The sequence below is a fragment of the Miscanthus floridulus genome, chromosome 7, assembly GCF_019320115.1.
Source record: "Miscanthus floridulus cultivar M001 chromosome 7, ASM1932011v1, whole genome shotgun sequence".
NCBI classification, from domain to species: Eukaryota; Viridiplantae; Streptophyta; class Magnoliopsida; order Poales; family Poaceae; genus Miscanthus; species Miscanthus floridulus.
This window is the reverse complement of record NC_089586.1, coordinates 108,169,813-108,241,438: the sequence shown is the minus strand read 5'-3', so window position 1 is coordinate 108,241,438 and position 71,626 is coordinate 108,169,813. Positions and strand designations below refer to the sequence as shown.

Below are 71,626 nucleotides of genomic sequence, written 5' to 3'. Positions count from 1 at the left end.
GCTTGAAGTTTGACGCTCGTGCTCTTGGTCTGATGTGGTGCGGTGAACCGATGTGAGTTCGATGCCCCTTAGTAGGATACCCTGCTTTTCCTTTTATAGGCCAAGTAAAAGCAGGGGTTACAGCCGAAGGAAAGAGAAACAAGAAAAAGAAATAAGGCTCCCGGGGTGTGCCGTCCTCCTCTTCGCATGGGTCCCGCTGACCCTGTAGATCGTGGTGGCAGCAGCGTCGCACCGGGGTCCTGTTGGCCGCTGTAGCATACGTGCGGGCGTCGTGCGCTGTTCTTGTCTTTCATCCCATCCGAGCGGACGGAATGGTCAAAGGGTCCCCTGACATAGGCCATACGGGGGGCTGGCGGTACAGTGCTAGTCAACTGACGCCGGTTGACTGACGTTGGACGGTGGTCAGGCGGGAAGTGGCCAGCACAGTGCTGGCCTGTTGACGCGATGGGCGACGTGAGTCTCCTAGCGTGGTCTCATGCGACCGCCAGTCGCATCAGGACGCGCCCGAGACGTACTCCCGGGCGTGTGCCTCCACGCCATAGTGGTTGAAACGGTTCGGGTCCCACCCTGGGGCCACTACTTTTGTCCGGTAGCAAATCCAACCACCAGGGAACGGGTGAGGCGGAAATCTTGTCTTGGGGCCGGGCGAGACGGAATCCAACCCTCGGGGGTGGGATGAGTCGGAGCCCTCCTCGTGGGACCAGACGAGTCGGAGCCCATGCCTTGGGGTCGGACGAGGCGGGACCCGGCCTCTGGGGGTCGGACAAGGCGTTGCCCGGCCCCTGGAGGTCAGATGAGGTCGTAGTTGCGCCTTTAATCATCGGATGAGCCGACGTGACTCTCTTTAATCCTTTGGCTTGGATACCTAGATATAGATATCCGATAGTAGCCCCCGAGCCTTTGGAGGAGTGAAACACTCCTACAAAGGCTTTTCGTGATCTGTCATTTGAGGGCGCACGGGAGTACTGTTCGTTACTGTCGCTTTGCCATACCTCCGCGGTTTCTGTAATCGGAGGTGACTCGTCGTTTGCCTACGGCCGCGTGTTTGATCTCTTTGCAATGCCGAGCCCCCACGCGTAGCAGGGGTCTGGTCAGGGGGTCAGTTCATCTTGTGATCGTTATCCCTCACGCGTCCATTCGCTAGATCGGAGGAGCTGAGTCATGTCATGCTTTCCTCGCTAGATGAAGCACGGTGCACGGTGAGTTGTTAACGGGCTCGTTCGAGTGGAGCCCCGGCATACCCTTTGCGGGGACCCGGTTCCAGGTCAGCTGGTGACTGACTCTAGATTCTTGGTGGCTAGTCTATATAGTTCTCGGATCCGTTCGGCCAGTCCGAGGGCTCGATGCTTTTCTTTGGGGAAAACCATGGACCTTGCATCATCCAAGACTCAAAACGAGGGTCGGGACGCCCGTGGCGCTTAGCGCCCCTAGGGTATTGGCTGCTAGCGGGCCTATCCTTAACCTCCCCTCACTCTAGGGTGCCCTAGAGCAGCCATGAACCCACTGGTGGGCCAGCCTTCAAACTCCTAGGCGTTAATGGGTCATGGGAGCGTTTTTAGCTCCGTATCCCACTTACCTACGGTGGCCCGTAGCCTTTGAAGGCGAACCATCGCCCTGCAGATCCTTCACGGGGAAGATTTGGATAGGCATGCGCTCATCTCTCAAGGCAGCGATGCGACTGATGCAGCATAGAGTAATGAGGGCATGACTCCTGAAGAAAACAGATATGGCGAGGCATGGGGCACGTTAATTTAGGCGGACGGTTCGTCCCTCACCCATTCCGCCCTTACCTTATAAACGGAACCGTTTCTCCCTAGCCTACGTACGCGTAGCTGCATCCTTACCCCTCAGTCTTTTTGCCTTTCACTCTTGAGTTTCAGCCTTCATTCCCATGTTTCCTCTTTGTTGCTGGCGAAGTTCTCGCTCTCCAGCCCTACGCCACCGCCGAATCTTCTGCATCGCCATCCCCATTTCTCGATGGAACCATGGCCTCGCTCCAACGTTCTCCACGCATGCATGGAGGGTCTAATTAAGAAGGGCCTTCTCCTTGCAAGGATCATGGTGATGGAGTGGATCGTACCTGGTGGTGAGGATGAGCCATCACCGCCCGACGACTACGTCGTCTCCTTCGTCCCCTTCCATGAGCGTGGGCTCATGACTCCGCCCCACCGATTCCTCCGAGGGCTGCTGCACTGCTATAGGATTGAGTTGCAGCATCTGGATTCGACACATCTCGGCCTTCGTTGCACTGTGCGAGGGGTATCTAGGGATCGAGCCCCACTTCGAGCTTTGGAAGTATTTCTTCGCCGTCGAGCTATAGAAGAAGGAGAGGAAGAAGCCAGACCTGGTGGTGCCGATGGGATGTGCGAACATCCATCTTCAAGGCAGTCGGTTGTCAGAGTACATGTCCATCCCATTGTCAAAGTCCAACAAGGGGTGGCATAAGCTCTGGTTCTACCTAAGAAACAATGATGCCACCCCTCTGTCGACCTTCACTGGCCACCTGATTGAGGAGGCACCAGACACATGGAGGTATGGGCCCATTGAGAGGGAGCAGAAGAGGCTCGGCGACCTTCTCAAAGCCATCATGATCCTGAAGGGCCGTAGTCTTCATGGGATCGGTGTCGTCAGAGCATACCACGTCAGGAGGTTGGCGTCGCTGATGGCGCGCACTCTTTCGATGTGGAAGATGATGCTGGATTATGTGCCTGAAGGGACGGTGATGGTCGCCGGTGAGGCCCTCAGCATCGGTGAAATGACACAACGCATCAAGGAGGCGATGGAGTGCCGGGCGGATCCATCAGAGGATCTCGCTAGGGTGTACCCGGTCCTAGGGCATCCTGTGATGCGGCCAGACGCGGGTTTTGTTGAACTAGTAAGTCTTCTTCGAGTTTCTTTTCTAGACTGACCCTCCTCTGTTCTCATATTCTAAGCGTCGAGGTTTGTAGCCCGACCTCTTCGCCCATGAGTCCGACCCGCCATTACCAGAGGACGTGGCTAGGAGGGCAGCGAACCATACCATGGCTGAGACAATGAAGGTGAAGAAGGAGCAGAGGAAGGCGAAGAAGGAGCGAGTGAGGCTACAGCGTGGAAAGCATCGACAAGACTCGGAGGAGAGCGACGAGGATGAGGAGGAGGACGAGTCCGACCCCAACATCCCATGGGGCGTGCTTGAGCATGAGGATGAGAAGGCCGATGTGGTGCTGGCCAACCTGACCCCAATTCCATAGCACGGCCTGGCGCAACCCGAAGAGGATGCCCCTCTGAGATCGATGGGGGAGGTCGTGCCCCTAAGGTCGTAGGAGCAAGTCTGCCCCGCTCTGACCGACCCCACTAGGGGATCAAAGTGACCAATTGCCGACGTGGTGGAGTTGGAGTCGAGCGTCCACCCCCCGAAACGTTCTCGAATAATGGCATTGAGGTGAGTTAATGACTTCTTCGCACTTTCGTTGCGTTCTCGGATTTCGTCGTGTGACGTTGGTGCTTTCTGTAGGACCATCCCTGACAACCGCCTAGCGCTGGCACTGCAGAAGATCGTGGTGCGTCGGCCAACCCCCCAGGAGCCGACTAGCATGGTGCCTTGGGCATGCCGTGGATGGCGCCGAGGTGGACATGGCACTGCCTAAGAAAGCAGGGGAGGCGAAGGCGTTGATTGTGCAAGAGGTGGCGCTCGTGCAATCGGCGCCCACGTTGGTCCACTCGCCCGAGGTGGGGCAAACAAGAGAAGGCACGACTAGGCATCCCCTGCGAACGCGATGACAGCTCAGACTTTGGAGCCCAAGCTGCTAGCCTTCTCTACCATTGGAGGTTTCGCTCCTAAGGGAGTGCCGATGATAGAGGAGGTATCGTCGGCTTCTGTCGGGCCAACACCAACGGTTGTGACAGGTGACCCCTTGGTTGGGGCTAGGCCCTCCTGGTCCCTTTTCTAGCCAGGCGACGATCCACCTACATGGGGAAGAAACCAGCTCCATTGGGCCAGGCGGCTGGACCCGAGCCACTCGGTGTTCACCCACGACGACCTAGTGGAGGTGAAGGACTAGACGAGCGTGCGCTCAGGACTTGAGTCCATAGTCCGCTCTCTGACTGACGCGTTGAGGGTGTTGAAGGATGACGTCGCCCTGGCCGGCTAGGTTTGTCATGTCTTTGTGTCTTCTACTTTTGAGCCCTATTTATATAATTCTAACCTAATTTTTCTACAGTCCCTTGAGATGGGCAGCTGGGAGAAGTCCCTATTCCTCCATCGTGAGAGGGAGGTCTAGGGACTTGCCACCGAAGTGCCATGGCTGCGGGAGGAGGTGGTGAGCCTCTAGGCCAAGGAACGGGAAGCCCATCAACATGCCAACAAGGCCGAGGACAAGCTCAAGGTTGTGGTTACCAAGGCCAGGGAAGATGCCGTGGAGCTTGGATGACTCTGCCCAGAGCTCGACCTTGCCCGTCAAGAGAGCGCTGATGCTCGACGTGCGCTCGAAAACGAGCAAAGGTTGAAGGTAGAAGCCGAGGGCCTAGCCACCGCCTTGGCGGGGGATGCTGGCGTGCTCCAGAGGGAGAAGACAGCCCTCGAGGAGCAAGTGAAAGGCGAGGGAGGCTCTGGTTACCTTTTTGCTTGACGTTTGCAGTCGGCTTTCTGACGCTCTTTGATGTTCGGCATGGGTAGTCCTACAGGGGCAACTCTCTGAGGTGCGAGGTCAACTCTAGTTAGAGAGTGATGACCACGACGCCTTGCGCGCTGCCATCGGGTTGGTCTTCGATGACCTCGGGGTCGCCCCGGCCGTGGAGACAAGCTCGCTCGTAGTCTGGGTTACCCAGATCTCGGATCGGGTGCGTGCACTCGCAAGGGAGGCCCTATACACCAGCGTCCATCGTGCGTTTGCCATCGCTCGCTCCCACTACATCAACATCAACCTACCGGTGATCAGCGAGGGCTTCACTCCTAGCTACACTGACACCGAGCTAGACAAAATTGAGAAGGAAGTAGCTCTCCTAGCGTAGGACCTAGCGGAGAAGGTCGGAAAAGAAATCCTGCCCAAAGATGTTTAGTTAGATAGCTGAGTCCGACGTCGATCTTTTTGTAAAGACTTTTATTATGGCCGAAAATGTTGTTTGGCCCTTCTTTATATATATATAAAGTTCATTGCGATCCAATCCTTGTTTTATGTTAAGGCACTAGAAACTTAAGTTGTGAGCGACTAAGTAATGATCACGCTGGTGAGCAAGCGATGCCGTAGCCGTCGGGGCATAAGCTTTTTGCATTCTGACCAGTTTTACTCATCGTTAGTTTTCAGCAACTCTTATTTCTAGGTCTTGTCATAAAAAGGAAGGGTCGGATGGGAAAATGTTCCTGAGTATATGTACTCTATAAAGTTTCATTACAATCAGATCCTTATTTTATGTTAAGGAAGTAGAAACTTAAGTTGCGAGCGACTAAGTAATGATCACACTAGTGAGCAAGCAATGTCGTAGCCGTCGGGGCATAGGCTTTTTGCATTCCTACCAATTTTTCTCATCGTTAGTTTTCGGCAACTCTTATTTCTAGGCCTTGTCATAAAAGAGAAGGGTCGAATGGGAGAATGTTCCTGAGCATATATACTCCTATCAGCCCCTGAGTAAAACCCAACCCCAGGTAGTTGCTGAGGTCAGGTGTTACTGAAGACCGATCAGATCAGAAGCGAATCCAATAGGAGGTAAAAATTTTCGGTTTTTGCAGAAACATTACTTAGTTTGACAAGCATATTAGAAGCTTTAGAACGGAAAAACTAAGGGTAAAAGCGAAGTAGCTGCTCGATGTTCCAGGCATTGGTGAGGGCTTTGCCATCATCAATCTTGAGCTTGTAGGTGTCGGGTCAGAGTACTTCTACGATGATGTACGGTCCTTCCCACGGCGCCGAAAACTTGTGGCGATTTTTGTTTCTCTAGACGCGGCAAAGAACTAAATTGCCTACGCCAAAGGCGCGACCCTACACGTGTTGGCTATGGTACTATCGTAGCGCCTGCTGGTATTTGGCCAAACAGAACAGGGCAATGTCACGTGCTTTGTCAAGTAGGTCCATGGCATCTTCCAAAGAGGCTTTGTTTCCCTGCTCGTTGTAGGCCTTGACCCTTGGCGCTCCGTAGTCGAGGTTGGTGGGAGGATGGCTTCAGAGTCATAGACCATGAAAAATGGTGTGTAACTGGTTGCCCGGCTGTTGGATGTCCTTAGGCTCCAGAGTACCGAGGGGAGCTCCACGACCCACCGTCCGCCAGCTTTGTTGAGCCGGTTGAAGATCCTAAACTTGAGGCCTTGGAGGACCATACCGTTCGCGTGCTCGACCTGCCCGTTCATGCGGGGGTGCGCCACGGCAGCCCAATCAACATGGATGTGGTGGTCATCGCAGAACTAGAGGAATTTCTTCCCCGTGAACTATGTGTCGTTGTCGGTTATGATGGAGTTTAGGACCCCGAATCGGTGGATAATGTCCATGAAGAACGACACGGCCTGCTCAGATTTGATCACGGTGATCGGCCGAGCCTCTATCCACTTCATGAATTTGTCCAGGCGACAAGTAAGTGCGTAAGGCCCCCGTGCACCCTCTTGAGGGCCCTACCAGGTTGAGCCCCTAGACCACGAATGACCACGTGATGGGGATCATCTGGAGCGCTTGGGACGATAGGTGAGTTTGCCGAGCATAGTACTGGCATCCTTTGTAGGTGCAGGTGCATACGACCTGCTCGACATCGGCCACCGCGGTTGGCCAGTAGAAACCTTGCTGGAATGTGTTTTCGACCAAGATTCTAGGTGCAGCGTGATGTCCATAGACCCCTCCATGGATGTCTTCCAGCAAGTCCTTCCCCTGCTCGGTGGGGATGCAACGCTGTAGGATTCCGGTGTGGCTGCGCTTGTATAGCTCCCCTTTGATGAGGATGAAGGACTTGGCGCGATGTGCGAGCCATCGGGGCTCCGTCTTGTCGACAGGGAGCATCTTGTGGAGGAGGAAATCAAGATAAGGTGTTCTCTAGTCGGTTGGAGGGTCGAAGTATCGGGCTCCGCCACCTCAGGGTTGGATGGAACTAAGGGTCGGTCAGCCCTCAAGCCTAGAATTGGCGGCTCATTGCTGGCCTGTTCTGGTTCCTTGTATCAGACTAAGGGCTTATGTAGGTCACTAGTGAAGATGCCAGTGGGGACCAGCTCTCGGCTCAATGCCATCTTTGCTAGCATGTCGACTGCTTCATTGAGCCACCACGGGATATGGTTGAGCTCGAGGCCATTGAACTTATCATCTAATTGTCGGACCTCATGACAATACGCAGCCATCTTGGCGTTATGGTAGCTTGACTCCTTCATGACCTAGTCGATGACCAGTTGTGTGTCGCCATGGACATCAAGCCATCAGATGCCCAACTCAATGGCGATGCACAAGCCATTGATGAGTGCCTCGTACTTAGCCACATTATTTAAAACCGGGAAGTGGATGCGAATTGTGTACCTCATGCGTACCCCAAGGGGGAAAACAAAAACAAACCCGACCCTGACACCCTTCTTCATCAGTGATCCATCGAAGTACATCATCCATTACTCCTGATCGACTATCGTCGGTGGCATCTGGATCTCAGTCCATTCGGCCACAAAGTCAGCCAGTACCTGAGACTTGATGGCCATTCATGGGGCATACATGATGCCCTAATCCATCATCTCGAGCACCCATTTTGTGTTTCTCCCTGTGGCCTCTCGGTTCTAGATAACCTCACCGAGGGGGAAAGATGACACGACGGTCACTTGCCGTGAGTTGAAGTAGTGGCACAACTTCCTCTTGGTGATCAGGATGGCATATAGGAGCTTCTAGATCTAGGGGTAGCGTGCCTTAGAGTTAGACAAGACTTCACTAATGAAGTACATGGGGCGTTGTACCTTGAGGGCGTGTCCCTCTTCTCCCCGTTCTACAACAAAGGCGACGCTGACCACCTGAGTCATAGCTGCAACATAGAGTAGGAGCGGCTCTCTCTCAGTCGATGGGACCAGAATTGGAGCCTTCGTTAGGAGCACTTTGAGCTTGTCCAGTGCCTCTTGAGCCTCAAGCGTCCATGTGAATCGGTCATTTTTCTTCAGGAGCCGATAAAGGGGGAGCCTCCGTTCGCTGAGGTGCGAAATGAAGAGACTAAGCGCTATGAGGCACTCAATAACCTTCTGAACTCCTTTTTGGTTCAGAATCAGGCCCATCTTTGTGATGGCTAAGATTTTTACCGGGTTGGCTTCAATGCCATGCTCGGAGATGATAAATCTGAGTAGCATGCCCCTTGGGACCCAAAGATGCATTTCTCAGGGTTGAGCTTGATGCCGTTCTCCTAGAGCTTCTTGAAGGTCAACTCTAGGTCGGCCATGAGTTGGTCGATCTGCTTGGACTTGACTATGATGTCGTCCACGTAAGCCTCAATGGTTCACCCGATGAGGTCTCCAAAGCATTTGGTTATGCAATGCTGGTACGTAGCCCCGACGTTCTTGAGTTTGAACGGCATCATAACGTAGCAGGACGATCTAAATAGGGTGATGAAAGAGGTCACGAGCTGGTCGAACTCTATCATCGTGATCTGATGGTACCCGGAGTACGCATCAAGGATGCATAGGATTTCACACCTTGAGGTTGAGTCAACTACTCGATCTATGCGTGGCAAAGGAAATGAATCCTTCGGACACGCCTTATTGAGGCTTGTGTAGTCAACACACATTCTCCATTTCTCACTTTTCTTTTTTACTAGAACAGGATTGGACAACCACTCTGGGTGGTATACTTCCTTGATGAAACCGGCGGCCAAGAGCTTAGCGATTTCCTCGCCGATGAGCCTTCGCTTCTCCTTGTTGAAGCGGTGCAGGCGTTGTTTGACCGGCCTAGAACCTGACTTGATCTTTAAGGCATGCTTGGCGACCTCCCTAGGAATTCCTGGCATATCCAAGGGGTTCTACGCAAAGATGTCTCGATTGGCACAGAGGAAGTCGATGAGCGCTCCTTCCTACTTGGGGGAGAGGGTGGTGCCGATGCGCACCGTCTTATCGATGGAGTTGTTGGGGTCAATGAGGACCTCCTTGACATTCTCCATAGGCTCAATGGATCTGGCCACCCGCTTTGTGTTGGGCGCTCCTTCAGCGATGTCCTTCTCGATGGCTACGAGCTCCTCAGAAGCGAGGGTTGCCAAAGCCAGCTCGTAGCTCTCGACCTCACACTCGTAGGCCCTGTAGAAGGAAGTGCCAACGGTGATGACCCCGCGTGGGCCTGGCATCTTGAGCTTGAGGTAGGTGTAGTTGGGGACGGCCATGAACTTCGCGTAACATAGTCGCCCCAAAATGGTGTGGTAGACCGGGGGAACCCGACTCCCTCGAAGGTGAGGGTCTCTGTCCTATAGTTGGACGGATTCCCCAAGGTGACGGGCAGGTCAATCTGCTCGATTGATATGGCCTGCTTTCCTTTCACTTGAAGGACATTGTTGACCTCATCCTCATCGTCGAGGTCGTTCATCGGGGTTGGGCTCCTATATCTCCCTCGACCTCGTCGTCGAGGTCATTCATCGGGGTAGCCTCCTCCTTGTGGATGCTTTCGACATGTCCCTCAAGGGTACCTGTCATGAAGCATTCACGAGATGGGTGATCGCTCCACCTGCTTGAGTCAAAGCCAGAGGGCGACTCAGGCTCCTCTGTGAGGAGGTTATGGAAAGACTCCACGATGTGTTCAATAACCCCTATGAACACTACTATAAAAACGATTTTGCGCAGCGTTCCACTTTTACACTCCGTGGCGGGCTCCTATTTTTGCCCGCTGCGGTAAATCCCACGATTTACCGCGGCGGGCATTTTTTATTTACCGTGGCGAGCATTTTTGCCCGCCGCGGTAAATCGATTTACCGTGGCGGACGTCCTAAGACGTCCGCCTTGAAAAATACCCTATTTTCCGAGGCGGACGTCTTAGGACGTCCGCCACGGTAAATGGATTTACCATGGCGGGCGTCCTATGAGACCCGCCTCGGTTAAGGCCGTGGCCCAAAAGGCCCAACGAAGCCCGATAGCCGTCTTCACATATAAATACGTAGTCTTTAGGTTTCTGCCTCAGACCGAACAAGTCCGAACAAGTCCACACCTCTGTCCCTCTCCTTCGGTCGCACCCTCTCTGTCGTCCTCGCGTGCACCTCCCTCCCTCTCCTTCCATCGCACCCCCTCCCTCCCTGTCGTCCTTCCTCTCCTTCCGTCGGCAGGGCGCGGTGGCCACGGCGGGTCGCGCGGGGCCACAATGGGTCGAGCAGGGCCATGGCGTCGTGCGGGGCCACAGCGGCGCGCGGGACGGCGACGCGGGTGGCATGGGCGACGTTGGCGCCCGGGGCGGCGGCGCAGGTCGCGTGGAGCCACGGCGGCGAGCGGGCGGAGGTGGCGCGGTGCGCGCGGGCTGGCTGCCTCCTTCCCCTTCTTCTCCGGTGTCGAAGTGGATCCACGGCCCAGATCCGACGACAGCGGGCCGCCTCCACCTCCGGCGACGGCGGATCTGGAGGCGCGGGCAAGATCGAGGTAATGGCACCACCGTATCCTCTACCTCACTCTCTTTCTCCATCTCTCCTAGCTCCTCTCCCTCACTCCCTCTTTCCTTCCTCTCTCTTTCCATACAGGGAGGTGGATCTGGGAGGTAGAGGCCGGTCTTGCCCATCTCCGGCGGCAGCGGGGCCGTGGCTCTCCGATGCGGGGCCGACTGGATCCGGCGTGAAGAGGTGGAGGCAATCGGATCCAGGGACAACGACGGCGACGATGCGAAGATCCCGGCGGCACTAGGGTTGCGGGCTGGGATTGGACTCGCTAGCGGGCTCGGGATCTAGGCTCGCCGATGGGCTTTGGGTTTTTTTGTTTTTTTCCTCAGCTTTACCGTGGCAGACGTTCTAAAGTGCCCGCCGTTGCTAATAGGTTTACTGCAGCGGGCACTGGCGCCCGCCGTGGTGGATTCACGATTTACCGTGACCTTCTCACCCCGGCGGACGCGTTTGCCCGCCGCGGGAAACCAAAATTGCCCGCTGCAGTTAAGCATTCTGTAGTAGTGGAACTCGTCATTCACGGGGGATGGAATCATTCATTGCGCCACAAGGTGGCAACGGTCTCTGCGGCGTTGCGGAGACCGAACGAGAGCACTATCAGGGCGCTCTGGATGAGGTATTCCAGGGAGAGCGGCTCTCCACCGGTAAGCTGCGTCATGACATTGGCGAACGAGAAGGTGAGGTGGCGTAGGTCCTCCTAGGACAGTTGGGGTTCCAGGAAGACACCGAGCAAATGCTCCAACCTCCCATAGTCAAAGTCGAGGAGCTGGCCGCTCCTGGGGGCATGGGCCTCCGGTGCGTGCAGCCATAGCTCCTCAAGCGCCTCGGCGATCGCATCGAGGCTGATGGAGTGGACAGGTTGAATGACGATGCGTGCCCGCGCCAGCTCTCCCTCTGTCGTGATGATGAAGTCCAGGTCCTCAAAGCCCACGTGCGCGCTCGGGACCCAGGTGATGTCGTGACTAGCTATCCGAGGCCTGGTGTTGATGTCGAAACACGCAAAAGGCCGCTACCTGGCACGTCAACTGTCGGTGTTTCGAGGAAACACCAACGAGGAAATTTTTAATATTACGCGTCTGGCTCGGATGGTGTGCTAAGAGGACATGAGATTTATACTGGTTCAGGAGGAATGTCTCTACGTCCAGTTCATTGCTGCTGCTCGTGTTACTAGCACTGAAAGTTCGTAGTAGGGGTTACAAACGGTCGAGAGAGGAATATGTCCCAGGTGTCTGGTGGGAAGAACGAAATGGGTACCGAGAGCTTGGTCGCTGCTCAGCTATATGCTTGAGGTTTGATGCTCGTGCTCTTGGTCTGATGCGGTGCGATGAACCGATGTGAGTTCTATGTCCCTTAGTGGGACGCCCTGCTTTCCCTTTTATAAGTCAAGAAAAAGCATGGGTTATAGCCGAAGAGAGAAAAAGAAAGAGAAATAAGGCCCCCGGGGGGTGTCGTCCTCCTCTTCGCGTGGGTCCCGCTAACCCTGTAGATCGTGGTGGCAGCGGCGTCGCACTGGGGTCCTGTTGGCCGCTGCAGCATACGTGCGAGCGTCGTGCGCCGTTCTTGTCTTCCATCCCATCCGAGCGGATGGAATGGTCAAAGGGTCCCCTAACAGAGGCCATACGGGGAGCTAGTGGTATAGTGCCAGTCAACTGACGCCGGTTGACTGACATTGGACGGTGATCAGACAGGGAGTGGCCAGCACAGTGCTGGCATGTTGATGCGATGGCGATGTGAGTCTCCCAGCGTGGTCTGATGCGACCGTCAGTCGCATCAGGACACGCCCAAGACGTACGCGGTTCGGGTCCCACCCTGGGGCCACTACTTTTGTCCGGTAGCAAATCCGACCCCCAGGGAACGAGCGAGGTGGAAATCTTGCCCTGAGGGCCAAGCGAGACGGAATCCGACCCTCGAGGGTCGGACGAGGCGGAGCCCTTCTCGTGGGACCAGACGAGTCGGAGCCCACGTCTTGGGGTCGGACGAGGCGAAAACCTTGTCATCGGAGTCGGACGAGGCGGGACCCGGCCCCTGAGGGTCGGACGAGGCGGAAACCTCGTCCTCGGAGTCGGACGAGGCATTGCCCGGCCTCTGAGGGTCGGACGAGATCGTAGTTGCGCCTTTAATCATCGGATGAGCCGACGTGACGCTCTTTAATGCTTTGACTCGATATCGGACCGTACGTGATGGCCCTGTTGCCAGCCCGCAGGCCGCAGGACGCTGCAGGAGGCGGGGGCGTCAGCCGCGCGCGCGGCCGAGCCGAGCGGGGTCACCGCCGGCCGGCCGGACTGCGGTGCGCGAGCGCAACGGGGCGCGCGCGGAATCAATGCGCTTTGGTGCGACGCGGATGGCCGCTTGCGCGCGCGTGGGGAGGCCGACCGGCTGAGGCTGGTAAGCGCGCGAGACGCCGGCCGCGGCCATGACGGCCTGCGGCGGCGGTTAATGCCGTCTGGTGCCATGCGCGCGCCTGCATGGCTCAGGTTCGCATGCGCTGCGCTGCCCTCCATGCAGATGCAGCCCGCGCTTTGACCGGAACGTGCCAACCGTTATCAGTGGGAATGCATGGAAATGGATGGGCGCGTGCGCCTCCTTCCCTTTTTTGGCCGTTTTCCCCTGCTGCCACGACGTGAGTCGTGACGTGCCGTTTCCGGCGATGTTGAAAGGGAAGCCGTTCCGAACGAAGACAAGGATGCTGTGCTATGTGTCACGTCTCGTTTAATTCCATGTCGGAAACTGCGCCTTCAGTTCCTGCTGCCGTCCATGTTCCATCACATGGTGGTCCAGTATGTAGGATGACGGCAACGACCTTTATAGTACGTAGAAGACGTTTTGTACGTACACCATATTCAACTTGTTCGGCTTCTTTTTTCAGCTAAAACAGTATTTTTTTCCCACAACAATTCAGCCGGAGTAGTATTTTTTAGATAAATTTCAAACCAGCGAACGGGGCCACGGAGTCGGTGTATGAGTGAGTGACCGTAGTGGTATAGGTATGGCCGTACCGTGTGGATCAGTGGCGGCAAAAGTTAGGAGGTGATTCACCATATGGCACTGAAAGATGATAATGCTGTAGAATCCTTTTTTTTAACGAAGGCAGTACAATCCTTGATGGTGCACCTATCGCGTCAAAGTTAATAATGGTGAGTTAAGTTTACCCTCCAACGTGATCTCAGACGAGGGATCCCCTTTCTGAACCTTTCCCTGTAGTGTGTTGAGGCTTTCTCGTGCAGTCATGCCTGCCTCATGAAGCTAAAGATAGAGAGGGATTAAGGTGTACACATCATCTGATGAATAATAGAGTACACATCATCTGCAAAATATTCTTTCATCGTATCAATATTGCTCTTTGGGAAAACAATAAACAAGCTACGGAGAAATCTTCAGTTATGTTTAGTATGAATAAAAGCACATAGCATAATTACTTGATGATAGTCTTGGGACAATTAATAGAAGCATGAAATGAGAAGTATTTGGGACTGTTGGTATATATTGTACAAGCCATCCTAGGTATGTAATATCATGTTTTGGTTTGACAAAACCACTTTGCGATGAGATTAGTAACACAATAATAAGTAGATTCTGATACCAGGACAAGGAAATAAAATGCATTGGTTATTGTGATGTAGAGAGGATAAGGGTGGTTTGGGATTTAGAGACCTGCATTTTTTCAATCTAGCTATATATGCTCGCACGATAAGGGTGGCATCTTTTCGAGGCTCCTGACGACGATCTCTTGTCAGTAGTGAAGCTTGGTATACGTAATCTTATTTATGCTTATTCATGGGGAAGTATTGTTGGGGGCACTAAAAGATGGCCTAATGTGAAGTTCAAAATGGCGCTCAAATTAACATATCGATGGACCCCTGACTCCACTGGGTGTTACTAGGAGACCCATTACTAGCTCCTATGGGCAAACAATCTTGAATAACCATATGGATGGATTCCATAGATGTTTTTTTGGCGGTTCCAGCCTCGAGACCTGGTAGACAGTGATCATGTATCATAGCTAATCATTCGTGGGAGACAAATGGGCTCATCTCTCACATCTCCAAAATGTGGTGGATTCCTAAATAATCATGCAAAGTTTCATTAGCCCACAACGGCTAGAAACTAGAAGGAATAAAACTCACCATTGCCTTAAGAAATAAATTAAAACTTACTGCTATCAACAATGAAGTTGGGTGGGATATGATAACAAAGGTTCTTGCGACAGACACGCTTCACCATAAGAGTGAAAAATGTGTGACTTGTGACTCACAACAACATGGGTAGCTCAATGCCAAAGGGATGGCCTCTAGGTCTGGAATTTTCCAGAGAATCGTTCCGAAATGTTTCTCATTTTTTTTGCACTGCTCGGTCGAATCAGCAAAAGGATGGTTTCGCATGTGAATCACTCCCGTTTCTTTTCCTCCTGTTCTAGCAATTATATCTTTTTTCAATTATAATTCTTTTTAGTGCAGTAAGTTAAAATGAGTTGTACTTGAGTTGTTCTTTGCCCACAAAAAGTCCAAAATTTTTTGGAAGCATATTTTTATTTGTATAAATTTTGAAGAAAATATATGTTTTCTTGTGGGTTGGAATCTGGTCTACCAACCAAACGGTCCCATAAAGTGATTCTGATTCATCACCTGAAATGTTTCTTGCAAGAATCTAGATCCGAAACAATTCTACGAGAATCTTGATACCTACCAAATGGATCCTTAATTAGTTTTGCTATTCAATATCCGCATATTGATTTTTCGATAATTATGGGTATGGCCTTTTGGGTCTAGGATATTTTTTCTTTTATTTATTTCAGTCGTTTGCAATCGTTTGGCAGAAAGGGACAAGCAGGTGAAAGGCTGGGTTTCTCTTGAAAGTAAACCAAGTGACTATTGCACAGGGCCGGGAGGGGTACTAGCAAGAACTATTCATGCAGTCATACTAGCAAACAGAGGTGGTCACAGGTCGACGTCGTATAGCTTCCATCAATAACGTATGAGCCACAGCAGCAACGACAGTATTATTAAGGTCATGTCTAAATTCAAGGGGTAAAGTTTTAGGGTGTTACATCAAATGTCACATGGAGGTGTCGTATGTGGTGTTCGGATATTAATAAAAAACAAATTATAGAATACGTTAGTAATCAGCGAGATGAATTTATTAAGCATAATTAATCCACCATTAGCACATGTATTACTGTAGCGCCGCGTTGTCAAATCATGGTCTACCTAGGCTTAAAAGATTCATCTCATAAATTGTGCAATTAATTAGTTATTTTTTTAGTCTATATTTAATACTCCATGTATGTATTCAAACATTTGATAAGACAGAAAATAAACTTTAGGAGAGAAACTAAACAAGGCCTAAGTCATTATTATTACAGTATCTGTATGCATCCACTGTGATGGAACAAAGAGCTTTAAATTGTCAATAGTGTGCATCTGAAACGATAACCAGACAATCAAGATGATGTCGCTACCCACTTGCGCAACGTCCAACGTGCGCACAGAATTAACCACAAAATGCATATGGTCTGCCGGCACTGGCTCATGCATTTTTCGTACGTTGGAAGGACACACACACGCAGGTGTGGTGTGGCGCCCCGGCGCGCACTGGTCGACACGCTCTATGACTCTATGCTGCCCTCGCGCGGGCGCCATCATATCCCCGGTTGAAACCGTACGTGTACTCGTACTCGCCGCCGTCTACTCGTCGTGTATTTGCCAGTCCAGCCATACCCATACTGTATAGTGTATATACCCCTAGTACTACTTACCGTTCCTAAAAAAAAATACAACTATGGGTTATGTGCCACTTTAAGGACGCGTTTGGCGCTGCTCCTGGCGGCTCCGGCTCCTCACCTCGTGGTACTGTAGCGTCACTGTAGCAGGAGCCGTTTCGGAAATCGAGGCGCAAAATGAACTGAAAAGAAGCCGGAAAGAGGAGGAGCCGGCGAAGCCACGATTTCGAGCTTCGCCAGCTCCGTGCTACAGTGCATAAACAGTACCGGAGCCGGAGCCTCCCGGAGCTCCTCCAAACAGGACCTAAGTACCTTATGTTTAACCAAGTTTCTATTAAATAAAATTCATGTTTATGGCTTTAAATTAATTTATTATAAAAACACGTTTCATAATTAATCTAATAATATTTATTTTATATTATAAATATTTATATTTTTTATCTATAATTGATCGAAGATAATATATAAAAAATGATACTATTTCAGAATTATATTCTTTTGTACGGAGGCAGTAATAACTATCCAAGCGAGCGATGGACATGCAACCCGGCCGGGTGCCAGGACGTACGCGCACGGATTGCATGATGCATTGTCCCTCGGCCGGCAACGGATCGCCGCCGTACGGTGACGCCACTGCACATTGCCCGTGGCTCGAGGGCGCCGTACCCCTACATGCATGTACATGCTGCGGGGCATGCATGCATATGTATTGCATGCGTGCGCCACGACTACTCTACACTGCTCTAGCCAGATCCCGCACGGCATCGTTGGCCAACTCAACTTCATGGTCGCCCATGGCTAGCTGCCAGCAAAAGCTGGCGCCGTGTCTTGCTCGCTGCACGCAAGACTTGCAGTAGTCTCTGAGTCGGCGTCGGGCAAAATGAGCTGGCGACTGAGCGTCATGTGTACCGCACGACCATCATATCATTTAGATTTAGGTGTGCATTCATCTACGTACCGCGCGGCACCAGTGAAGAAAATGCTCGGTGAAAAAAAAACGGTTGAGGAAGACGTCGGGAAAGAATTGCATATATATCATATATGGAAGGAATGCGTTGTAATTTGGGATGGAGGGAGTAGTTCACAGGTAACGTGCATCTCTTATTAGGGAACAAACTGTCGATCGTTGGGACTTGGGAGAGCACGTCGTCCAGTTGATGCAAAGAAACAAAGGCGTGACAGGTCACGGAATGCATGCCGGCAGGACCAGCACAGAATGGACCAGCTGATGCATGCGGTCCGTCCGATACAGACACACATGCATCATGGGCTGTTGCGCGCGCGCGGCCGAGCTGGGGGACCGGCATGCCGGTACGGTGACGGCGATCGAGAGGTGAGCTAGCTAGCTAGTCCAATGATCGGGTTGTGTCCATCAGTTATGCATTGCGCGCTCGCACTGTGCGTGTTACGCACGAATGTTATGCTATCTCCAACAACGACACTTAAAATACAAGACATATTTGTCCTTTAGGTAACGCTACACACAAAAGGTTCAATACATATTCGATATCTTCTTCAACAACAAGATCCAAAAGAGAATTCTTTCTGTAAATAGATTTTCAGAAGAAAGGATGTTCATATCTAGGTTGTGCCTCTTAGACAACTTAAAAATAGATCTTATATATAGATAGAGGTTAATTTTATGTCTTTTGCTATTTTAGGTTTAGACGCTAAACACTCTCAGGATGCAGCTCGGCGCGCGCCTGCTCTTGTCTCGATCTACTGCGTGCAGGCCAGGCGGCGCTAGTACGGATACTACTGATGCAGGGCCCTTTACTGCTACAAAATCTGTAGCGTCCCTGTACTTTTAGGACAACGTGTCGATGTTGATGCGTGCCTGCCTTCGCACGCAGCAGACCCATCGATCCTGCGCTCGATCGGCTGGCCAGCCCCCTCATGGATACTATTTACATAAACTAGTTAGTAGTATTTTTTTCTCACATAAACGAATCAATAACGATACGAACTAGCCAACCAATCAGACTGCATGACTCCTGACTGCATTGAAAGGAAGGAAACGGCACGGAACGTCGTACGGGTGCAGCGTTCGCAGTTGCTACCTCTGTCAAAAAAATATGGGAGAATGGTGTTTTTACCCCTGTCTAATAAGTTAATTGTGATTTTACCCTTTCTTTTTTAACCTTGTGTTTTTACCCTTGTTATTTTGAACTGAATGATCCGTTTGCCCTTGCTTTTAACGCCCGTCAGATGAACATGGATTAAATGAATTAAAAAAATTATAAATCAGAAAAACAAAGGCCAAATGACCATAGTGCCCCTATCCTTATCTCATCGTCCCAAACGCATAGGGCGTCGTCGCTCACGTCGGCTTGGGCGCGGCTTTTCCAGCGGCGGCGGCTGCAGAAGCACCAGGGGAGGGGAGGCCACGACTCTAGGTTCGGGCGTAGGGAGGGGATGCTTCCAAGGTCCCCGCCACGTCGCCGCGCGCCACCGTGGCGCCCGTGCCGCCGGTCATGCCAAGGGAGCTCGCGCGGACCAGGTTCGCCGACGCCGCGGCCGCGGCCGCGCCGGAGAGCCCCAAGCACGAGGCGGCCGCCGTGACGGTGCAGAAGGTGTACAAGAGCTTCCGCACGCGCCGCCGCCTCGCCGACTGCGCCGTCGTCGTCGAGCAGATCTGGTGCGTGCGCCGCCCTTCCTACACATAATACTTCTTCTGCCTCTTCTTCCAGAATCCGCGTCCGCATTGCGCCGCGTTCGTGTGCTTGCTAGACGCTGACCCGTGCGTCTCGATCGATGCGATTCCTGCAGGTGGGAGCTGCTGGACTTCGCGCTGCTCAGGAGGAGCTCCGTCTCCTTCTTTGACATCGAGAGGCAGGAATCGGCGGTGTCCAAGTGGGCGAGGGCAAGAACCAGAGCTGCCAAGGTTCGGTTCGCATCATCTCTAGCCTGTCCAAAAGCTGTCTTCTCTCAGCATTCCCAGTTCTTCCGATATGAGATTATTACTAACGGCATTCGCAAATCACACCAAATTCAGGTTGGCAAAGGGTTGTCCAAGGATGAGAAGGCCCAGAAACTTGCTCTGCAGCACTGGCTCGAAGCTGTGAGTATTTAGATATATTGCTGTCAGTTAGGCGCCATGTGAAGCACTGAAACTCTGAAATTTGACGAACAGATTGACCCGCGCCACCGGTACGGTCATAACCTTCACTATTACTACGACTGCTGGCTGAGGTGCGAGAGCAAGGAGCCATTCTTCTACTGGTTAGTGTCCTTATCTGAACTGAACATGACATTTTTATCTTCTTCTAGATATTTCATCAGCTATTGAAAATCTGACTTTCTTGTGCTTGCCTTGTTCAGGCTGGACGTTGGAGAAGGCAAGGAAATCAATCTCGAGCGGTGTCCTCGGTTGAAGCTTCTGAGCCAGTGCATCAAGTACCTTGGTCCGGTAAGCCTACATAAATTATTTGGAGATGGTATCTCGAGAGACTGCCTGCTGAAAAAAAATCAGAAAATAATGATCCAAGCTGTATTTGTGCAGAAAGAAAGACGAGAGTATGAGGTTGTGATTGAGGATGGCAAGTTTATGTTCAAGAAGAGCAGGCAAATCCTCGACACATCCGGTGGACCAAGAGATGCCAAGTGGATCTTTGTTCTAAGCACATCCAAGAATCTGTATGTTGGACAGGTAATTTTCAGCCGCCTTGGTGCTGCCAATAACACAAAGTAGCTTCTTGGATCACCATCTCATCATGTAACTAAGACTGTCCATGAATCCCAATTGCAGAAGAAAAAGGGCACTCTTCAGAGATGTGCCATGCTTCAAAATTTTTGCCTGTTGTATTCAGCATTCTAAACTGTTCCGACGTCAATGCCGCAGATGAGCCCAGATGAAGACGACGAGGAGTTCTGGAGCAGGCTCAGAAGCATCCCCTCCGACTGCTGCGCCGCTGCTGACAAACCTGAACAAGATCAACAGGCCGTAGCTCAAGAAACCAACCCTTGCCAGGCACCTCAAGAAGCCACTGAATCGACCACACCTGACGAAGTCTCCCAGCAGGAAGAAACAAGCAAGAGTCTCAGTCCCACTGCAAGTGTCACGAGGCAAGATTCAACCGAGGACGCCGTGACCTCAACGTCCGGCCACTGTGCCCTGTCCGAAGATAGTCAAGAGGAGAACAACGCCGCCGCCGCCGCCGCCAACAATACGGCCGTGCCGAGGGAGAAGATCCTGCAGAGGATCAGCTCGAAGAAGGAGACCAAGTCGTACCAGCTGGGGAAGCAGGTGTCCTTCAAGTGGACCACGGGCGCGGGGCCCCGGATAGTGTGCGTCCGGGACTACCCGTCGGAGCTCCAGCTCCGGGCGCTGGAGCAGGTGCACCTGTCAGGTGGGAGAGAATTTGTTGAAGTGAAGGAATTTGGAGTGCCAAATATTTTGAAATCAATGGCCTGGTGTGGTGATAACATATGTCTTGGAATCAGGCGGGAATATATGATAATAAATAGCATGACCGGGGCACTAACAGAAGTGTTTTCTTCTGGGAGGATCGCTCCTCCTTTAGTTGTGCCTCTTCCTACTGGGGAACTGATCCTTGGCAAGGTATAATACTTCAATTTTCGTGATGCTGTGTCCAATTCCTGTCCCATTTCATAAATCTGTTAGATGGCAGATCTTTTTTTTGGTTCCAAAGTGACATTATTCTATGCTTTACGAGAAGAGTGGCAGATGTTCTAACAATGTACTTATTTCCATTTTCTAATTTTAGTTGAGCGAATTCTGAGGGTTAAGTTTATTTCTGGAGTGTTTGAGCATCCATTTTCAGACCAATCTCTACTGGACATAGTTGGCTGTAAGGTAACATGCTTCTGGTTTCTTTCAAACTTCTATTGTTCATTTGTCCTTATAAAAAATAGAGTGACTGGGTACTTCAATTGTTCATTTGAACTAGCATGGATATAATTGTTCTGAAAGAAGTGATGATTATTTTGAGTGAAGTAACCTTCTTGGTTCTGAAGAAACTGTTTATTGTTTAGGAACTACAGCTGTAAACTGTCTCTTGGCCGTGGACGTCGGCGCCGACTTCAGGAGGTTTCACCGGGAGAAGGCGGCAGCGTCCAGGGCTATGCCGACGCTGGACACACGGAAACACGGCGGAGTCGAGTCCACTGTCTACATATGAATCGATCTCTGTAGCATCTTATGTAATCTCCCATCCCAGCATTATGAACCTTTTGGTTTCAAAATTTTGAATATTTATCAATATTAAATCTGAGTTCAAATAATTGCAAGTTGAGCCAAATATGTTTGACCAAATTTAATCAATTGTCAGCATACAATAAAAAGTCTAATTCCAAATCAGGGTAAAATCACAATTAGGCATAACAAACAGGGGCAAAATCGCATGGGCATTCATGTCCTTTTGTACAAAGTTTAACACCGTTAGGGGTGGATGACGGAGCAGGGGCAAACTGGTGCTTCGTGAATGGCACAGTAGGGGTAAATTCACAAAGTCAAAAAAATAGGGGCAAAATCACAATTTCGATACAAAACAAGGGTACAAACGCAAGAGCCCCAAAAAATATATATAATTATAGATTATGTGTCAGTTAAAGTGTTTAATGTTTGATCAAATTTATAAAGTTTGTACTTTAAACTTTATTTAAGTATCATACACATGTTCTATAGTGTTTTTACTCAATAATTTTTTCCCACCCTACTTGACATAACATGAGTTATTGAATAAATTTTCATTTAACATTTTTATTGGTCATTTTAGGCTACAAGAAATTTTTCAACACTTTCTATCACATGCATTATTACATAAACATGATGCACATGGCATGATTTAGTAAAAATATGCTCCTAAGGTTACGGTTTGGGACCTGGGAAGGCGGTGGCAAGGTTTTGCCATGCGCAGGGCGGTGCGGCGCCCAGAGCACGACGACGACGCTTGTTGTTCCGACAAAGGCGAGGCCCACATCGACCAACGGTTTCCAGTGCAAGCTATTACGACCTAAGGCAAAGCTAAAACAAAAAGGAAGACAGAAGAGGGAGAGGGGAGAGCGCTGGCCATGTCGAGCGTGAGTTCGGCGGCCATGGCACCCATAGCGGCGGCTTGACCCAAGGGCCCTCACCTAGAGACGAAGCACTGTGTAGCTAGGTGGGGGTGGAAGAGCAGTTCATGGCGGAGCTATGGGCGCAAGGAATCGAATGGAGAGTGAGCGGTGGCTGCGAAAATGGCCGGCGGACAGAGAAGACCGATGGCAAACAAATGGGTGAAGAAAAGGGAGAGTTGGCCGGCGTCGGGCATTAAATGGGCGCAGCGATGCTTCTCCCAGTTTGCTAGCGCGGCTCAGCCTCTATTCACGGTGGCTGCGTGGCTCAAACGGTGAAACGCCGAGAAGATCGACGTTGGCGGCGAGGCAGCCAAGCAAGCTGCTGCTGGTGTATACTGTAGCAGTCTGACGGGGCTTCTTCTTCCCTCTATTTTTCTCGATCTGTTCATCCTCAGCTGAAACTTCATTACTAAAAGTTGTAGAGCTAAAAGAGATCTCCAACAAAGGTTTAAGGGTTAAAGGCTAAAACTAAATGATTAGTGAGATTAAGAATTTTGAAAACCTATACTTGAAAACTGAAAAACTGAATCTATTATGAGTGTTACGAACAGAGTTAGTTTGATACTTTGAGCAATTAATTAGGGATCAATTAATATTCCAATAGCATACTCAAAGGCACATTTTCAAAGTTCAAACTTTATTATACTATAAACTGGTACTATTGTTGTACATGTTTTATTTATGAAAATTGATTAGATAAATTCCCAAACATTGAACTTGCTAACTGCTAATCTCAGACTAAGAATTTTTTTTAAGAGATTCAAAACAGCACTAGATTGAAAATTGTGGTTACTGTTTGGACAAGTTAGAAGTTGATTTAACTCTTGATCCTTAAACAAAGTTTGTAGTACACAACCAGTACTTCAACTTTTATTTAGGGTCAAACCTCAGAAAGGGTACAGAAATTATAATTACATTTTGGTCAAAACAGCATCATGAAAAGGGCTTAAGACATAATTTAAACACTTAGAAGCATATTTTGACTAAATTATAAACATAAACCCTAACTCATTTGTTCTCCTATGTTAATCAAGTTACTTAGGTGATCAAACAGCAAACACTTGAGCTATCACATAAACATATGAAGTCACATATATATATAAAAGCAAAACATCACATAGAGCAAATTTTAAACTCAATCAAAGACATTATCATATGCTTATGATCATGAATGCATGAATGATGCTTATGCTTGTGAAATGCAAGTGCTAAATGCAAGCTTAACACTTAGGGTGTTACAAGAATTATATTCTTTCAGGATGGAGGGAGTACTTACATACGGTTACGCCCAGGTGATGGTGCGGCCGTGGTGGCGTGGTCGACTGGCACCAGCCGAGCGGAGGCAACCAAAGCAGGAAGGGGTGCAACCTATATCTATATATGTCTAATTTTCAAATCGATCCTATGCAAACTAGTTGTTGCTTTTCATTACACATGATCTGGAAATAAGCCAATTTCTATTCCGAAGAGGAAGTCCACTAATTTTTAGGATTTTTAATTAGTTAAAGTGATTCACCTACTATGGAACATTTCAGAATGGAAAATGTGCAAGTTTTAAATAACAATATGTTTATGATTTCTACCATGTCATTGTTACCATCAGAATAGAGCCTTTTATTGACAGATTGATTAATAAAGCTCAAACTGCCTTTCTCAAGGGCAGAAACATTCTAACTGGTATTATGTGTTTACATGAGATCATTCATGAAACCAAGAAAAGAAAAGAGGTCGGAATCATTTTAAAACTTGACTTTGAAAAAGCTTATGACAAGGTAAATTGGAATTTTTTGTTTGAATACATGCAAATGAGGGGCTTTAATGAGAAATGGAGGAATTGGATTGCCCAAGTAGTCACTTGGGGGACTGTTATCATCAAAATGAATGATAAAGTGGGATCTTATATTAAGAGCTACAAGGAGGTCAGGCAGGGAGACCCTCTGTCCCCCATTTTATTCAATTTTGTTGCTGACAGCTTAATTAAGATGGTAGAAAATGCTCAGGAAAGGAAATTATTCACTGGATTAATTGATCATATCATCCCCAACGGGGTAGCTATTCTACAATACGCTGATGATACTATAGTCTTTCTCAAACATGATCTTGAGGGAGCCAGAAACTTGAAATTGCTTCTCTACATGTATGAGATGATGGCAGGATTGAAAATAAATTTTAACAAAAGTGAGGTAATTGTGATTAATGATGCTAATAATTGGGGACAAGTTTATGCAGATATCTTTAATTGCCAAGTTGGCTTTTTCCCTATCAAATACTTGGGGGTTCCAGTTAGCCCTAGCAGACTTCACTTAAGTGACTGGGCACCTTTGTAGACAAAAGCAACAAAAGGTTAGATGTATGGAAAGGAGGCACAATGTCAATAGTTGGAAGGTCCACATTGATATGTTCTTGCCTTAACAATTCTCCTATCTACCAAATGTCTGTCTACATGTGCCCCAAAACAATTTCTGATAAAATTGATAAGATTAGAAGAACCTTTTTCTGGCAAGGTGGTGGGACCAAGAAAAATACCACTTAGTGAAATGGGCTAAAATTTACAGAAGTAAGAAAAAAGGTGGTCTTGGAATTAAGGACCTGAGGAAGATGAATGTAAGCCTGTTAGCTAAGTGGTGGTGGAAATTATACCAAGAGGAAGGGTCGTGGCAGGAAATTATTAAGGCAAAATACCTGCATAACAAATCAATCCATTCTGTAACCCACAAAGCAACTGACTCCCCTATTTGGTATGATCTTCTCAAAGTTAAGGATGTGTACCTACAGGGTAGGGGAATTAGTATCAGGAATGGGGAAAGGACTGGGTTCTGGTGTGATCCTCGGCTATATGACAAACCCATATTATATATTGCTCCTATCCTGTATATTATGTGTGATCAAAAGGATGCAAATGTTGCTGATATAAAAAATGGTAGAATTCAAATCTCATTTAGAATAAGGTTGACAAATGACTTGCAACTGTGCTGGGATAAGATCATGACTGATGTTGAGGATTTTCAACTTCAGGAATCAGAAGACCAAGTCATTTGGCAACTTGGCAAAAACAATTTGTTCTCTGTGAAGTCTCTGTATAATGCCTTGACTCAGTCTGATACTGGCCCTGCTCATAGAATGATTTGGAAAGGCAAAGCCCCACCAAAAATAAAAATCTTTATCTGGTTAATGACCAATTATACTTTATTAACTAAAGACAATCTTATTAGAAGAAAATGGTCTGGGAACCCCAAATGCCATTTCTGTGATCAGGAAGAAACAATTGATCATTTGTTTTTCACATGTTCTGTTGCCAAAGTGGTTTGGGAGTTATTGCAACTGTGATTGGTGCCACTAATATTCCTACTTCTATTTCCCAATGTTGGGAGCGGTGTGAGTCATGGCTCCCAATGGGCAAGAAGTTCCATTTGTGGGGTATCTCGGCCATTTGCTGGGCGATCTGGAAGGCCCGAAACAGGGCATGTTTCGATGGAAGGATTATAAGAAATCCAATTGAAATTATGTGTCATGCTGCAGCTTTAATGTGTTTTTGGACAGGTCTCTATGCTGAAATCGATAGCATGATGCTCATTAATGGAGTAAACACCATGCTCAAGGTGGCGTCAGATCTTCTTCTCCCCCATAATCCAGCTAAAGACCAGTGCAAGCGTCTGAAGCAAGATGATCGTCCGGACGGTGGAAATCAGAATCAGTGAAGAAGTTGTAGAATTATGGCGTGGAAGTATGGGAGCAATGCTTCGATCTCTAGCTGATGTCTTTTGTGACCTTTTGTTTGGCCAAATGTAGTCATGTGTCTATCTGGACTGTAATAACTGGTTAATTCCCCCTCTGTCTGGTAGCTTAGACGTTGGGCTTATCTTTGAGGTAGTAATAATATTCTGACTCTGAGACAGAGCTCAGATCTACTAGGAATTGTCCCCTCTCTACTATCCTATCTTAACAGACTCATGTATTTCCGTTTAGCTGAAAATGGAAATGGGGCTCGACCTCTTTTGGGGGAAAAATGTTACTAGATATCATTTCTGCTGAATGTATATGCAAATTGGGTAAAAAAAACGTCAACATTCTATCAGGTTTGAAATATATGTGAAAATTCTTTCATGTTTTGCTAATAAAATGCTTGATGGCATCTCAAATTAAAAAGTTGCAAACTCAAAGCTTTAAATCTCTTTAAACTCTACAATTGTTGTATAAAGTTTATCTTGATCTGGCCTCATACGAAAATTTTATAATTTTTTTTTGCAAAACAATAATAGGCTATTACTGGTGACTTAAGGCACGAACTGGCTTATCACTGTCGATTCGTGGCTGCAATTGACAATAATACACTATAACTATCAGTTGCAAAATAATCAATAGTGATAGTATGGCAATGATAGCGTTTTCTGTCGCCCTCTAAAATCCCATTTCTCTTCCCACCATATATAACTCTCACTCCTACAAAACAAATAAGAGATTTCTAAGGGTGTGATTGGTTGACTGTACATACCCCAGCTAGACTGGTAGGATGCAAGTTTATGTTGTTTGTTTGTATGTATTGCCTTCTTGGCCCATCTCGTGGGATGCAAAAGATGCCTCTCAGCCTGGCTCTGCAGATACGCAGATTTTGGGCATTTTCTGGCAGGTGCTTACTCAACTAATGATGTTATTCGGTATGACTAGTAAATATTCAATGGTAATAATACGTTTTAAAGAAGTTTAAGATATATATAATAAGATAAAATAAGAACTTTAAGAGCATACTTGTATAAAATAAAAATCATAGTCATAACATTTATATTATTTTTATCTAATGCAATATATCTTCATACAGACAACTAAACATCTCTTCTCTGTCAGACTAAATAACTACAGTCAACCAAACACGATAGTATTGTATGCGCTAAGCCCCCATGGGGGCCTGGCTCTCCGATATGAGTCAGGCTTACTCATACGTGAACCAATTACTCTCTAAACTCGTATCTCCAAACTCCTATTCTCATTTCAATCACCCCAACCAAACGTGCTTTAGATACTAGTACTAGGAACAAAAAAAAATCATGAGAATCAGATTCACTCTCTCTAGATATGTTTCTTCAAGAAACCAAATCCATGACAATCAGGGTTGAAATGACAAGTTTGCTACTGCTTTCACCTTCGCGGGCATCTGTGAAGCCCAATGCCTAACTACAAACATTTTAGCGAGGTCCAAGCACACATAATCTCAAGCCCAACTACATTTTAGCGAGGTCCAAGCATACATCACCTCGCATTCACAAAAAGGCAACAGTTTTTTTTTCACACAATCCATCTGTCTCTAAAAAAAGTCACTTTTAGTTTGTTGCAAGTCAAATCATCCTAAGTTTGATCAAATTTATTTAAAGAAGATGACTACTATGACACCAAATAGAAATACTACAAAAGTATATTTCATGATGATGAACCTATTCCAATTTATAGGTTGTTTTGGCTTTCGTAGATACACAACTTTTATTATGTATCTACACACCATATATCTAGGTGCATAGCAAAAACTAGATATCTAGAAAAGCCAAAACGACCTATAATTTAGGACAGAGGGTGGTAGTACTTATTTGATATAAGACATTGATATTTTTTTTATAAAATCACTAAAACTTATCATGATTTGACTAGGGAAAAATAGAATTGACTTTCTTTAGGAACATAGGGACTACTATAGACATTAAGTCCAAACGCCAATTGACTTTCTTTAGGAACATAGGGACTACTATAGACATTAAGTCCAAACGTCAACTGAGCCTTAGCCCACCTTTTTTTCAGCTGCCGTAGAGTTGCAGCACAAAGGTGAAATGGCTCCAGTCTCAACGTGAAACAGACTAGCTCGAGGGCCAACTAATCTTATTGTTAGTTGTCCGTGTCACGGCCCTCTTGAAAAGAGTTATAAACAGATCACTGAGCAACGTGTAATTTAAATTGGAGGTATTGGTCTATCCCAGCAAGAAGGCTCAGGCCTCTTCTTCCAGCTGTGAAATGATGCTCAGAAACACCTGAAAGCCCTGGGCCATGTCTGAAAACAGGCAGTACTCATTCTTCGCGTGGTACGTCTTCAGTAAGCCTGCGTGAAAGCAGTAGCAACATTAGATAGGACATGTACAGTTACCTTTGATGCAGGTGAAACTAGGAAAATAAATACTAGTAATCATTAAAAAAGAATTTGTTTTCTTGCTTATATAAGCACTCACCATATCCAGCTGTTTGAACATCAAATCCTTCGTCCTGTAAAAGTTCGATAACGAATTTGCCTTAGTTAATGGAGATAGGGCTCAGAAAGTAAGTCTGCGCATCAATTCTCAGACCTGTAATTCCCGAATCAGAGGTAGACTCCCGGTGATGGAATATGGCTCCACCGTGGCCAACTATTTCCTTGGTTGCTTTGCATAATGCATGATAGCCTCGAGACTCCAGATTGCAAGCCACCCCATTCATCACATCTCCATCAAAAGTGATTTCAAGACTATAAAAACAACTCACCGGTAGCATTAATTGCCCTTCCACCATGATGGTTACAGGCTCAAGGATAACAGAGTAATAAAAACATTAAATGCTTCACCTTCCTCGTAGATTTTCATCAGGAAGAATATATTTGGAGACAGGACCACAAGTATCAAGTATTGTCTCCAATCTCTCATTGATGTCCTCTACATATTCCTTCAACTTCTCCATGACATGAGAAGTGCTGTACGATAATGGCAACTATCAATTCAACAGATCATTTCCAGCGTAGAAGAACAAGCAGAGCAGAACAATAGAAATGGGCTTACCTATAGAAAGGAGTCAACCTGTACTACACAAAAAACAAACATATGGTCAGGAATAACTCCATGTTAGATGCTTCAAGAAACAAAAATAGAGTGGTGCCATTCTTTTTCCATCAGATCAGGACTTTTCACTAATAAGCACACCCTTAAGTAATTAAATGAGTTCTCTAAAGTATTTCCTTAGGGCTCTGTAAGGGATCATGCCCGTAACATGTCCCATGACAGCATAAACAGCCTACATCAAGCACAAGCTCAATTTGTCCATTTGATTTTGACTGCCACTAAAGGATTGTCAAACTAAAACAGAGCAATGATTTTACCTTACATCCCCTGAAATTGTGCATTCCCCAGGAATTTGATTAAGCCCCCCACCTGGATCTGCAAAGCACCATTTGTTAGGAGTGTGAGTAGCACTACATGACTGTTTACTTAAACATGAACAAAGTACCAAAAAGGTTCAAGTTGGCCTTACAGCTCCATTTAGTTGGCTTCATTGTAGATGGAGTAGCAAACTTATAGACCTTCTCTTTCTCGTGCGGAGGGAAGTCAGTGTAAAACCGTTTTTGGATTACCTTCAGTGCTTCCATGTTCATCTCCATTGCATTTATGGCCTAGAGGGAAAGATACATAAAAATAAGGTACACACTTCAAAAGCAATGATGGGGTTGTCTCCAAAAAAATTATGATTAAATAATAAAGCTGATGATAGATATTTTGCAACTGCCTAGAGAAAACGAAAATGTGCTGGGAATCCTTCCAAAGAAAGTTCTTAGGTAAGGATGAAAAGGGTGCAGCCTAATTTTTATTCAAACAATAAATATAAATAATGGGTGACATAAAAGCACCTCTATTTCAAGGCCAAGATTTAAAATCTTCATCTCGGTTAGATTAGAATGGTGCAGATTAATAATCAGATATAGATATGTGTAACAGATAGAATTGTACAACTGCTACAAGTGTATTTTCAAATGTAGCTGAGCAACTCCTGGGAGACGACCAATTCAGCAAAGGCCACAAAAGTATAGAACACATAACAGAACTGAAGCAGCCTGACAAGTTTGAGTCAAATACCTTATGCGCAAGGCCACTGTGGAACAGCTTCCCTGTTGCCTTGAGATGCCATGGAATCATTCCACCAGTGCCAATGCACGGCTGCTTATCAGCTGTATCTATCCAAAACCTTCACAGCACCAACAATGGCCAATTAAAAGCAACACATAATCCCCACAAACAACACATTAGGTTTTTAAGGCGCAATGCTTACAGGGGTCCTGTCTTGAGCTTGTCAAGCAATCCATCCTTCACCAGGCCATCAACACCAATGCCAGTGACAGATGAGTTCTCCTCATTGGCAATAAACACAGCGATGACAGAATACTTCAAGGGTGGCTTGACCTCACCAAGCCGCCGCATTAGCTGAGCCACCAGTGCAACATGTCCAAGACAGTCCGTTGTCCCACGTCCGCGAAGCTTGTCCTTATCCTCGCTATCAAAGGTTAGCTGAGAAAGGATCAAAGTCCTGCAGAAACACGGATAAGCAAAGATCACTGATTAGAATCAACAATGGACTATGAAGGGGCTTGAGTGGTTACAAAATCAAGTAGGAAGTACTCCCTCCGTTCCAAATTATAAGTCGCTTTGACTTTTTTGGTTCATCCATTTTGCTATGTATCTAAATTATAAGTCGCTTTAACCTTTTTGGTTCATCCCTTTTGCTACTGTATCTAGATATCTAGATACAGATGAACCAAAAAAGTCAAAGCGACTTATAATTTGGAACGGAGGGAGTACTTCATTGGTGAAAAAAGATGACTACGAAAATAACAAAGACTAAAACGATGAAGATTTTTACAGGCAGGACATATGAATGAATCAGAAAACAAAGCAAATCTAACACTGTACAAAAAGTTACAACCAAAAAATTCACGCCGTTGAAAAACTGAAAAAATAAAGATTTTTTACACCAACAGAGCCAATCATATCTACCAATATATGCAAAATTCAGTACCGGCCATGGTGCCACTGATTAGTTACAACCTACCACTGTACACAAACACTTCGACTCATTCTACACAAACAAATCTATGAAGCAAAGCATGCCAGTGTGAAGAAACTCCATAAATAAAAACTTTTACAATAACTCCCATTACTACCAAAACCCTCCACTAATGATATCAACGCTGGAAAATTGTGCAAATTTTACATCAGTAGATCCAATCACATTCAACAATATGCTGAAATTTAGCACCCGGCCGCGTTGCCAGTTATGAACTGCCTGATAAACAAAATCCCCAAAGATCACAAAATCGATAAAAGGTAGATATGGAACGACGATAGCCAAACAAAATATAGCCGCGATTAGCAGAGAATTCACGCGGACCTACCCACTCGCTGGCGTTGGCAGGGACGACGTCCATGTGCATGCCGACGAAGGAGACAACGCGGGCTGGGACGGTGCCAGGGTATTCGACGATGACGTTGCTCCTGCCCTCGGCGTAGCTGATCTTCCGCACGAGGAGCGGGCCGCCCCCGGTGTCCACGGACATCGGGCGGAGCACGTCGACGACGTGCTGCGCCACGCGCTCCTCCTGAGGACTGTAGGTCGGCGGGTCGTTCTGCAGGTGCGCGGTCTCGCCGATGAGGTTGGAGAGGAGGCCGACGAAGCCGTCGCGGTCGAGGCTGCCCACGGCGTCCTTAAGCGACGCCGGTGCCGGGGATGCCATCTCAGACGGGGAAAGGATCGGGCGGCGGCGGCGGCGGCGGCGGCGTGGTGAAGTGAATCTGCTCCAGTTGGGACTTAGTTACTTGCAAGCAAGATATTATTATTATATATTCCAGCGAGTATACGTATACTACGAGGAGGGGGCCTTTCAGTTTTGCGGAGTGCGTGCCGTGTGCGTGGCGTGACTGCGTCTCAACGACTGTATGGCAGCCACGGGGATGCGTGGTACTCCCACCGTTTTATTTCCGTCACAAAAATTGCCCTAAGCTAAATATTTCCATCTTTATTAACCGTCAATTTTAAAAAATTTATATAAGTTAATAACATATAAGATTTATATTTTAAATTCATTATAAGAAATATTTTCGTAATACATAATTCACATGTTGTGAAATTACATAGATATTTTGAAATTGATGGTCAAACATAAAAATATTTGACTTGGGACAAACCAAATACGTACTATATAAAAAAGTTGGAGGAAGTATTCCAGTGTGCTTTAGTGTTGATTTTTATGCCAGCGACCAAAATCGAATAATTAAAAACACTTGGAGCAACTCTAACGGAACCCTCAAACAAATCCCTAAGACTGTCTCCAACACCGCGCCCCAAACACATATTTGCGTCCCCGACGGTGTTTTGGGTACCGGAATCGGCCTCCAACCGATGACCGATACGCAAGACGCAATTTGCGTTCGAGGAGAGAGGAGACGCAAAGTTGCGTCGTCCTCCACGCGCGACGCAAACTGCCGGCGCTGCCCCTCTCTCGCTCTCGTCTCTCCCGGAGGCGGAGGCGGAGCTGGGGCCCGAGCCCGCGCCGGAGGCGGAGAAGCTGCGCGACAGGGAGCCGCGGCGGGCCCCCTCCGGCGCGGCGCGGGGAAGAGGAGAGGGTCGCGGGGGAGGGAGGCCGTGCAGAGGAGGGAGCTCGCCGGCGGGGCGGGAGGCGAGCGGAGCTCGGCGGGGAGGGAGGCCACGGCGCTCGACCGGCATGGATTCGGCAGCCTGCTCGTCGATCTGGCTGCCTGCTCGTTGGATCTGCTCGTCGCGCGGAGCTTGAGGTAGAGAGGAGAGAGGGCGCGCTGGATCCGCCGGAGGGAGAGAGGAGGGAGCGCCGGCCGGCCTCCTAGGGTTGCCGCGCCGCCGGATCCAGAGCTCGCGCCTCCCCCTCGAAGCGTCCGCCGTCCCGGTCGGACCCGCCCGCCGCGGCCGCGCCAGCCGCTGCAGACGCCGCGCGCGCGGCGCAAGCGGACGGAGGAGTTGGAGGAAGATGATGCGGAGATGGAGGCAGGTGCCTTCGGGCCGGGGCTCGGGAAGAATGGGGGCGGCGTGGAGGGGGACAGGAGCCGCATCGCCATGGATGCGGGCCGCGCTCGGCCTTCAGATTTTTTGCGTCCGTTGTTGGAAACGTGAAGTTTTGCGTCCCAGAGGTGCGTGACCTATAAGAAGAATGCGTCTCGTATTTGCCTTCGGCCTGTTGGAGACAGTCTAAGCTAAAACTTGAGAGCTCAACAAAAAAAAGGTCTAACAGGGCCTCTATTCAATTCTCAAATTTGGGAGGCCCTTAAATTTACCTTTCGGACCTCGTTCCTGCATGCGTTGACCATGGCTCCCTATAAGTTGGTTCGTTGTTTTTCTTGCTCCTGCACGTGCCTTCTCTTCTTCCCTCTCCGTCACGGTGCCCCTAGCCCTCCCCGCCACGCACTTGAGCTCCGGGCGCTCCTCCGTGCCGTGCCACAAACTTAGCGACAACGCTTGGCGCCCTGCCTCCTCCTGACGCGTGACCCGCTCCAACGTGAACTAGTTTTACTCACATGAAATTTTGATCCTCTCTTCATCGATACTTCCTCTATTCTAAAAACTTTTATTTTGTATTTAGACATAATAATAGATATATAGGTGCATGGCAAAAACTATATATCTAGAAAATCCAAAATAACTTACCATTAGGAAAAAAAAAAGAGAGTATTATACAATGTTAGCATATTTGTCCAGAATAACTTACCATTCGGAACAAAAGGGAGTATTATACAATGTCAGCATACTCCCTCCGTCCCTAAATACTTGTTGTTTTCGCTTTCCGAGAAACAACTTTAACTAAATATATATTAAAAATATTAATATTTATGATACATAATTAGTATTATTAGATAGATATTTGAATCTAGTTTTTTAATAAATTTATTTAGAGATAGAAATGTTGCACGTATTTTCTATAAATCGAGTCAAAGTTATCGGCACGTAAATCATGGCGACTAACATTTTGGGACGAAGAGAGTATTTGTTAAGGTGATAGCTTATTTAATGATTATGAAACTTCGTAACTTATTTGATGCTAATGAAACTATGACACCCCACTGGAACTGACTTAAGGGAACCGACAAAGGCTCTATGGTTACGCCAGTCACCATTTGTAAGGGCGGTTGGTGACTTTTTGTAGGGGCGCCCCTACGAAGGGATGGCTATAAATCACTGATTTGTAGGGGGCGGCTGGCCAACCGTCCCTATAAATCGATTTTTTGGGGGGCGGCTGATAATCAATTTTCAAAAAATCATGAAATCCAGTAAAAAATAGCAAAATAAAAAAATTTAACCCGAGAGGCCCCCATCGGTCAACCACCCCCGGTCGTCGCAATCCCAAGTCACGGCATTTTTATTCAAACCTGCGACCTCTCCCTCGTACGTACCCTCCTCTACTGTTGCACCTCACACTCACTTGTATCCATATTGTATTTTGGTTCCCCATATATTATACTAAACCAAGTATAAATTGATTGTTTGAGGCCGTAAACGAATTTAAATGAAAAAGTTATCAACTACAAAGTTTTATAACTTTTCGAAATCAACAACTTTTATTTTGGTAGTTTCTCCATCCGAGATTGTTTACAAAATTTGAATTTCAAATTTGAGAAATTCAAACGTAGTTTTCCATGACAAGATGAATTTAAATAAAAATGTTGTCAACTACAAAGTTTCATAACTTTTTGAGATCTAAAACTTTTATTTTTGTTGTTTATCCATCCGACGTCGTTTAAAAAATTCAAATTTCAAAATTTTGAAAATTCAAACATAGTTTTCATTGATAAGATGATTTCAAATAAAAAAGTTGTCAACTACAAAGTTTTATAACTTTTCGATATCTATAAGTTTCATTTTGGCTGTTTCTCCATCCGAGGTCGTTTGAAAAATTTAAATTTTAAATTTGAGAAATTCAAACGTAGTTAACATTGACAAATTAATTCAAATCAAAAAGTTATCAACTACAAAGTTCTATAACTTTCCAAGATCTACACCTTTTATTTTGGTCATTTGTTCATCCAACATAGTAATAGTAATATTGTTCATAAATTTTACATATCCCTCTTATAGTTTATGAAACTATGTAAATTTTGTGAACAATGTTAGTATCACTTTGTCATACGAAGAAATGATCAAAATAAAAATTGTAGATCTTGATGAGTTCTACAACTTTTATATTCATGATTTTTTCAGCTGAAATCATTTAATATTTCAAAATAACGTTTGAAGTTGCTAATTTTTTTAAATTCAAAATTCAAACAGATAAAACACAGTCACATAAAAAGATGGATAAAATAATAGATGTAAGAACACAATAATTTGATAGAGCATGATTTTAGAAATTATTAGAAAAAAATCATTAAATTTAAAGTTAGTATGAAGGAGAAAAACTAGTTACAAGTTTTAGCCAGAGATTAAAAGAGAAATCAGAGTTCTTCAATAATTTCAAAATTGAATTTCAAACAACATTTTAAAGCAGTAAATGATTTCAAATGAAAAAGTTATAAACAACAAAGTTTCATAACTTTTTGAGTCTATAACTTTTATTTTAATCATTTCTGTATCCGAGGTCGTTTGAAAAAATTCGAATTTCAGTGCTTAATTTTTAATATTCGACGTCTATTTATAGGGGCAGCTAAATATTGAGCAGCCTCTACAAATCTGATTTGTAGGGACGGCTGGATATAGAGCTGCCCCTACAAATCGGACTATTTATAGGGACGGCTAATAACACCATCATTAGGGACAGATTATTTGGGAGGTATTTGTAGGACCATCCCTAAAAAATGAGGACGTTGCTATAAATCGTTTATGTAGATATCTAAAATCATTACAAAATATACAAATGTGGTTCGATTCCGAGGGAGGGAGTGCGTCGCGCGCCAGTTCTGGGTAGGTCTGTGGAACCGTGGAAGGATAAGGCGAATGGAATACTAAAATCATTACAAAATAGACGAATGTGATTCGATTCTGAGGGAGGGAATGCGTCGCGTGCCAGTCCTGGGTAGGTCTACGGAACCGCGAAAGGACGAGGCAAATGGAATACCATCTGACCCCGCCGGCTGCTTTTCGTTAGGGCACGTACAACGAGTCCTTTCACCCGTGTGTATGTTGATTTTTTTTCCACAGAGCCACCTGCCAAAGCTCAGAGACAGCAGCCTCGTCGCTTCATGAAAGGACGATGCGGGCTCGTGCTCCAACGTTTACAGACGACTTCGGCTCGCATTGTACAAGAGCCATTGATTCGGAGCGCCTTCACCACCGATCTGCTGTGCGCATGCATGGGAGTCCCATGCGCACCAGCGCGGGAAGGTGACGACGGTGTGTTTGTGATATGTTGGCGCACGGGAAGGTGAGGAGCGGCGCTGCGCAGCGGCCCGCCATAGCTAGTGATTTTGTTGGCACACGGGAATGTGATCGGCGCGGCAACGGCGCTGCATCCGGCAGCCTTGTTCGTTCTGATTTATTTTAGCATGGAGCTAATGACAAGAATATGAAGAAGTAAATGGTTCCAGGTGAAACAATGTAATAGTATACAAGAGAGAAATAAACAGAAAAAGTTGATCTTATGATTTTACATAATGTTCAGGGTTCCCAACGTAAAATTGTTTATTTGCTTCTTTTTTTCAAGAAAGAATGCGCAAATCGGCTGGAATTTATAAAGCCCACGTAAAATCGAAATCAAATCAGAAAATTATGATTGAAATTTTGTTAGGTTCCTTTCGACCAGAAATATAGCATAGAGGTGACCAAACACATGTTACACTTTGAATGTTCGATGTGTATTTTATTTTGTGGAACCTCTAGTTCATTTTTTTTTTAGAAAATGGTCGTGCTCAATAAAATCCTACAAAATTTAGTGTAAGTTACGCATATTAGTGTGACACACAATTAAAATTTCACCACCAGAAAAGCTTCCGTAGAGAAACAAAGGAAATTAGACAAAATGTGTTGCAATTATATATAACATAATTATTATATTAATGGTTTCTAAAAAATATTGTAATCATGTTGCTCTTATTTATCCTTAATATAGCTTCTATCAAATAGCCACACAATGATTTAAAAAATATATTAAACAGCTTAGAGACGGACCCTCATCTAAATTGTATGACCTGTCCCTGTATTAGGTTCAAGACACTTAGAGACAGACTCCGTAGGTTGTACATGCTCTTAGACGGCCTGTAGGTTGTACATGCTCTTAGACGGCCATAGTCCTCTGTGGCTCTCTTTCTGCTAAGCCGGGTAAAATATTTGCAGTCCAACTGAAATTCACATTAACATCTGCCCGAGGCAGTGCTCAACTCATAAGCGCCAAAAGCCGGCAATCATCACAATCACATAAACTTTCGATACAGCCATATTTAAGGGCACAATGTACCTTCACATCAAACACTACAATTGTGAAACACTACAATGTACCAGATCTTTGGCAACGAATGTTTGTACACTGTCATGCAAGTGAATCCATTGATCCATTTGAAGGAGAAAACAATACAAACTGAACGGGTGTATTGATCAACAAACAAGGAAAGCTACAGCCAAATATACAGGCAAAAGAATACTTCCTACTACAAACAGGGCATGGAGGGAAGAACAGAGATCCCCCAGACTACAATGGAAATAAGAAACACAAAGAAAATTGTCTGGTCTGCCCTGCCCCACCCTCTGTTGAAGTACAAAGTTTCTGATATTTGTGTCACAATATACGCGCTTTATGGTCATATGCATGATGCCACAAAGAGTGATCTCTGTGGATAGCTGTTCAAAGGAAACCGACGAATATCGGTTGTCACTAATACCTTAATCTTGTATGAATTTGTTGCTAACACCTTATCTCATATGAACCAGCTCTCGTGATGTAGCGAACCCACTCAACAGTGTTGTAACCACTCTTCTCCCAGACCTGGAAAATGTATCACACTATGAGATTTTCCATCTCAGACGCTACGAGGTTTCAAACCAACACTTGGTACACATACCTTAAGGAACCGAACACGTAAACCAGAAGCAGTGAACATTGGAACCTACAGGATCAAGAAACACATCACTACATCAGATAGAGCACGGATGATAATGCTCAGAGAACAGTCAAACAAAGCATAACAGTATGAATTATGATCAACATATTCTATCACAATGACAAAGCATGAGCAGATACTCCCTCCATTCCAAATTATAAGTCGCTTTGACTTTTTTGGTACATCCATTTTGCTATGCATCTAGATAAATAATATGTCTAGATATATAGCAAAATGGATAAACCCAAAAAGTCAAAGCGATTTACAATTTGGAACGGAGGGAGTAGTATACATGACAATAAAAGCCAATGCCTCGAAACAAAATTCTGATGCCAAAAACTACAAAACTCAATTTATTATAGGCCCAAGCACAGTTCATAAACAAAGAATGTATATTTAAGCTCTCTGCTACTATCCATATCCAGTTCCAAATTGCAATAGACAAAATGAAGCACAAAGAATGTGATTAAGTTCAGGTACATGTGTCGTCAATCAAGGGTAGGGGTCCATATAAGAGAACTGGACCCCGGGTCCATGCAATTTAATTCCCCTTCAATTGGGGGTAAGAGTATTACCTGGAATTCCATCTGGATAGGTGGTCTGTTCCATGACTTCTTTTCACCCATGGTAGAGATCAACTCCACCTCTGCGCTCATAGTTGCCTCAGTCTGTCCAGGGAATTTCCTGATCCTGTAGTTTTAAAAGTGTGTATCAGTTAAAGTAGGTTTACTACTTGCAATGTGTGAGTGGAAAAAGTTCTTAAAAGGATAAAAGTAACTCCCAATGGTAACACATACTTCCACACCAGTGAATCAATCGAAGCATTGTATTTTGCTTTGCCTGATGTTGTTTGGAAACTAGTCTTAGCTGTCTGCTTTGGAACCGGGACTTTAACGACGACACCAAGTGCAAACATCTTAGCACCGAAAACACTCTTGACCTATGTCAAAAAAACAAGGTTCATGTTAGCAAATTCAATTATGACCCCATGTACCCACTCATGTATATATGCTTACTTTCACATTGATCTCCATGCGTGTTCGGCCCAATTCCTTGATTGTTGGTAGAACACGGAATGGGAGGTTTACACCCTCTGTGATTCGATACCTGCAACAAATTTATCTATCAAAACTGAAAAGCCAGCCAAAGTGCAATTAATAATGTAAGTCATTAGTGGGGACAAAATTACAAGCATAGAAGAGGAATCAAAAGATTTACTTCATCAATTCAAATTCACCATCTGGTGGCACAAAACTGACTGTCTTTTCTGAGTTAAATCTTGTCAAGTTGACACACTGGTGGAATGTGACATCATCAAGTTCTATGGTCTTCCCACTGTAGAGCAAGAAAAGACACAGAATCAGTAACAAATTTAGCAAAAATGACAAAGACAAAGTGTCAAAATGTATTAATGAGCAAAACAACCATGATGCAGACAGATTTTCTTTTGAGATTTTATATGGCAAATTTTGAGAGCACAAGGAACGGGGTCAGCTCAATGCCATAGGTCAGGAGGTCGAGTGTGCCGAGTGCTGCCACGGGCTGTCAGGACAGTAGGTTGATACCACCTATGTAAATCACAGGGAACAGGATGAACGAGCCAGCAAGTGGCAGTCCACACTCATGACAACCTTGTGGTGCACGATGTTGACTCGCCCAGTGGTGAGATTATTCTAGTGGACGTAGAGGCCGGGCGGGTTGAACACCAGAACTCATCATTTGAGTGCAGGGACACCAAGACTTCCAGGACTACCCGATAGGTCTTTGGCAGAATGCTCGCAAGCTTGGAGCCTTGGACCATGAATCCAACAAATTTCTGGATGCGGAACTAGAAAGCCGCTGCTGTTGCTCATGCCCTCTGAGATTGTACCATGCCGGCAGTTTTGGTGTTGCCTGATCAGGGTCCACGGAGCCGGTAGTGGAAAAGGATCATGCACCGCCAAGGTAAGCAGGGGGGCATGGAACCCGAGGGACATGCTGACGTGGTGCATAGGTCATGGACGAGGTTCTTGAGCATGACAGAAAGCACGGCAGGGACTAAAGCAGCGCGGAATAGCATGTGACCCCCTTGCGGGCGGTCCAGCGGATGCTGTGGGGGATCGGGTCAGCGACGGCGGTGGCGGTGGTGCGGAGGAGCTCAGCACTGTTGAGCTCGAGCCAGACGACCACGATTCAAAAGTACTAATCACGGTGATGGCAGTGAAGGAGAGCACAATGAGGACAAGGGCACAGAGAACCTGGCGAGCGGCGCGTACACAGACTTGGCAGGGGGGTGCCATAGGTGTTGCTGAATGAGTGCGAGAGCAATGGCACGACATAGACAGGGTCTTGCGCTGCTGCAGCAAGGCAAGATGTGTCCGTGCTTCGGATAGACGAGAGGATTGAGAGAGGGATGTGTCCACAACTCCATGTCACCGGGAGGATGAAGATGAAGGCAAGGGCAAAAAAGTCATCACACCCCTTCCCTCTAATAAAATTGCATAAATGAATATTATAATAGTTGCCGTGTGCTGCAGCGAAGGTCCACACTTTCATAATGGTACCTGGCATATTTCAGAGCTTGCGCGTGAAATGGCCAATACCATGTATGTTTGATGTCATATGGAAAAATTTCCTTTTTTATAATAATCAAGAGAGGGTTTACCTCTTTGCTGGTCTGGACTTTAGTTGGGCCTCTTTTTCAAGTCCAATCTTGTCATTTAGTCCCAGCTTCAGATCAGGCATTCCAGAAAGGAAGCATTTCATAAGAATCTTTCCCGTCACATCACATCTTAGAACACTCCCTACAGGAATGACACATTTATGTACACAAGGAACATCAATTAATACAATAGGGAAAGACAACTGTGCGGTCCAAAATTAGGTTCGTCCATAGAGTACCTTTCGAAGACATAAGAAGGTTTACACTCTCAACTATGTCCAAGAAAACCTGAAAAAAGAGAAGATTACTCCACTAGAGAAGCTAGTAGATGAACAAAAGTGCAAAGAATGGGATCAAATAAGAGGAGAAGTTCACATATAAGTTTAAGCACCTCATTCTTCTTGTACACAAGTCCCTCTCTTCTCCAACCAACAGCACCAGTGACTTGAAGAGTCGCATTTGGAACAGGCTTGTCCGAGGGCTGTAAGTGCATAAATGACAGGATATTCAGATGGTTTCACATAAAAACATAGCTATCATCATAAAATTTGATGTAAATTTTTAGCACATTCTATCAAACTTCAGGTTCAATTTTTCTAACCTTTGAGGAAAATGGTGACCGAACACCTTCTTGAGTTATATACAACTTCAAGATTTCAGGTGACAGATTTTGAGGATAACCGAAATCCATGATCTCTGTACAATTATCAAGGTCTGGATGAATGAACAGAAATATCCATGTTGCAGTAGGCAAGTAAAGAATAGGATGCTTAATTACCATCAAGAAGTTCATATATCAAAACAAAGTTATTCCTGATAGCGTCTTCATCAAAAGCTCCACCGAAGTAGGACTTGAAGAGAGCCACCGCCTGATAGTTTCAAATAATATTAAGTACTTAAGTCGAAATGATAAAGAATGAGATCGATCACTGTGAGTGTGAGTTACTTAGAAAACTACAGGACATTTTTCAAGTTCTTTGCACTGAACTAATAGCTAAAATTTTGTTTCTAAACCATGCTAGTTTGTTCATATGAGAAGGGTTGGGGTTTCTTTCAAAGTTCTAAACAAGCCATAGGATTTTTTAGCAGACTACATCGCAGTAGTCCTATTAGAATATGCTTACAATATTAACAACAATGAAGTGTATCAGCACAAGAAACCACAGGATTTTTTGTGTTCCAAGATTACTAACATAGAGTACCTGGAAAGGATGGAATATACCCAAAGACTTAGCCTTAGATAGGAGTGCTTGGAAGACAGCTATTCACGTGCCTGAACCTTGATTGCTTCTGTTGGGTTTCAACTCTAGCCTACCCCAACTAGTTTGGGACTTAAAGGCTTTGTTGTTGTTGTTGTTGTTGCAAGATTACTAACATATCATGAATACCCACCATTAGCAAAAAAGTTCATGGATCCTTTTTTTTAACTCTCTTGAAATATCACAAAACAATTTTAGCAGGCAACTCATAAAATTTGTACAGCGCATTAAGTGACAAATCAGTTCCTCTTCGAGTCTCACAAATTCCAATGTACCCATCTACCCTATATTTTCTCTATTCATATCTGCCACATTCTATGTACGGACTTGGTTATGATTATAAAGATGCAATAGCGAAAAAATTAAGTGGCTCATTCCTCCTTTTCATTATGGAAAATAACATGCAAAACAGGTGGAAGGCTGATCAATTGCCCCACAGAATTCATCAAAACTACCATTTTAAATTTTGTATTTCAAACTCCTAAACCAACAAGACTATATATGATTTCATGGGTTATGCAAATTCCGTTTCAAATGTATGCATAGCACAGAAAGAGTAGCATACCTCGACAACAAATTTGAAAGCACAAGCAACATTAGCATTGCTGCTAACGACAATCACAATGTAAACATTACTGATCCTCATATAAAGGAAGGAGCAGCCTCCTATTTGGCGAACAGGACACGTGCCAAGTTCTTTTGTTTGCATGATATGCATTCTGAATGCATCAACCATATTTCCCCTGCATAAACATACATGAAAACACTAGTCACTAAATTTATGTTGATCAAGTAAGCAAAATATGGGAATAAAGGAACCAAAATGAACCCACAGAGTGATTATTGTTGAATAATTGTAAAAATGGTAGAAACAACAAGGGAATAGATGGGCGTACCCAGTGCAGAGAGCTCCCGCTCTGTGCGGGGTCTGGGGAAGGGTGTTAGTGGCAAGCCTTACCCTCGCCTGTGCAATGCGAGGAGACCGCGACTCGAACCCGGGACCTTCCGGTCACAAGCGGTAAGACTCTACCGCTTGCACCAGGTCCGCCCTTCCTTTTTAAAAATGACTACTTTTTCTTGATGGCACTAATTTACTACCACCATCTATTCTAACAAGGGAATAGATGGTGGTAGTAAATTAGTGCCATCAAGAAAAAGTAGTCATTTTTAAAAAGGAAATAAAATGTCTGTTACTGAAGATATGCCTTGTAATGTAAATGAAACCGTATTGCTTGGTATGAACGGATTCGAGCTGTTTGGTTGTATCTGTGGTAACACAAACGCAAATGAAACAAAGCTACGGACGTTACCGATGGGGAATAGATTTGAACTGATTCCATTTACATTTGTGTTACCATGGAAGGAACCAAACAGCACGTACAAGCATAGACCGTTTCAGATTCATGCTATCAAAATGGGGTCCCGTTCATAAATTTTCTCTGCAAATATACCTAATGTCAAAACCCACTATGAATGATCAAGTCAACTATGCAGCAATCGACTTAGTGAGCACTCGCTAGTTCACTACAACAAAGCTTAGTCCCTAAGCAAATTGGGATAAACAAGTTGTGGATAGTCTGAAATGACAAAAAATAGTAGCCTGGTACACAGCCCTAGGGGAAGCACTCTAGGTAAATCTAACGAATTCTCCGATTAAGTGATTAATAATCTCTTTTCTCCATTCCAGAAAGCAAGTAGCTCCACAATCGCTACCGAGAGCATCCTTTCCAAAATGTAACTCTCAGCGTAACCTTGGCACGACCAGATTTTAGCAGCTGATGAGTCAGATCACCTAGGCCTGCTTCCCAGCTCAGCCCTGCAGAGCGGAATTCTCAAGAAGAAAAATAAAATGGATGAAACTATAATCGCGATCTACGCAGACGCGAGCTAGAAGCCAACTAATCGGTCCCTCCCAGGGCCCCCTAGATCTAACGCTCCAAGCCCACCACAGCACGACGTACCCGACATCGTCACGGTAGAGGCGGTTGATGAGGACGTCCCCGCGGAGGTTGAGGAAGTAGATGGCCGACGCTGCCACCGGCATCGTCGCTCGTCCGGCCGCCGCCCTTATCTCGTGGCCGGTTCCACGGCGCGCCGTCAGGTACCACTCGAGCGCCGGTGGTCTGCTGAGTCCGTAGCTCGCCGGACGGTAGGAGGGCGCGGGGCTTGGTTAGATCTCGCGGCAGCACGAGCACCAAAGCCGTCTTTCCGTCCGGGATGGAGCTTTCGGTGTGTTCTCTTTTGCAGAATAGACCTTTCTGGATGGCGTATTTGCTTGGTCATTTTTGGAACTTTGGTAGGTGACCTGGAATTGGACCCACGAAGCATCAACTTTTCAATTTCAGCTGGTGCTGAGTTCAGCACTGGATTTTTCCCCCCGAAAAGAAAACAGTATAATAACATTCAAAACCCTCAAAATGGTTTTTTTTGGGTCAAAAATCATTTGTATTGCTTAATAAATCAAGAGGTGGAAGAATCAAAATAGGCAACAGGTTTAGGTACTGCTTTGGCCTCGATAAACCTAACTCCTGTGTAAAACATAAATAAATGTTTAACTACGAAGCGAAATGTTGAGTCTCCACCTAAAGTTTGTTCTATCATGCTTATTGTTAGTTTCGACTTTAAAACTAGTAGATTTTTGTTGAATCTAGTTAGGAAATCTAATCAAACTAGTAAGATTGTTTGTGGCACGATTAAACTTGCTTTATTACAAAAAATAGTTATTTTTTATTGAATTGTAGTATAAAAAACTTTGTAAATAGTTGTTATGGTATTGGTACATTTTACTTATATAAAGACCATAAAATTGGAAAAATCATGAGTTATGCTCCAAAAAATAGTAATAGTAGGGCATTATTTTTTTTAATTGTTTTTGTTGAAAGGTAAAAGCATGCATGTTAGAAAGTACATTTAATTCTATTGTGGTCTTCAGTGAATTAATAACAATACATATAAAGAGCTAATGAGATTTATTAGGCGTTTTAGTGTTTGTCTATTATGAATAGTGCAAATGGAGGATGGATACTCTCTAATTCTTAAGTGAGGGCGTTGAGCGATACATTCCGAAAATTGATCTTTGCTTGTTTCATTTTCATTCAATTTGAGTTTAGAAAATGCCATACTCATGTGCTCAAAGTAGACTAACAAAACCTTATACACCTTATGAAAAAATTCTAGGATAAACCTTTTGTGTGCTGACTAGTCATAGGGCCATTTTTCTATGTTGTCAAAAACCTCGAGATCTGTTCAGAAACTTCGATCACGGTTCTTGGGTAGAATTAATCTTCCTAGATCAGAATTTTTTTACTGTGGCCAAATTTTTTAGATTTGTTACTTTTCACATGTTTTATATGCTAGTTTTACACTAACTTTCCCGAGTATACTCACCAGTCCAAATATAGTAATGCCTAGTGGGAGAGTTAGGGGGTATTTATACCTTCCCTTCCTCTCTACTTATTCCTCTTGACCAAACTTGTGCCAGACACGTTCATTGCTTCTTCTTCTCACTCTTTACTTACTTTGGGTTGGATTTGTGACTTCTTGAGCGAGTTTCGAGTTGGGAATTAGAGTTTGAGCTCTTGAGCTAACTTGCAATCTTTTAGCACTTGGGGCATCATCAACGCCTTGATTTCGATTTGTTACTCTTGGATTCTTGGAATCTTAAATGGTTAGGCATCTAGTATTTGTAGCACCCAATTGATTGAAGAAGTGCTTCCAAAAAGTTTGTATTACCCTTTTGTTTACAGTAAAGTTGTTGGACTTGACCTATTTGGTTGCTTGACAAGATGAAGAGGTGAAAGAGACTCTAGACCTCTATGGTCTCCTCAACGACGAGGATGTAAGCACGCCTTTGTGGTGTGGCTGAACTTCAGGTTAAATCTTTGTCTCCTCATGTTGTTGTTCTTGACCTTATTCTTCATTGTTTCAACCTGATCTACTTTATGTGAAGTTTTAGGTTGGGTCCATCTTGTAGAGCTCGCTTAACATACTCCCCTACACGTGTGATAAACATAGATTTAAATTTGCTTGGTGAAATTCGTAGATCGAGTAGGTTCTTTTTCTACAGGGTTGGAATTTCATGTTCTAGCCGGAATTTCTAATTGAGATTAAAAATTTCGAGTACGACCAGAATTTCGATCATTGTCATTTAATCTGCTGTGAATTTTAAAATTCTAGGTTTAGCCTATTCAGACCCTCTAGGCAATGTTGAACCCTTCACCTCAGAGCATAATCCTCGTGATTAGCACTCAATCGTGTGAGAAAAAACAATGTTGGAGCCAAGTGGGTCATCTGGGCTAAGCGATGAGATGATGGACAAGATCAAGGAGATGGTTGAGGACATGGTGGAGCAAGAGATGAAGAAGATGAAGGGAGAACTTAAGAAGCAATTCCAAGACAAGATCAGTGAGGTATTTAGCAATTCCTAAACCTTCCAATGGCCTTTCCTCACTCATAAATTTAAATGCCAAATGTAATTGGCTGGAGTAGAGGAGTCGGAAGAAAATACATCAACATCAACTCTTTTTCTATACTTGGGGGCGAGTCTTTTGTTTACATGAACTTTTGAGATGCCTGTAAAGAAATTCTGTTCTTGGTGAGCACTGAAAAGAGGAACAAAGATCAATAGCTCATACTGTGACACTTGTTTTTGAAGAAACTCTCATATTATGCCACTGTTAATAGAACGGAAGAGGTGGTTCCATGTGTGCATGAAGTAGGAGTATATGGGCGCGTTCGCTGGTCTGGACCATCCAGACCAGCCGGCGGATCCCCCTCAGCAAACACTATTTATTAACCAGCCGCTACAGTATTTCTCTATCACAAAACCAGCCAGTTTCAGCCAAGTTTCAGACCAGCGAACGGGGCCTATGTATATTCCTTTCTCATTTCTCTGTATGTGACCGTAACAAGTCTCCAATACACATTTTTTTGCCTTTTAATTTTTTTCGTATAATTAGTACATACAGTTTGGTTAAGCCAATCAAAGACAAGTCAGTCAAGAAGCCACAGGTAATCCCTGAGATCAGTAGGGAAGCACGGGTACTGCCGCCAGAACACGCCATTGATCCTCACCATCCGCACCGTCTTCTGCTTCGTCGCCGGCGGGCTCTCGACGTGCAGCAAGCCCAGAAGCTTCGCCACTGCGCCGGTCAGCACCATGTCCTCTAGGACCTTCTCCGAGGGCGCCACCACTGAGACGAGCCACAGAACCTTGACGGCCAGCTGGGTGGCCAGCTCCGACACCCGCAGCATCGTCTTCGCCACGGCCGCCACCGACAGGTCGTGTTCCGCGAAGGCCAGGCGGCCCTCGGGACGCTTGCACAGGCGCTTGAGAAGCAGCAGTATCCGCTCTGCGTCGTGGCGGTCGTCGGCATTCGCGAGGAGCTCGACGAGGACGTGCACCGCGCCGACCTCCACGGCCTTGGTGGGCCCGCTCCACGATGTCCAGGAGCACGTCGAGCGCGCGGGAGCTGAGCCTCGTTGAGATCGAGACCTCGTCGGCCAGGAGCTCGAGGAGGGACTTGAGCACGTCGTCAACCTCGACGCAGGCGGTCCAGTCTCCAGCGCCGACATTGGAGATCTTGGTTACGATGTCCATGGCGTGCAGTCTCGCCTCGGCACTGCCGCGCTGGTGCAATGCCAACACCGGCCGCATGCACTCAGGCGCGAGGAGGAGCCCCACCGACGGTGCTCGGCCTCCTCCCGCTCGTGAACGCCTCTTACTCAATCCAAAAAAATTAGCCTTATAAATGGGGTTCTCTCGCCTTATATGTTATACTCTCCCACCATCGCTATACGACGTGGGACTAAACCACAACAATCTTTTCCTTAGTCACACAACGAGGTGTCTCTACCATACTGTGACGCTAGAGATTTTTATCAGGTTTTAGTTTTTTTTTTACCATAGGCTCCGATACCAATTGTTGGAACTGATGGTAACCACCGAATTCCCGCTCTTGGAGCTGGCTTACGGTCAGCGCCCGACTCATTACCACGAGCCTACGCTTTCATAGATCCCAGATCCATCGGAGCTGACAACATATAAGGCCTTACGTCTTACCGACGTACGACTAAACCCCAACAACGCCGTTCTCCGCGAGTGCTTGCGCCATGACCCGGGCGACCACCTGGATCCCGCCCGAGGACACGAACTCGCATTGCATGGCCACGTCCCCGGCCATGCAGGCCCGCATGCTCTTGAGCGCCGTCACCTTGAACGGCGTCTCCTCGAGGCCGGCCAGCGCCGAACGCAGCCGCTCCGCCTCCAGGACCTGCGACAGCGGCGCGGCCAGCTCATGGGCCGGGCTCGACGGTGACGATGTGGACGGCGACAACGTCGACGGTGAGCCGCCGTGGTCGTCGAGCCAGGAGCCGATGACGCGTTTGAGGGTGTGGTTGGGGGTGAGTTCAAGGTTGGCCAGCGGCTGCATGGTGGCGGGGCAGGTGGCCCTGCCGCACCCGAAGATCCACCGCTCGATGCTGCGGCAGTCGTAGGTGACCCCCGTGGAGACCGTGACGGGTTCGTCCATGAGCTCCATGGAGATGGGGCACAGGAACAGGTGAGGAGGCTCCTCCATGGCTGGCGCTGGCGCACTGCCACCACCGCAGATCGTGATGCCGATGCAGAATTGCAGACCACCACGCTGCGCTGGCCAAGCAAAGCTGGTGATGTGATGAGGGCCTTTATACACGGGCGTGATGGTGAAGGTGCAACGTGCAACCGTGCAAGTCAATAGTCAGACTCAGACAGGGCGGAATCGTAAGGTTCGCTAATAAACTAGATTAAATGCATTCTGCGCACAATTAAGTTTTGGTGGTGCGGTGAGGTGGGTTACGAGCCGTGAGAAATTTCAGAAACTGTTAGACCAAGTATAATAAGGGCTACCAGCAGGCTGAATGCTGAGGTGGAGGAGAGATGGAAAGAGAGAGAGAGGAGAAGCGGACTGTAAGCTTACAGCCGGCTTGGACACAAAAACCAAAAAACTCTGTGAGAGAGATAAGTGGGCCATGTATTAATAGTGAAGATGTAACTGCTATATAAGTGGGCTGAGATGTAGGCTGCAAGGATTCATACGGCCAGCTGCCGACTCTTATATACCGATGACCAGGCAAAATTAAAGCAACTTTGAATGATGCTATTAATCTCTCAGAAATTAGGCAAATTGAGACTAGCTGATGTAAGATTTATGGAAATTTTGCAAACTGAGGTCCTACATGATGTGAGCTTTGTGCAACTTTTATTTGACTGTTCTCGAAATGTGAGGTGCATGTCTTCAGAGTTGTTTCTTTTTCCAGGAATGGCAGAGGAGTTGTTTCAGTGGAGATGGTAGAGAGATTTGGCGGAGGACAATGTGAGATGAGATCTTGTGCTCAGTAGTGCTGTGAATGCTGAAGTCATTTCGGCCATATTTGTGCATTGGTTGCGAGCGGTTGGGCCACGATGTTTCGTCCCTGTTTCCTGTCCCCATTCTGAGGTGTAGTTCTCAGAGTAAACAAGTGGCAACTGATCTACCACTCTGCTCCTGGTCAAATGCCAAATGCCAAATGCTGTACTGACCTTCAAACCTAAAGAGTACGGTGTACATTTTTCACTTCGGTGACGTTTGGTTCGTGGGATAAGGAGGGTGGAAAAGGGATATCATAACCCAATGACCCCATAACCCATGTTTGGTTTTATGGATTGGGAAATACAGTGAGTTTGGGTTCGGAAAACTAGAGCCTCATATCCCACCAAAATTATCCCGCTGGGATGGGTGGGTTACGAACGGGATACGGCACCTGGGTCGTCTTCCTTGTCGTTGGGAGTGGTGCGGCACGCGCAGGCTCAAGCTAGGGAGGGAGCTTGAAGGCGAGGTGGAGCCGAGAACCGTCGCTTCGCGTTGCACCGCCTCCATCTGCTCCGCCGAGCATAGCCACCTCGCCAAGGGCGCGAGACACTGGCGTCGTCTCGTGGAGCTGCTAGTACTGTGTGCCTTCATGATTGGATCTGACGAAGCTGGATGCCTGGAACTGAGCGCAGCGATCTCACGAAGAAGAAGAATGCGGAAGCCGCCGTTCGTGGGTCGCCGGAGCCACCGCTCGCGTCGAGTGCGTAGGCCAGCACCGAGCAGAACTGCGCAGGGCGCTTCACTCGCGTGCGTCGGAGCCGTTGGGTGCGTCGGAGCCGCCGCTCGCTCGCCGCTTCACTCGCGTGCGCAGGGCGCAGGAGCCAGGACCCGAGTGCGCTGGACGTCGGAGCCGCTGCTAGATGGGCAGTAGTATCGCTGGACCAGATGCACACGCTCGTGTTTACTGGAGCGGAGACAGTGCTGGTACGGCGAAAGTGCGGGTGGTGAGGATAAGAGCGTCTCCAGTAGTGTCCTGATACAACTCTCTCAATAGGATAGTATTGGGCTAGTCTAATATCACTTTTTAGATTTACTGGAGGTTGTTGTAGCAGTACCCCAATATATCTCCTCCAATATCCATATAAAAGGTGTATCTCATAGGAGTAGGGATGAAAACGGATCGGATACGAACGGATATCACTCATATTATATTTGTTTTCATATTTCTGTTCGGATTCGGATTCGGACACGGATAGCGTTCGGATACATATACGAATACGGATTGACTCGGTTACGGATACGAATAATGAGTATCGAATACGGTATTAATCGGATTCGGAGAAGGTCGGATACAAATATCTATTCGGATATTGAGTAAAAACAGCATATATATATATATATATATATATATATATATATATATATATATATATATATATATATATATATATATATATATATATAACTATTATCCTGTAGCTGGCTACAGAATAACTTATTCTGTAGCCACTTTGAGTTATGATAATTACTATGTTAATTTACGAGATTATAGTAACTCCTTACTAAGTGTTTTAATATAATGTTATGGTAAATATCCTCATGTGTTATAGTAACCCAACTATCGTAAATATGTATTGACATTATGGTAAATTAGTATATAAAATTATAGTAAATGGAGGTGGCTACAGAATAACTTATTTTGTAGCCGGCTACTGAATAGCCTCTCCCTATATATATATCATACGTGCGCAAACCATTACACCACTCTATGAGTCCATAATCCATCTAGATTAAGCCGAAAGACTAAAGAGTAAAGCAACAAATAAGATAAAAATACAGATACATCATACAAGCACCAATCTTCGCGGCATGAGTAGAAATAGCCAAGCTCATGGCTTCATGGGTCTCATAGAGTCATGGTCATGGATTCAAGATCTACAATCCTTATATAGGCCATTTTTTCATTTGAGAAAGTTTGAACAAAATGTAGTTCAAATTTCACAAGTGTGTGACATAGTTTTAGAAAGTCTATATGAGATTCAAGAATTTGTGACTAGTGTTTGATAAAACTTTCTCAAATGGGAAAATGAGTTATGTAACAATTGTAGATCTTGCTGAGATGATCAAACTTGGTATTCAGAGTTTTTTCATCTGAAGTCATTTAGTGTCTCATTTGAGCAAGTTTGACCAAGTCAAATTTGGTCAAATGAAAAAACAACACTTTGACTCTAGTATTATGAACTCTAAATGACTTCAAATTGAAAAGTTTTGAATACCAAGTTTGTTCAACTCATCAAGATCTACAATTGTTGTTTTGGTCAACTTTTCATTTGAGATAGTTTGGACGGTTCAAATTTGTGATTTTTAAATTTCGATGTTTACAAACTAGTTTTCGGAACCCTAGATTGTCTCAAATTGAAAAGTTTTGAATACCTAGTTTGTTCAGCTCATCAAGATCTACAATCCTTATATAGGCTATTTTTTTATTTGAGAAAGTTTGAACAAAATATAGTTTAAATTTCACAAGTGTGTGACATAGTTTCAGAAAGTCTATATGAGATTGAGGAATTTATGACTAGTGTTTGATAAAAATTTCTCAAATGGGAAAATGAGCTATGTAACAATTGTATATCTTGCTGAGACAATCAAACTTGGTATTTAGAGTTTTTTCATCTGAGGTCATTTAGTGTCTCATTTGAGCAAGTTTGACCAAGTCAAATTTGGTCAAATGAAAAAACAACACTTTGACTCTAGTATTATGAACTCTAAATAACTTCAAATTGAAAAGTTTTGAATACCAAGTTTGTTCAACTCATCAATATCTACAATTGTTGTTTTTGTCAACTTTCCATTTGAGATAGTTTGGACGGTTCAAATTTGTGATTTTTAAATTTCAATGTTTACAAACTAGTTTTCGGAACCCTAGATTGTCTCAAATTGAAAAGTTTTGAACACCAAATTTGTTCATATCATCAAGATCTACAATCCTTATATAGGCCATTTTTTCATTTGAGAAAGTTTGAACAAAATATAGTTCAAATTTTACAAGTGTGTGACATAGTTTCAGAAAGTCTATATGAGATTCAAGAATTTGTGACTAGCGTTTGATAAAACTTTCTCAAATGGGAAAATGAGCTATGTAACAATTGTAGATCTTGCTGAGATGATCAAACTTGGTATTCAGAGTTTTTTCATCTGAGGTCGTTTAGTGTCTCATTTGAGCAAGTTTGACCAAGTCAAATTTGGTTAAATGAAAAAACAACACTTTGACTCTAGTATTATGAACTCTAAATGACTTTAAATTGAAAAGTTTTGAATACCAAGTTTGTTCAACTCATCAAGATCTACAATTGTTGTTTTGGTCAACTTTCCATTTGAGATAGTTTGGATGGTTCAAATTTGTGATTTTTAAATTTTGACGCCTATAAACTAGTTTTCCATTTGAGAAAGTTTGGACGGTTTAAATTTTGAAGCACTAAATGATTTCAAACGAAAAAGTTGTTAACAACAAAGTTTCATAACTTTTTGAGATCTACAATTTTTATTTTGATCATTTCTCCATCCAAGGTCGTTTGAATAATATCCGGATAATATCCGTTTTTAAATATCCGGATATATCCGATACTTAACCGGATTATCCGATATCCGCCGGATATCGATGATATTACATCTGTATTTGATATCCGCCTAAGATATCCGTTTTAGTATCCGTATCCGAAAAAAATTACGGATATCCGAGTAACTATCCAGATAAGTGTTCATATTTGTTCGGTCGAACGGACGGTCGAATAAATATCCGTACCGTTTTCATCCATACATAGGAGTATAAGAGAAAATATGGTTGAAAAATGGTAGTTGGGATGGTCCCATGGTATTTAGAGAGTTGTATCTTTCCTTTCTTTGAGGGGAGATGAGAAAAATATTGATGGCCACTAAAAAAAAGAGGTATTGGAGAACTGCTGGAGCAAGAAAAAACATAGCTGTCCCTAAGCCTAGGCAAAATACCCGATACACATTACCCATACCCGAGTTACTCAAACCTGGACCCAAATTACCCGAACTCGAGGTACCCGATCCCAAATTCGGATAGCGATTTTGATTACCCGAAATTAGTTTGGATAATTCGGATAATATCCCTAGATACCCAAAATACCCAAAGTACCCAAACATTTCTCTCTGTCTTTGTATTTATCATGTGCTGTTAGTTGAACACTTGAACTTATCACTTTATTAGAATATAATTCTCTCTGTTTGAGCAAGTGACTGTAATACATTATTCTCTACAAAATATTATTGAAATTCTATATAAATTGCTGCAGAAATTATATATAAATTGTTATTAAATATTTATGGAGTTTGCTATTTTTTTGTAAATTCGGGTATATCGGGAATACCCAAACCCAAACCCGAATTATCAGGTACCCGAAATTATGGGTAGTTTTTTTTCAGGACTAATATCAGTGTCGATGTTTTTGGACCACCGATGAGTAAATTTGTATTTACGCGTCTGGCTCGGATGGTGTGCTCGGAGGACACAAGGGTTTATACTAGTTCGGGCGAAACGTTTCTACGTCCAGTTTGCTGCTGCTCGTGTTACCGGTATTTGGTTTGCAGTAGGAGTTACAAACAGGCGAGGGGGGAAAAGATCCCAAGTCTCTAGTGAAAGAAATGAACGGGTGCTGAGAGCTCGATCGCTGCTCGGACGTGTGCTCGTGTCATGCTCTTGTGTTTTTGTCTCGTGGCTCGGTTTCATGCAGCTCTGGATCGATCGGGTCCCCTTCATGGGGCGTCATGCTTTTTCTTTTATAGGCCAATAAAAAGCGTGGGTTACAGCAGAAGAAAAGGAGAAGAACCAGAGAGAGGAAGGCTTCCAAGATCATCGGGTCCTTCTTTTTCTTCATGCGGATCCCGTCGATCCTGTAGATGTCAACAAAAACGGCTCCACATCGTGGCCCTATTCATCACTAGCGCCATGCGCAGGCGTCATCTGTCGGTCATGGCATCTCATTCCGTCCCAGCGAGCATCGTGGTGAACTGACGCGCCTATCAGCGTTCGTACGAGGGTTAGGCAGAACAACACCGGCACACACGACGCTGTTCTTGATATGAATCCTTAGGTATGGCTCGTCATGGCCACGGGTTATATAGGGGCATGCCGGTCTCTTCTTTGGTGTCAAAGTTTTGACCCAGATCCATACACTTGGATCTAGAGTAGTTGGCAGCAGTATGGGTCCACGTCGGACAAGACGGAGCCCACACCCAAGGGGTCAAGCGACACGAAGCACAAACCCAAGAGTTGGGTGAGACGGAGCCCATGGCCTTGAGGTTGGGCGAGATGGAGCCCCCCGACCCAGAGGTCAGGCAAGGCAGGGCCTACCCCCAGAGGTCGGGCGAGGCGGAGGCCGCACACCTAGGGGTTGGTTAGAGCTGTAGTCACGCTCTTGACTGCTCGGATAAATCAATATTGATGACCATTAGCTCCTCCTCTTCGAGTGCCCTAGTATTGGTTCTCGACAGTAGCCCCTCGAGCCAGCGGAGGAGTAGAATACTCCTTCAGAGGCTTTTTTGAATGGGAAGACTCTAAGGGCCTTGGCCTTCTTTTGTCACCCATGGCGTGTCCTAGGGACGGTGATTCCCTTTCATCGTGATCGGACCCCTTGGGGGTATAGCCGTGAGATTTGGTGGGTCGAAAAAGGTCTTTCCTGATTCTGACCCCTATGGGGGGTCTGTCATTCTACGACCGCACGTTCGGTCTCCTTATGAGTCCAATCTTTCCTCAAGCCCCCACCCATAATAGGGGTTCGATCGAGGGTTGGCTCATCTTTGTGATCGTCTTCCCTCAAGCATTTTTTCTGATAAAAACGAAGGGGCTGAGCGGTGCCATGATTTTCCTCTATGGATGAATCATGGTGCTCGGTGAGCTATTAACAGGCTAGTCCAAGTAGGGCCCCGACATCCCGTTCACGGCAGTCTGGCTCAAGTCAGCTGGTGACCGACTCTAGATTCTTAACAGTCAATCCATATAGTTCTTGGGTCCGTTCGACCGGTCCTAAGGGCTCTCTTTCTTTCTTCGAGGAAAAACAATAGATCATATTCGGCCGAGACTCGAACATGGGCCGAGATGCCTATGGCGCTCGTGCACCCGGGTACTGGCCGCTAGCGGGCCCATCCCTTTGCACCCCCACTCTAAAGGTGCTCGGAGCGGTTGTCGAACCCGTCGGTGGGCCAACCTTCGAACTCCTAGGCCTAGACGGGGCGTAGGAGCATTTTCAGCTCTGTATCCCTCTTACCTATGACGGGTTGTGGCCTGTTCAGGAAGGCAAAATGTCTGGCGTATTTTCTGAGGGGAAGGCCATAGGTTGCGTGCGCATGCCCCACGACGAGACATGGTGACAGGTCGTGGCAGGCACGAAGATCTAGGTGGGCGGTTGGTTTTCTCGCATTCGTTGCCCCTATAAAACTAAAGGGATAGCCCTCCATGTTTGTTACGCACGCCTGCATCCTTACGTCCATAGCCACGCCGCCACTGCCAATGCTTAGGTTTCCTACCTCCGCATCTCCGCCATCATTGAGCTCACATCCATCTGCCCCCACCTCCAATGGATCCATGGTGCTGTTTCAACATTACCTTCCCGCGCATGGAGGGCCTCATCTGTTGCGGTCTTCTCTACGCGTGGACCTCGACCGAGGAGTGGTTGCTGCCCGACAATGAGGATTTGTTGTCATCGTCTGGCGGCTATGTGGTGTCGTTCACCCACTTCCACGAGCGTGGGCTTGCGAACCCCGCCCACAAATTCCTCTAGGGGCTACTGCACTTCTACAAGATTGAGCTACAGCATCTCAATCCTAATGGGATCCAGCACATGGCGGCGTTCGTCATGCTGTGCGAAGGATTCCTGGGGATTAGCCCCCACTTTGACTTGTGGAGGTATTTCTTCACTGTCAACCACCAGAAGAAGAGGGAGAAGGGCGGCATGCAAGAGCTGCACATGCCGATGGGGTGTGTCGGCATCCAACTACGGAACAATTGGGTTGGTGAGTACCCATCCATGCGGCTCTCGATGTCCAACAAGGGGTGGCACTCGTAGTGGTTCTACCTCAAGAATAATGCCACCGCCCCTCTACCGGAGTTCACCGGGAGCCTGATCGAAGAGGCCCTAGAGCAGTGGAGGAAGTGGGGCATCCCAAAGAAGGACAAGAAAAAGATCTAAGACTACATCACTGCCATCCACATCATGAAGGAGAATGGCCTGAAAGGGTCTAGCATCATTAGGGGTTACCACGCGAGGAGCGTGGTGCCGTTGATGACACGCGTGCTCTCGCTATACGCGATGGCACTCGAGGCGTCATTTGACGGAACGATGCTCATCGAGGGAATGCTCCCCAACTCCGAGATCGTGCAACGCATCAAGAAGGTGATAGAGCCTTTGTGGGATGACATGGTTGCTGCCCTCAAATTCATCTACCTAGTGTCGGGGCATCCTCTAGTGCGGCCAGAGATAGGCTACGTTGTCTTCGTAAGATTCCCTTTCGCTTGCCTTCTCTTCAATTGATTTCCCAACCTCATGAGACTAACTTTGAGAGGGGTGGGACCAGTCGAGGGACCTTATCCTCATGGATCACCCGACACCACTGTCGAGGGATTCAACTGTGAGGGTGGCAAATCGTGCTGAGGGCGAGCGGCTGAGGAAGGCGAAGGAGGACAAGAAGAGGAAGAAATGGTGTAAGCTATAGGCGTGGGAACGAGGGGAGGACACGGACAACGATGATGACGATGATGATGGTGACGACGATGAGGTGACAGAGGAAGAAGAAACAGTAGCCAACGATATCAAGTGGGACAACCTAGAGAATGAGGATGCGCTGACAGGCATCGGTTCGTCCTTGCAAGCATCGGGACCCTTCCTGTTCCATGGAGGGGAAGGTACGTCCGGGGAGCCAGCAGAGGTAGGCCATACCATTGGCCTACCCTAGGAGCCAATAGAAGTGAGCAGCTCTGTTGTCATGCCTGAGGTGCCAGTGGAGGTGGGTGGCTCCACCGTTGCGCCCTAAGAGCCAAGGGGAGTGGGGTGTTCTGCCAATGTGCCCTAGGAGCTACCAAGGTGAGCCCCTCTGCCTAGGAGCAGGGGGCGGGCTTGAAATGGCCTCATTCTGATGAGGCGGAGCAAGGGTCGGGGGGTTCATCCCCCAAATGTATTTGTCATTCGATGGCGCTGAGGTGAGTTATCAATTCCTCTATTTTTTCCTGTTTTAGTCGGATTTCATCGTGACTTATATTTTTTGTCCTTTGTAGTGTTAGTAGGCAGTGGAATCCTTTGGTGCTTGTGCCGAAGAAGAGCATCGTCCTCCAATTGGGGTGGCGGCCATCGATTGGTGTTGTGCCCATTTTGGGTGGAAGCAGCGTTAGTGTGACGGTGTCGCTGGCCGGTCAGGCACCACCCATAGGAGCGCCTATGCCCTTGGCGAGATGGGCGGACGTGGGCATTAAAGGGGCGCCTTCGAAGGTCACGGAGCAGCCAGTGATGGTCGTGATACCACTACCAATGGTGGGGCAGATGGGGCCACCGCCCGCACTTGTGGCATCGACCGTGGTGGGCGCAACATAGCCGGTCGTGACCCCATCGATGATGGTGGAGGTGGGGGTGGTCGTGATAGATGGGTCACAGCCATGTGCAACTGTAGTGTCGCATAAGGCATTGGCATGACTCGTGCCATTAGTGGCCCAAGCGGCAGGGCCTAGCATGGGGCGAACAGAGGGGGGCATGGCTAAGGGGTCCCTAGGAGTCGTGGTGCTGGGAGAGAGGATCACGTCCATACCACTAACCCGTTCCATCACTGGAGGGGGCATCGTGGTGGGGACGTCATGGGGAGAGGGGTCGGTGTGTTTGGGGCCGACAGGGAGTCATCCCTGACCCTAACATCAGTGGGCAGCGGCTCGCCTGCATGGGGCGAGCCCCCATTCCAGTGGATGGGTCCATAGGATTTGGCGTTGGCACTTTTTACCCTTGATGCCGCCGTAGAGAGCATGGAGTGGGAGAGCCTCGACGTAGGGATTGCGTCCATGCTCGAGGCCCTAGACCACGCCATGGGCGCATTGCTCGATGTTGTTGTTCCCTCCGGACGGGTATTGCTTGGTCTTGCTTCTTGCCCTTTTCTTCCTCTATATACTTTTTGTATCCTGACCATCATCTCCCTGCAGTCCCTTATAGGCCGCAGCCAAGGGAAATCTCAGTTCCTTCATCAATAGAAGGAAGCCTGGGACCACCTCGTTAAAGAGGCATGGCTACGTGGGGAGGTGATAGCTTAGCTCATTGCCACCTAGCAGAGGGTGGTCAAGCTAACTCCCCTTGTTGAGGAGGCGGCCAATGTTCGGTCATGGGTGGCCGAGGCCCGTCAGGATGCTGATGAGGCCGACAAGGCGTTTGAGGCCCTATCGGTGAGGTCATGGAAGGATGATGAAGAACCCACCAAGGTTAGGAAGGAGCGGGATGAGTTGCTCTAAAAGGACACCAAAACCCGCCAGCAGATCCTAGACCTTCTGGTTGAGGTTGAGAAAGAAAGGGATCTAAAGCTGGGGGCCGAGGAGAAGCTCATGGCCCTAGAGAAAAGGGTGAGCCTAGATGCCATGGCGGTCGCTCGGCTGTGCAAGAAGCGGGATGAGCTGATCCAAACCACAGATAGGCTCTACTTAGAACATGGCATGGCTCTCAAGGAGCATGACCTAGCTTTCTGAGAGCGTGACCAGGCCTACCAAGAGCGTGATGACGCATAGCAGAAGGTCGGCTCCCTCCAGGCCGAGCTCGAAAGGGAGATGACCCAACAGCTAGAGGCCAAGAGCATTTCTACCGAGCTGGTTGTGGATCTTGCCGAGGAAAGGAAAAATCTTTAGGCAAAGAGTGATGAGCTCGATATCCTGAGTGCCACTGTCGGAGTGGTCTACGACAACCTTGAGGTGGTACGGTCGGAGGGGACCAGCTCACTCATGGCTCGTGCCGTTGAGATCATGGCTTGGGTGAGCTAGCTTGAGAGGAATGCCCTTCGCGCCGTGGTCAATCAGTCCTTCGTGATTGCTTGTTCTCATTATGGGGACAACATCAATCTAGAGGCGATGAGCAATGGCTATGTGCCCAGTTTTGAAGTCCACGAGCTGGAGAAGATGGAAATGGCGGTGGCTCCCCTTTCATTGGACCTAGCGGATAGGATAGAAGTCATAGTTCTCCCCTAGAGGGGCTAGTTAGTTAAATAGGTTGAGCGATCATTTTTGTAACAAGCGAACAAGTTCTGACCCTTGTCTCTCATTTGAATAAGTCTATTCTTTTGTTTCATTTGAATAAATCTATTCTTTCTCCCTTTTTCTGTGTATAAAAGGGGTTAATGCGTTTCAACCCTTCCTGTTGCTAGGACCGTAGAGCTCAAGGTGTGGGTGGAAAACTCTAGTCACACTAGTAAGCAAGAGTGCCATAGCTACTGGGGCATAGGTTTCTTGTGGCCCGACCAGTTTTTCTCGATGTTCATTTTCGCAAAACCTTGCCTCTAGGTTTTTAACGTGAGAAAGGGTCGAGCACGACGACTATTTTACAAAGGGTATGTATACCCTTATCAGCCCTCGAGTGAGACCCAACCCCTTACCATTGTCGAGGTCAGGTTTCACTAAAGATCAAGGAGATGATAGCGAAATTGGTGGGGGAAAGCATTTTTTGTTTTAGAAACATCAATCTTAGCTTTCATATGCACCCCCTCCCAAGGATCTGAGCCATCATTCTATGACCACACATTTGGTCTCCTTGTGAGTCCAACTTTCCTTAAGCCCTCGTGCATAGCGGGGGTTCGGTCGAGGGTCGGCTCGTCTTTGTGATCGTCGCCTCGTTCTCGAATTCTGCAACTAGAGGGGTTGAGCGAACGTCACTTGCCTCGATGGCACAAGTGACGTGCTCGGTGAGCTCACTAACGGGCATGTTTGAGTGGAATCTAGGTCTATTGTTCATAACAGGGTCGGCATAGCCCTCATGTGGTATTCCACTGGTCCTTAACCCCCTCCCGGTAGATGCCCGAGTCGTTTCATAGATTGACTTAGGTGGTCCACTGGCCTCCCCTCGATGGAGATTCTGTGGGTATGGCTCGAGATTAGGATCAAACGAGAAGGTCAAGATGACCTTATCCACTTCTAAGTGGGGCTGGCAAGGGCCGCTAGGGCTCATCTGCATTTTCTCCCCTAGGTCTATTCGATGTGAGGCGGCCTCGAGCCCTTAACGGGTCAGATTCCTGAGTTAGGGTCGGGTGGCTCGAGGCCCCGAGCCCCATTAGGCTCGATGGGGGTCAGGCAAGTTTTATGCATCACCCCATCCATGGTTTTTGCAACTAGAGGGGTTGAGCTAACAACACTTGTCTCGATGGCTCGAAGAGTCATGCTCGGCGAGCTCACTAATGGGCATGTTTGAGTGGAATGTAGGTCCGTCATTCGTGACGGGGTCGGCATAGCCCTCATGTGACATTCCACTGCTCCTTAACCCACCTCCTAGTAGATGTCCAAGGCATTTTGGAGACCGACTCAGGTGGCCTGCTGGCCTCTCCTCGATAGAGATTCTATGGGCTTGGCTTGGGGTTAGGATCGAACGAGATGGTCGAGATGACCCTATCCGCTTCTGAGCAGGTCAGGCAAAGACCGCTGGGGCTCATATATGTTTTCTCCCCTAGCTCTATTGGATGCAAGGCAGCCTCGAGCCCTTCACAGGCTAGCCTTCAAACCTCGATTGGTCACCGCTCATATCGAATGAGACGACTACCGCTTCATGACGCGACGCGAAACGTTGTGATGCAATAATTGCATATGTGATGCTTGGATGCATGACAATGGATGAATGAATGCTCATGCACTAGAAAAGTAAAGTGGGGGTTGGTAAAGTTACCTCGATGGCTCGAGTGATGGGTTTGGAGAGCTCTTACTAGATATGTTTGAGTGGAATCCGAGTCCATTGTTCGTGATGGAGTCAGCATAACCCGCATGGGGCATCTTGCTGCTCCTTACCCGTCTCTCGGTAGTGGCCTGAGCCATCCAATTGACTTGGGTGACCTATTGGCCTCTCCTTGATGGAGATTTTGCTGGTGGGCCCCTCCAAACCCTTCATAGGAAGGCGAAGGCTAAAGCTCGAGATGCGGGCAACAAACTCTGATCACACTGGTGAGCAAAAACGTCGTAGCCACTGGAGCGTAGGTTTCTTGCGGTCCGACCAATTTTACTTAGCATTTGTTTCTACAAACCTTGCCTTTACATTTTTTAACATCATAATGGGTCGGGCATAGAGAATGTCTACTGAATAGACATACTCTTACCAGCCCCCGAGTGAGGCCCAACCCCTTGCCATTACTGGTGACATGTCTCTTGGTAGCGGCTAGAGCTATCTGATTGACTTGGGTAACCCGCTGGCACATGACTTACCTTGAAGGCTCGAGTGACGGGTTCGGGGAGCTCTTACCGGATACGTTCGAGTGGAATCTAGGTCCGTCATTTGTGATGGAGTCGGCATGACCTGCATGGGGCATCCTACTGCTCCTTACCCATCTCTCGATAGTGGCCCAAACTGTCCAATTGAATTGGGTCACCCGCTGGCACAGGACTTTCCTATGGAGATAGAGGATGAGATCATCCCCCAAGAAATTAGTTAGGTAGATAAGCTAGTCGGCGAACTCGTAATGAGTGAACAAGCTCTTAGATTTGGTTATGGCCAAATAGATTTTTAGCCCTTCTTCCCTTTTGTATAAAAAGGTTAGTGCGTTCCAACCCTTTCTGTTGTTAGGGCCATAAAGCTCGAGGTGTGGGTAAACAAACTCTGATCATGCTGGTGAGCAAAAACGCCATAGCCGCTAGGGCATAGGTTTCTTGCAGTCCAATCAGTTTTACTCAGCATTCATTTCCGCAACCCTTGCTTCTAGATCTTAACGTGAGAGAGGGTTGGGCACAGAGAACGTTTGCCAGGTGGATATACTCTTAAATGCATTCTGACTCTTTCCATAGTTAAGGCTTAAGAAGCTTGGGTTGTGGAAAAAACTCTGATCACGCTGGTGAGCAAAAACGCCATAGCCACTGGGGCGTAGGTTTCTTGCAGTCCGACTAGTTTTACTTAGCGTTTGTTTCTGCGACCTTCGCATCTAGGTCTTAACATGAGAAAGAGTCATGCATAGAGAATGTCTACCCAATAAATATGCTCTTATCGGCCCCCGAGTGAGGCCCGACCCCCTACCGTTGCTAAGGTTGGGTGTCACTAAAGATCGGGGAGTTGGTAGCGAAACTAATAAGAGAAAGCATGCGTAAATTTAAGGGTAAAATCGACGTAGTTGTTCGATGTTCTAGGCATTGACGAAGACTTTGCCGTCAATGGTTTTGAGCTTGTAGGTGCCTGGTCGGAGCACCACCATGATGACTTATAGTCCCTCCCATGGTGGAGAGATCTTGTGGCGGTTCTTGTTGCTCTAGACAAGGCGGAGTACCTGGTCTCTGACGTTGAATGCTCGACCCTGCACTCGATGGTTGTGGTACCAGCGCAACACTTGTTGGTACTTGGTCGAGTGGAGAAGGGCAATGTCGCGTGCTTCATCTAGCTGGTCCATGGCATCCTTGAGGGACACCTCGATGAAAGGTCCTTGTTTGGTTTTGGTAATTGAGTGACAACCCTAGGTGGACTAATTGTGTTTATGTGAGATACATAGGTGATTAGCCCACAGGTACATGTGTGTCAGTAACATATGCCATGGAGGTGGAAATGGCTCAGAGATATTGCACAGCTCACACATGTGATGATGACAGAGCTCATTGCACATGAGACATGACTTTGAGTAATGTGATCAAGGTGGAGAAGATCAAGACATGACTTAGCTCGATGGACCGGTTGCAAGTGTGAAGGGCAAGTTGAGTGATGACTTGGTACCAATGGACCGAGGCACCGGTGAAGAGCAAGTGAAGTTAAGATCGATGAACCAATATGATCATGTGATGATATGAAGTGGATCATATCATTGTTGATTATGTTGATGCATGTGTTGCATCGACATTGGAGGAGATGGAATGGAATGCGTAAGACAAAGGTATAACGTACAGAAGTTGATGACCAAGTTTAGGATAGATGGCCATACTATCAAGAGGGGCAAACTTGTTTGCATATCGGTCATTGTTGGTGTTTCAAATAAACACCAACTAGTAAATTTATAATTGTTGCACGTTAGGCTTGAATAGTGTACTAAAGGACACAAGGTTTATACTGGTTTGGGTAGAATGTCCCTACGTCCAGTCTACTGCTACTCATGTTATTAGTACCGAAAAAGGTTCATAGTAGGGGGTACAAGTGGTCGAGAGAGGGACGGGTCCTAAGTCTTTGATGGAAAGGTCGAAAGGATGTCAAGAGCTCGGTTGCTGCTTAACTATGCGTTGTGTGTCAAAACGATCGGTCCCTTTAGTGGGGTGCCTTGCCCTCCCTTTTATAGACCAAGGGGGAAGCAGGGGTTATAGATGGGAGAAAGAGGAAAAACTAAGGGTAGAGAAAGTTCTTCAAGGGTGCTGGGTCTTCCTTTTCCCTTGAGCCTACCATGCTGACATGATAGACCACGCCAGGGATAGCATGTTTTGTCGATCCTGATAGGGCCGGGCTCTGACTTTGTCTCATTGAGTGGTCATGTCCCATCCTCCCCCGATGGATGGTGCGATGCGTCAGGGCGCCGAGCCATGACTCTACGGGGAGTAGATGGGGAAGTGACTATACGCCTGTCACTATAGATGATGTGAGTTCTTCCTTGGATTGTAGCGGTTGTCATATGCCTGTGTTAGTATCCACGCCCGAAGGCTGATAGCGGCGCCTACAACACTGTGGGACAAAAGTCGGCACCTACAACACTATTCAATAACTGTTAGGTCAGAAAGGGCTTAAAGCGTCCGTCCCATCGTATCCTGATGGTACCTTCCTACAGGCATGCATGGCATGGTCCTCAGTATTATGGTTTGACTCGAATGTCCTATCGTACCATGTGCTTATCATCGTGAAGGAGCAGGGTGCAATCGTCGGGCGAGGCGGAGCCTGCCCTCAGCTGTCGGGTGAGGCAGAGCCAGCCCTCAGTCGACGGACAGGGCGGAACCAACCCTTAGACATCGGGCGGGGCAAAACCAGCCCTTAGACGTTGGGTGAGGTGGAGCCAGCCCTCAACCGTTGGGAGGGGTAGAGCCTATCCTTAGACGTTGAGCGACGCGGAGCCCACCCTCGGACGTCGAGTGAGGTGGAGCCAACCCTTAGCCGTCGAGCGAGGTGGAGTCTAGCCCTCGGGGGTCGGGCAAGGCGGAACCCACCATTAGACATCGGGCGAGGCGGAGCCAGCCCTTAGCCATCAGGAGAAGCAGAGTCTAGCCCTCGAGGGTCGAGCGAGGCAGAACCAATCTTTCGTCCTTCGGGCAAGAAGCGTCGCAGCGTTCTTGTTTGACCAGAAGCGTCAACGTTCAATGGTTATTAGTTCCACCTCATTGGGTACCCCGGTATTAGGTCCTCGACAGTAGCCCCTGAGCCCCTGGGTGATTCAAATAGAATCACCCGGGGCTGATTTGACTTGCCGTTGGGTGCGTGCAAGCGTACCCAATGGGTGTAGCCCCTGAGCCCCCAGGTGATTCGTGCAGAATCACCTAGGGGGTATTTTAATTTGCCAGAGGGTGCGCACGAGCGCACCCATTGGGTGTAGCCCCAGAGCCCCTGGGTGATTCAGATAGAATTGCCCAGGGGGTAATTTCGAACTCTTCGCGAGTATGGCTATGAGATTTGGTTTTTGTCAACTGGACAGTTTTAAGGAAACCCTGGTATCCTGTTCGTGGGGATTTCATCTAGGGTTAGCTTGGCTGGGACTCAATAGTGGATCAAGGCTCCCTTGATGCTTATGTACCTGAATTCTGGTCATTTGCGGGCCTATCCCTCATTGGGACAGCCGCTGAAACTATTAGGCCATCCCTCAAACTCCTAGGCCTAGGTGGGCCAAAGAAATGCTTTTTGACTCGCATCCCCTTTGTGGGAAAAGAGTCCAAGTTTGCTTGGGAAGAAGAAATGCCCGGCGTGATTTTTGTGGGAAAGGATAGGGATCGAGGGCGCATATCCTGTGACGTGACGTGGTGGTGTGTCATGGCAGGCTCAGAGACCTAGGCAGGCAGTTGCTCTTCTCACATCCATCACCCCTATAAACCAAGGGGTTCACCCTCAGGGTTCCATACTTTGCCTTCTCACCTTTGCATCAACAACCTCCGCCGCCAATCACGAAAGCCTCCCGTACTCACATCATAGTCACCGCCGAGTTTGCATCTACATCATAGACACTGTTAAAATTGCATCCATCCCCTTCCCCATTGTTTCAATGGAGCCATGGTGCAGATCCACCATCACCCCTCAGCGCTTGGAGGGCCTCATTCGTCGTGGCCTCCTTTGCCCATTGACCGCTATCAAAGAGTGGTGGCTGCCCGGTGATGAGGACGAGCCATTGCCGCTTGAAGGATATGTCATGTCCTTTACTCACTTCCATGAGCGGGGATTCACCGTACCTGCTCATAAGTTCCTCCGAGGGCTGTTGGATTACTACCAGGTGGAGTTGCAGTACCTTACTACCAATGGGGTCCAGCATATTGTGGCATTCGTCGCCCTATGTGAGGGGTTCCTAGGGATTAGTTCCCACTTTGACTTGTGGTAGTATCTCTTCGCTGTCAACCTGTTGAAGAAGCAGGTTGGGAAGCAAGAGCTGGGCATGCTGATGGGATGTGCCAGCATTCATCTCTAAAACAACCAGGTGAACGAATACACGTCGATGCATCTATCGACCTCCAACAAGGGGTGGCATTCGCATTGGTTTTACGTGAAGGACGACGTTGCCACCCCCTTGCTGGTGTTCTCTAGGCGCATCATTGAAGAGGTCCTAGGGTCGTGGAAGTGGGGTGTCCTGAACAAAGACAAGAAGAGGATCAAGGACCATCTCGCCGCCCTCCAAATTCTAAAGGAGAGGGGTGTGAAGGGGATCATCGACGCCTACCATATGCGGAGGGTGGCACCATTGATGAGCCATGCGCTCCCCTGTACCTGATGGGGCTCAAAGTGTCATGTGAAGGGATGACGCTTATCGACGAAGCGATCCCCCACCGAAGTGGCGCAGCGGATCAAGGAGGTGATGGAGCCTTCAAAGGATTGCGCTGGCATTGTCCTTGATTTCATGGATCTGGTGTCGGGGCATCCCATAATGCGACCAGAATAGGGGTTCATCAATTTCATAACTTCCCTTTTCCTGTGCCTCCTCTTCACTTGAATTTTTGACCCCTTGAAGCTGACCTCGAGGTAGCGGGACCAGCCGAAGAGACTCATCCTTGAGGATAGCCTGGCTCCACTACCGAAGGACCAGATCCTGGCGACAGTGAATCACACCATGGCTGAGTGGGATAGGAGGATGAGTGAGAAGAAGATGCTAAGGAAGTAGCAAGCACGAGATTGAGGAGAGGAGATGGGCGATGACGACGACGTTGACGACGATGAGGATTTTGATGAGGTAGTTGCCAATATGGATTGGGATGTCCTAAAGGGCGATGATTCGTTGATAGGCACCTGCTTGCCCACGCAGGGACCCTTCCCATTCCATGTGGGCGTAAGTAAGTCCGTGAGGCCGGCGGAGATGGGCCAAACCGTTGGCCCATCCTTCGGACCGGTGGGAGCGGGTGGGATAGGGGTTGAGGCGATGTCACTTGCCTTGATGGCTCGAGCGACGTGCCTAATGAGCTCGCTAATGGGGATGTTCGAGTAGAATCTAGTCTCGTTGCTTTGCGACTGGGTCGGTAAAGCCCTCGGGTGGCATTCCATTGCTCCTTGACCTGCCTTCCAATAGATTCCCCCTCAATGGGGATTCTATGGGCTCGGCAAAAGGCTAGATTGAACTAGAAGGTTGAGATGACCCTATCTGCCTCAATACGGGTTGGGCAAAGGCCGCTGAGGTTCATCTGTGTTTTCACCCCTGGCTCTTGTTTGGCACGAGGTGGCCTTGGACCCTTTGTGGGCCAGCCTTTGAACCTCGGTCTCTCAATCTTGGATCAAGCGGCTCGAGTCCCCAAGCCCCTTAGGGTCTAATAGGGGTTGGCCATGTTTTGTGCGTCACCCTATCCTCGGTTTCCATGACCAAAGGGGTTGAGTTGATGGCACTTGCCTCGATGGCTCAAGTGTTGCGCTCAATGAGCTCGCTAAAGGGTATGTTCGTGTGGAATCCAGGTCCATCATTCATTGACGGGGTCGGCTGAGCCCTCATGTGGCATTCCACTACTTCTTAACCCACCTTCTAGCAGATGCCCAAGTCGTTCGGTAGGCTGAGGTGGCCCGTTGGCCTCTCCTCGATGAAGATTCTGTGGGTTTAGCTCGAGGTTAGAATCGAACGAGAAAGGTTGACATGTCCCTGTCCGCTTTCAAGCGGAGTCGGGCAAGGCTGCTGGGGCTCATCTTGGTTTTTTCTCCCCTGGCTTTGTTTGATATGAGGCGGCCTTGAGCCCTTTGTGGGCTGACCTTCGAACCTCGGTCATTTGCAGCTCATATCGAATGAGGCGACTGCCACTTCATGACGCGACACAAAGCGTTGAGATGTAGTGATTGCATATGCAACATTTTGGATGTATAGGATTTAATCTATGATTTAATTGAAACAAAAGCGGGGGTCGGTAATGTTACCTTGGTGGCATGAGCGATGAGAGGCTCTTACCTGACATGCTCGTGTGAGGTTCGAGTCCAACATTCGCGATGGGGCTAGCGTGACCTGCACGAGCACCGCAATTTTTTTTGTTTCTGTCTCTCGATGGCGATTCGAGCCGTTTGATTGACTTTAAGCAACCTGATAGCTTCTCCTTGAAGGAGATTCTACTGGTAGGCCCCTCCTAACCCTTCTTGAGAAGGTGGATGTAGAAGCTTGGGGTACGGGGAACTATAAATTCGATTATGCTGGTGAACAAAAACACCGTAGCCACCGGGGCGTAGGGTCTAGCGGTTCGTCCTATTTTACTCAAAGCTTTACACCCACATCCCATGTCTTCGGTTTTTAAATGTAAGGAGGGGTCAGGCAATGAGGATGTCTAAACAAGTAGACACTCTCGGTAGCCCCTGAGTGATGTCCGTGCCCCTGCCGTTGCTAGGGTCAGAAGCTCGGTAATAAAATTAACACGCAAAGTAAGTAAATAGAGGTGCTTATCTTTCAGCGGTCATTTGTTCATCATTTTACTTGGGCCATCCGATTGACCCAGGGGGCCAGGATGGGGGTTCTATCATCAGGTCATTCCATGGTCCTGCCTAGGGAAGCAGGGAGTCACCTACATGCAGGTGCGCCCTGATTCTCATGCCCGACGCACGGTAGTGGTGGGCCATGCCTAGGTAACATCTTGTTTGACCAGGCGACGTCTCGTCGACCAGAGTACATCCCATCGGTCTAGGCGCATCCCCTTGGATTCCCATCAGCATCGATTTCCCCTCTGCATTGAATAGGGGAAGGAAGAGAGTTTTTCGTCGCAACCTTTCACCTTTCTGTAGCTGATGTGCTTCTTCCTTAAATAGGTAGGGGAGGGGAGTTCTCGTCCCATTCCTTTGCCTTCTTCTGAGCCGCTACCTCTTCTCCTTCCTTTTCACCGAATGTGTTCGTGCGTCGCAGCAGTTCCTAAGTGAGAGAGGGTAATGCTAGGGAGAGAAAAACTCATAGATCTGCTCGTGAATCTAGAGCATGATGTTGAGCTAGAGGTCCTCCAACATAGATGAGACGGTGCTGGTCGCCTTCGCTGAGAAGGGGTCGCTTCCATCGAAGAAGGAGGTACACTAGAGGGTGTTGAGCATCGTCGGTTTTATCGTTGTTCATGGTGGCCTTTCTTCGGCAAGAAACACCCCCCATCCAGACATCATTGTGAGGGTTGGGTCGGGCTGATGATGATGGCATAGTCCCTGGCCACCCCGATGAGGACACCACGGTCACCGATGTGGTGCTCGACATTGCAGATGACGGCGCCCTCAAGGATCCCACAGAGCGGTAGGACATCGCCGATGGAGAGCGTGGCGCGGCAATCGTAGTAGTGCTTATAGTAGAACTGATGAGAAACTGTAATTGAATAAGTTTGTGGGGGAGCCCTTGAGTGAACAATCTTCTATATTTATGAATACATCAGTCCTTTTCGTGATGAAATTACTTTGTAAGCGATGAATTTGTGCAAAAAATAAATAAGTTCTTAAATTTTGTTACAACAAACAACTTTTCAGCTCTACTCCCTCTTTTTGGCAAAGAGGTCTGGTGCCTTTTGACCCTTCCCATAGTTAAGGTCACAAAAAACTCGAAGTGCGGGTGAGCCAATCTTGATCACGCTGGTGAGCAAGGAGGCCATAGCCGGTGGGGCATAGGTTTCCCGTAGTCCTACTAGTTATACTTAGATTTTATTCCCGAAATCATAGTCCTTAGGACTTGTCATGAGAAAAAAGGGGAGAAACTCAGAGAATGTTTGCAAAGATAACACATAGAGTGTTTGCAAGATAAACGTACTTATATCAGCTCTCGAGTGAGGTCCGACCCCTCGCACTTTGCAGGGGTCGGATGTCACTGAAGATCGGGGATTTTTTGAAGACAAGAACTGATAAGAAAAAGTATTTGTTTATTCAAGGGTAAAATGACGTAGCTGCTCAATGTTCCAAGCATTGGTGAAGAACTCGCCATCGATGGTTTTCAACTTGTAGGTGCCTGGCCGGAGTACTTCCACGACAATGTATGGCCCTTCCCAGGGTGGGGAGAGCTTGTGATGGTCCTTGTTGCTTTGCACGAGGCGGAGAACTAGGTCCCCGACGTTGAAGGCTCGGTCCCACACCCATCGGTTGTGGTACCATCGTAGCACCTACTAGTACTTGGCTGAACAGAGGAGTGCGATGTTGTGAGCTTCATCTAGCTAGTCCATGGCATCTTGGTGGGATGCCTTGGCTTCCTATTCGTCGTATGCTTTGATTCTTAGTGCTCCATAGTCTAGGTCGGTTGGGAGGATGGCCTCGGAACCATAGACCATGAAGAAAGGCGTGTAGCCGGTGGCCCGGCTAAGAGTTGTCCTTAGGCTCCAGAGCATTGCAGGGAGCTCAGCGACCTAGCATGCGCCGAACTTGTTCAACCAGTTGAAGATCTTAGGCTTGAGGCCCTATAGGAGCATGCCGTTTGCGTGCTTGACCTACCCGTTTGTTTGGGGTGTGTGACAGCAGCTCAATCGACCTAGATGTGTTGTTCATCATAGAATCGAATGAATTTCTTACCGGTGAACTGTGTGTTGTTGTCCGTGATGATGAAATTTGGTACTCCAATGTGGAGGATGATGTCAAGGAAGAACAGCACAGCCTGCTCGGACTTGATTACGGAGATCAATCGAGCTTCGATCCATTTTGTGAACTTGTCTATGGTGACAAGTAAGTGGGTGTAGCCCCCGAACGCCTTCTTGAGAGGGCCAACCAGATCAAGCCCCTAGACCATGAAGGACTATGCGATGGGGATCATCTAGAGTGCCTAGACCAGGAGGTGAGTTTGCCGAGCATAGTACTAGCACCCTTCGTAGGTGTGTACGATCTGCTCGACGTCGGCTACTACAGTGGGCCAGTAGAAGCCCTATCGGAATGTGTTCCCAACTAAGGTTCTAGGCATGACATGGTGACCATAGACCCCACCGTGAATATCGCTCAGTAGAAGCCTCCCTTGTTCGACGGGGATATAGAGCTACAGGATCCCGATGTGGCTCTGTTTGTAGAGTTCACCCTCTACAAGAACGAAGGACTTGGCGTGACGTGTGAGCCGTCGAGCTTCCATGTTGTCCATCGGTAGCGTGTCTTAGAGGAGGTAGTCGAGGTAGAGTGTTCTCTAGTCATCCAGAGGGTCAGGCTCTGTTGCTAGATCCTCTTCAAGCTCCATGACCTCGGGGCCAGAGGGAGCTGTTGGTTGGTCAGCCCCTAGGGCTAGATCAGATGGGCCATCATCGGCCCGTTCTAACCCTTCATAGTGTACCGAGGGCTTATATTGGTCAGTGGTGAAGATGCCTGTTAGCACCGGCTCTCGACCGGACATCGCTTTTGCAAGTGCGTCGGCTGCCTCATTGAGGCGCCTTAGGAAGTGATTGAGTTCGAGGCCGTCGAGTTTATCATCTAGTCGTTGGACCTCTTGGTAGTACGTAGCCATCTTGGCATCATGGTAGCTTGACCCCTTCATGACTTGGTTGACGACCA

At 47.2% G+C, this 71,626-nt stretch overlaps 2 protein-coding genes and 3 pseudogenes across 2 annotated transcripts; 1 reads left to right on the top strand and 4 right to left on the bottom strand.

The window, feature by feature from the left end:
* Positions 1 to 8,979: 8,979 nt before the first annotated feature.
* LOC136466028 (uncharacterized) lies at positions 8,980 to 9,282 on the bottom strand. The gene has a single exon (XM_066464539.1). It carries the CDS (start codon positions 9,280 to 9,282, stop codon positions 8,980 to 8,982), a length of 303 nt encoding a protein of 100 aa, XP_066320636.1.
* A 9,267-nt stretch (positions 9,283 to 18,549) lies between these two features.
* LOC136467504 (IQ domain-containing protein IQM2-like) lies at positions 18,550 to 26,334 on the top strand (annotated as a pseudogene).
* A 1,675-nt stretch (positions 26,335 to 28,009) lies between these two features.
* LOC136464199 (acetylornithine deacetylase-like) lies at positions 28,010 to 31,893 on the bottom strand (annotated as a pseudogene).
* Positions 31,894 to 37,528: 5,635 nt separating this feature from the next.
* LOC136464198 (AP-2 complex subunit mu-like) lies at positions 37,529 to 44,284 on the bottom strand. The gene is made up of 13 exons (XM_066463158.1): positions 44,010 to 44,284; positions 42,614 to 42,791; positions 41,568 to 41,658; positions 41,391 to 41,485; positions 41,181 to 41,270; positions 41,029 to 41,077; positions 40,793 to 40,931; positions 39,367 to 39,483; positions 39,165 to 39,255; positions 38,946 to 39,088; positions 38,724 to 38,838; positions 38,110 to 38,154; positions 37,529 to 38,033 (listed from the first exon to the last, which is right to left on the bottom strand). Exons 1-13 carry the CDS (start codon positions 44,090 to 44,092, stop codon positions 37,953 to 37,955), a joined length of 1,317 nt encoding a protein of 438 aa, XP_066319255.1. The 5' UTR covers positions 44,093 to 44,284; the 3' UTR covers positions 37,529 to 37,952.
* Positions 44,285 to 47,004: 2,720 nt separating this feature from the next.
* On the bottom strand, positions 47,005 to 48,669 carry LOC136464197 (E3 ubiquitin-protein ligase PUB22-like; annotated as a pseudogene).
* Positions 48,670 to 71,626: the final 22,957 nt, after the last annotated feature.

Bases quoted from the DNA above. Each gene is read 5' to 3' on its own strand.
- LOC136466028 (XM_066464539.1), bottom strand. From the start codon at position 9,282: ATGGCCGTCCCCAACTACACCTACCTCAAGCTCAAGATGCCAGGCCCA.
- LOC136464198 (XM_066463158.1), bottom strand. From the start codon at position 44,092: ATGCCGGTGGCAGCGTCGGCCATCTACTTCCTCAACCTCCGCGGGGAC. The intron at 39,484-40,792 runs GTAAACCCTCTC...CTTGCTCTACAG, and splicing joins AAGTCCAGACCAGCAAAGAG to TGGGAAGACCATAGAACTTG. The intron at 39,256-39,366 runs GTAAATCTTTTG...AATTTGTTGCAG, and splicing joins GGTGAATTTGAATTGATGAA to GTATCGAATCACAGAGGGTG.